Raw genomic sequence first — 72,089 nt, 5'->3', positions numbered from 1 at the left:
CCTGTGGTGGGGGGGTGAGCCCACTTCAGGAGAATTTTAACTACTTCTGCCTGAGATGCGCGTTAGGATTCACAGCACATCTACAGTTTGTCATAAGCACTACCCTTGATACCATTTGATTTCAAAGCTGCTTGCTACAAATCCTCTACAATCAGGTTGTGCTTGTTATTAATACCTCTAATCTGACCTCAGACAGGAAACCTAGCACAGTGTGATTTGGCCAAACAGACTGAACAGTAATCAGCAATCATATCTGATGGATTATGTTCCTCGTACAATATTTATGGTGAGCAATGAACACAAAAAGGCAGGTATGCTCATACCTACGTGTTACTGTGTATGCTGCTCAGGAGTTCAGCCCATCTGTATTCTCACCATTATTTTATCTGCATCAAGTTCAGTTGAAAAGAAAATATCTTGAGGCAAAGGGACAAACCTGCCCTCTAACAAAATGAAACATTCACAGTTTTCATCAGTTAAACATAAGTATTATAATTTGAATATACTGTGAGGTAAGGAATAACTCCAAGCACTGTAACGTACGTATGGTTTTCTTACGCATATTTAGCTGTAAGTCTGGGAGCTGCTTGGATCTTGGGAAAAATAAAGAATAACCATTTCTATTCTCCTTCAGGAAAATGTCACTCACCACTTCACTATTACTCATCCCTCCAATTTAAGATTAATTTTAACTGCCATTACAGCTATAATTCCGAAAGCCGTGACACTACAAGCCAAGCGCTGTACTAAAGTGGATTTTCCTTCCAAGGAATTCATTCTGACAACTGTTCATCCCTATTTTTATTATTACTTTCTAATTTCAATGATTATTATTTTTAATACAAACATTTATTTTCCCTAGATTTAAGTCAGCTTTCTTATCCACACCAGCAACCAGTTACAGACAGCAACAACCCATCTGATTAATGCGCACAGATACAAGTACTTCCACTTACTTCAGATAAGTTCTCAAGACCCAGGACCTACTGAATCGGTACCTGAAGGAGGAAGACAGGGAAATCCAAAAATGCTACATCTATTTGCCAAGATTATCCTATCACATTTGGATATACTCCTAACACACACTTAGAAATCTAAGCGCCGCTTGTAATTTTTAATCTAAATTGAATAACCAAAAGGCAAATCTGCAACAAGGATATTTTTAGTTTAGTAAATAAGCTCAGAGTAAACGCTGAAGAATTCTGCTCCATAGATCTGCTGGTGTTGTATATGAATAAATATCTGGATTCCATCATTTGCAGGCTGGAATGGGTCGATCACACTGATAGTCTGCAGGGAAATAGTATCGATAAACAATATCTCATCGTTCGAGGTTAATGCAAATAAACACGTCTGACAAAATAGTGCTTGAAATTCCCCTTACTGAAAAAAGTACCTGCCAAATAATAATCATCATCACCGACACTCTGAAACTTATAATAGTTTGGTTATTAGTTTTGGGCTTCTCAAGGGGCTGCTCTGGTTTGATTTTAGGGTGTGAGCAGGTGGATTCTGGATTTATTTTTATTTTTTGGTGGGGGGAGGTGAAAACAAACAGTGTAATTCCCATCTGCTCTCTATTGATTTTTTTTCTACCACAAAAGCATGGATCTGTGTGCTGAGTTGCATCTAAAATGTTCACTTATTCAGATCTCTGGGGCACACCAAGACTGGATAAGAAATGACAGACTATCTGGGGAGGAAGGAAGAAAACAAATAGTCCAATACTCGTGAAAATAAATAGCAGGCAACGTGGATATTCTAAAAACAAAGTCTAGCTAACTTTATTTCCTTCTATCACAAGGCATAAGAGTTTATAGATACAGAGTAATTTATAAGATTCTTGTAACTGATCTGTTGGAGGGTTTGTGTCACCATTTCATGCAACTGTCCTATAAGAAACGTGGGAAAACAGAAAGATATAACTAACTATTGCATGGTAAGAGAGAAAATGGTTGAACAACCTCATTCAAATGCCAGTTAGTGACGATTATCTGTCAAGAAGTCATCAAGAAAGTTCCCCAAGAAACATTCAGCAGTTTTTCTTGTCAGCTGGACAATGGAGTAAGGACGACCCCAACCAAAACCCAACTGATACAAAGCTAAGGACCATAGTCACACTGAGAAACAAGCTTAGAATTCAACACGAGAATGTAGAATTTTAAAAGGGGTGTCTGTAGCATATCGATATTGATAAGCTCAAGGAATGACATTAAGACAGAAATAACAGCTAGAAGTACATGAGGAGGAGTACAAGGTAGTTAAGTAGCAAGTCTACACTGGAACTATAGTCTACCACATACTGAACATAGGTTAATTGTAACACTGTTGCTTAAAAATGAAGCACCATACTGCAATGCATGGCAAGGATTCAGGATAACCTTTCTGTTCCACAGACTATTGAAGTCTCACCCAAAGATCTCCAGCACAGTGCTTAGGTACCACACAGAGGAACATACAGAACGACCAAAAAGATTCCAGAAGATGATCTCCGTTTAGTGGAACATTTCTTAAAAGTCAACAATGTTTAATGGAACACCGCAAGTAAGGAACCGCCACCGCTTAAATCTGCAGAAGCGTAGAGCACAGTAAGAAGTATTAAAATATTGAATATGCCACCAGAAATAAAAAGCAGTAATTCAGAGGAGAATTGACATGCTTCAATAGCAAGCAAACAAAAAACAAAACAAAAATCAGAAGAGGAGATGCAGAAGAAGCAGGAAAAAAAGTGACAGAGACTGTGGGTGAAAGAACAAGTTCTAAGGGTGAGACAGAAAACCACATATCTCAGCTGCTACTTATTCCAACTATATAGACCCAAACCATCATGTAAAATGAACTTTCAAATATAGAGCTTTAGTCCAAGGAAATATTACTTGCACTCTCACATCATGAATATTCTTCATTCTCCTATTTAGCAAAAATATGCAGTCTAGGTTTCAGCCAAAAGAGATTCTATGTTTATTTCAGTTCCAAATTCCTCTTAATTAGAGTCACATTTAACACACAAATCAGCACAAGCAAAATCCTGAAACTCAGAGGCATTCCTTCAAGGGAATATGAATCGCAGAAGCCAGGCAACAGCATTGAAAAAGTACCTCTGGATCACTGATAGCTCACTGTTAGCAGGACCAAAAGCATAGAGACTAAGCGCAGAGAAAAAGATTCATCATCCACATGCAGTTTATCCTCTTTATGGTGATAGGTCATTGATATTTAAAATGCACTATTATTGAGTTGCCTATTCTATTCAATCACTTCTTTTCAACACAAGCTCTGCTTGACATTATTTTTCAGTTACAGCTACAGGAAACTGAACACTGGCCTTCACAGCACTCTAACTCTTAACACAAGAGAACTAATTAGGTGTTTAAGGTATTTATATGGTGTCCATTCATTCTAGTACCTCTGCAGATCACAGTCATTAATATAATTATTCTCCCAACATCACAATGAAGTTCTGTTTTAACTGAAATTTATTTACTCTTCACACACTTTCAAAAAGGCAACTGTGAAATGTTTTATTAATATAAAGCATTATCCTGATGTCTGAAATGCCAAAGATTTAATCAGAAAAACAATAACTGAGCTTTTCCGATTTGATTTTTGCCAAGGTAACACATACATAATCTCTTACACCTAATCTCTTGCTGCAAAGGACAAGCACTGTTCCCTAAGGACGCCATACTTGGGCACAGAGCTCTCTACTCATAAGCACACTGGTAACTAATTCATTCCAGGTCTCCCTCCTTCAGGTTGTAACCAAGTTGGTCCAAGTACAGCCCTGCCATAAGGAACACGGCAGGGTGGTTGGACTCAGTCTCATGAGGTCCCTTACAAACCTTGCAATTCTGTGATCATCACCACAAGGAAACTACCCATTATTATTTAATAATCCTGCTCACAAATCACAAGGATTGGTTTGTAGATGAGTAACCACTGAAAGAAATACACCAGCTCTCCAAAACTCAATTCCTCCACATACATTCTTCCAAATCAGAAGGGGCGGGGAGTAGCTAGTGCCAGTGCATCAAGCACCAAGAAGAAACAGCTCTTGGAAGACTACAGTGACAGAAAAAAAGAGAAGATACAGCTGCTGGAAATGCTTCATTCCTAATCCATATGCATGTATTCACTGGTTAACGGCCCTAGAAGGCACCAGAGCACAGACATATCCTTGCTTTCTAGGAGTTCACACATTTCAATTGCTGTTGCTTCATAAATTCCTTGATAAGCTCCTTTATAAACTCCACAAGAAAAACAAAACTATTCAGTTTGTCAATAGCCTCAAAGCAATTTGCCTGTTCTCCTCCATTGGTTTAAGCCACACTGCAACATTTAATAAGCAAAAGCAGTACTCCAGAAAACGTCTTTGGGCTTTTAGCAGAGATCAGTTGGAAACTATTTTTAAAATGAAGATATGAATTATGTGTTTCCGTGAAAAGAAAAAATGCATCAAAACATACATCTTAGTGAAGAATTTCTCCCCATCCAACCTTCTTGACATTGTCCATTGCTATCATTTGTACTAGCTAAAATGGGTATCTCTTAAAGTACAGAAGTCAGGTCATAAAACATAACCGTTCTTGCACTGAGTCACCAGCTCAGCCTGGTGCTTGCCAGTTAGCCTGACCAGTTACATCCTTCAGCCTATCTCTGCACCCACTGCTGACAGATTTCTTAGATCAGGACGAAATTACCTCTCTGTGAAAGACAGTGAGGCTGACTTTATCAGTGATTTTTACGTGATTTTTTTATTACGTGATTTTTAAACCTAAAAATAATAGTGAACTCTTATTTTGAACAAATGCCACAGCGGTGAAAAAGCACTGCAGTAAGCACTTCACTGCTTGCCAACCCTAATGGCACCTCCATTAACACAGCAATCAATGGTACCAAAGCCAAGCAGCCTCGATGGGCCATACAGAGCAATAGAGCCTTACAGCTTTATACTTTCACAATAGAGTCTCCAGCACCACCTGATAAATCAACACATAAGCCATTAAATGGCTCATTATCCCAGTAATACGATTCACTCTCTCTGCCAGGAAACACAAGAGATGATGGGCACCATCTACTTGCAACCACGACTGTTCATCAATATAACAGATGAACTGTATGAGGGAGTTTGGTTTTGTGCAGAGGTCAATAGATGCATCACATGGTAATTTTTCTTCTGCAAGTCTTGACCCCTTAACAGGGAAAAAAAAAATGATGTGGACAAAGAGAAGATAATGTGGTTATCCTGCTGCAGAGACAGCTTTCTAAAACAAAATAATAATAGATCAAAAAGTAAGGATTATGACTATATAAAAAGAGTCAGGGCTCACACGCACCTGGAGAGCTCTTTTCACACATGTGAACAGTTATGTTAGAAAGATTCCTTCTTAGGAAAGCAGAACATAGTTGCAGTTCAAAATAGATAATAATTCTTGTATAATCCAAATATGGTCACTTGGGAAAAGGAAGGTTTTTGTTTTCATTTTGGTTTTTTAGTTGTTCTCCTAGGAAGCATTCCTAAGATAATTCCTATTCTTAAAATAACAACTGCTAGCAAAGATCTAAGAAAAGACTCACCAGTGCTGAGGCTTTCAGTTGAGATGGATGCTCACCAACGTTGAGGCTCACCACAAAAACTCCACAAAGGAACAGTCCCCAGAAAGAGATGCTACCTTAGTGGTGGTCAGCCCTTAAATGGGATCGAGAAGAGGTGAAGTCAAGCTCCACTCCTTCTGGGAGCACAGCTGAATTACCTTCACCTGTGCTCGCACAGCTGACTCGTTGCTTGCCACAGATGTTAATCAGAGGTTCAGGCTGTGACCAACAGTTTTCCTTACACCTGTGTAGGTCCCTGTCCCTCTGCATGGCATCCCATCCCTCTGGTGCGCTGACTGCACCCCACAGCTTGGTGTCAGCAGCAAACTTGCTGAGGGTGCACTTAGCCCCACTGTCAGTGCCATTAATGAAGATATTAAAGAGTACTGGTCACAACATCTACTACAAGGTAAAGCAGTATGGGATTGTGGTCTGTTATTCATACCAGTGGTTTCCCAGTGATGTCCCTTACCTGTATGCCAGGAAGACAGAAAATGTCTGAAGGTCTGGCTCAGCACACTGGGCACTCAGTTCCCTGTAGGGAGGAATCACCTCCAACCAATAACCATCTCTTCTTCTTCAGTGAAGCAGCCTCAGTGTTGGATATAGGCTTTTGGTGGTTAGGTTCTGTTAGCACGTGCAGACTGAGATGAGCCTTCCACATCCAGGGCTCACAGCTGATGAGCAGAGCCGCCTGGCGGGCGGAGCAGGCAAGGAGGGCTTTTGTTTGCAGCTCGAGCACAGACCTGTCTCCATCCACTCTTTTCCTTTGCATTCTTGCCTCCAGCCTTGCATTTTTTTTTTCCTCAGCCCGATGCGATACGGGCTGCTTTAGATCTGTGTCTTTCTTTCTTTGCAATAACCTATCTGTGCATGGATGAACTGCATTTTCCCCGCTCCTTTCTGTCCCCCGTGACACTTTTTAACCCATGTATTTCATCCTGCAGCCTGCCCACAAGACAGAGCAGATCGCTCTGACTGCCGAGGCTCGTGCACTCCGCACAGCAGCCGCTCTGAACTGCTACGTGATCACCCGGATCCAGTCCGGGTTGCAACACCCTTCCAAACAGAAGCAGACAGCCCAACTCCCCTCCGTGCTGCTCCGCGGCTGCTTTTGCACATGAAGCCTTTGCAAACGCTGATGTCCCACAGCACCACTGCTTGCAGCTCTGTCCCACCTCAGTAAGCACCTCCAGGAATTAAATGGAAGCAATAGCGCTAGAATTGCTTGCAAATATCCTAATTGGAACCAAACTACAAAACCTGTTATCACATATCATGTCCAAACAAAGCAATCTGCCATACAGACTTCAGTTACAGGAGTGTTACAGTACAGCTTTGCAGATTTGTTCTCTTATATTTGAGGGGGGAAATGAAACCTATCAACTAATAACATGGTATCATAATCCCTCAGAGCAGAGATACTTTCTCTGAAACTGGAGGATGTGCAGGGCAAGGAATGTTTTGAAGGACTTCTTAGGAGAAAAACAGTTATACTGAGGTTGAGCGCAGCTGGGTGCTGCAGCTCCATGGATGCAGAACAGCAGAAGGGCTGAGGCTCCAACCCAAACAATGCACAAGGGCCCAGCTTCTATCAGAGCTACAAGGATCCACTCCTACTGTGGAGAAACACGTCCAGAAAGTGCTTGAGTGGGCTCACTGATAAGAAACATGGCAAACTAGAAACATAAACACAAAGGGAAAGAAAAACCTGACACTTGTGAAGTTTTAGACACTGACAGTCAACATTTAGCTGTGCTGATTATCAGGTGTAACGCTGCCATACCTGAATTGCATTAGTCAGATGATTTCTCCTACTGCTATTGCTTTCTTTGATCACCTGCATATCATTAAGCATTGGCAAGTACCAAACGCAATGTAAAACATCTCATAGAAAAACTTTCCAAACTGTTGGGACTCTACACGATCCAGTGCCAAATTCCAGAGGTCTGGGATTGATTTTATTTATTTTTAAACACAATTTATAATAATGCACTATATAGAAACAAATTTGGTCAAATATATATGAAAAGGAAAAAAAGAGCGTGTTGTATATAATACAATCCATGCGTATCAGTTGTTTCTATTGGTGTTTTGACTTGAAAGCTACTGTTCTGTGTAGTACTCACTAAACTGGAAATATCTCCCAGCATCACAAAACAGAAACAATGTCTGAGGACAAGTACATGAAATACAAAACAACTTAGTGTTACTATAGCAACGCTTCCACATTTCTGGACTTGTATGTTAATTTTAACTGTGAACCTTAAAACTACATGAATGTGCTTCCATACAGACAGCTGTGGATTAACATCACCCCACAGAAGCCAACTGAGAAATTTGGTACTGAAAGCAGAGATTGAACTGTGCAAAATCCTGCATGGTAGTTGTGCACATCAGTGATGTATTCAGCACACGTGTACAGAATGACACACAACACAAACTCTTCTTGGTTTCTAAGTGCTCCTCAGTGACACAGCAGTAATAACCAGCACACTGATTTTCAGAGGGAATGGCCTCAAGTTGCACTAGAAGAGGTTCAGGTTGGATGTTAGGAGCAACTTCATCTCCGAGAGTGGTCAGGTGCTGTAATGGGCTGCCCAGGGAGGTGTTTGAATAACTGTCCCTGTAAGCATTCAAGAACCACTGAGATGCCATACTGAGCAGCACGGTTTAGTGAGGAAATATTGGTGGCAGGTGAGGGGTTGAACTGGATGATCCTGGAGGTTTTTTCCAACCTTGGTGATTCTATGGTTCTATTACTCACACATATGCATGCAGCACATGTGCATTTCACTGTAAGCTCTAGTTTAGCTGGACAAACAACAACTTGAAGGTTATCATCTCACATAAAAGCAAACAGAGCTATCTTTAGAAGGAAATTGCTTAAAGCCAGTCATGTTTGTTTATGTTTTGCCCTTACTTAGATGCAGGTTTTGTAAGCTTTTAGAAAGGAAGCTTTATACCAGAGTGCCTTCTAGTGGCTACAGAGCTACAAATCTCAGCCAGATATAGAAACCATACCATTTAACTAGATAATTATTCAGTAAGCGAATCCACACAAAAATATATGTTTATATATATGTTAGGAATATTTGCTGCAAGTCAGTGAGTCAGTTTTCTATGGTAATGCTGTTTTTTAAATACAAGCATAATTTAGGGATTACAAGAGGTTACTTACCACATGGATAAATAAGAAAGCAATAGATAAATACACAAATCAGCTCTGGGAACATACTGTGTCTGGATTTCAAGTTTATGTCAGGTGTGAAGAATTAGTTAATTTCACTGAACAATTCTTCTAGTTGTACTTATCAGAATGATTTTTAACTATAATGGCCACTTATCAAAAGTTATCAACTGCTAATTACCTACATCCAAAAGTAAACACTGCTGGTAACAGAACTCCCAATGGAGACTTCTCAGGACAGCTTTATACCACAGAATTTGTCTCTCTCAAATAAGCCTCTGATTAACTTATTTACATTTGCCAAAAAACATGATGAAAAGCTCTAGTAATTCATGGAATTACACACAGAGATAAAACACAAGAATTACAAGCACCAGCCAAAGCATTAACTGTTAGAGAGCCCTCAGGCAACCGCCAAGCAAACCACCATCTATACATCATATACATGAGGCCATCACCTCATCCATAAGACTATCATAAACAGTTTGCCATGTTGAACATGTACACAAAGTCCTGAGAAATACCTAATACGTAGCCACACCTGCAATTCCTTCCTCAATATTCCAAGCTGCTCAACAGTAGAATAACCATTAACTCCCCCACATTAAAATACATACTGGTGTTTCCAGAGCCCTTACCAAAATGAGTTTTCACAAAGTAGGTGAGTAATTAGTCCTCTTTCAGTTTCTCCTTTCTATTTCTTTGTAAACTCTCTTTCTCCTTTCCTATCCCCCCAAAATACTATTGAATCTGATCTCAAACACTGTACATAAAGCAAAAGAAAAAGCCTTCAAGTTTCTCCTTAGGTAGATTCAAACTGAATTCACATTTAGTTCAGCTATTGAACAGGAAAAAGAAAGGTTGATATTCTTCAGGTTTTTGTAAACTATAGAGCAGTAGAGTAGTAATAATTTTCTTACAGATGCCTTATGCCTTCTTGGTGATACCTCAGAGTGTGAGTTCTGTGCCCCCTGGCACTGTCTGGGAATTTAAATACATCTGGCAACAAATCACACAAACTCACATCAATTTTAACAGCTAATGTTCATTGTGATCCTTGTAGTTTCCATCTGAAAGATTCACATCCATCATTGTTTTGCCTTTTGTCAAGGTGAGATTTGGTGAAACAATATTTCCACACTGAATTTTGCAAGAAGGCAACAACTCCAGTTCCTTGAGAGTTTTAAAAGCAGAAGATGGGCATAATAAAAAGCAAGAGAAGTTTCATCATTACTCATTACTATGCCATGAAAGCAATACCCTTTTTTTCCCCCCCACTTTTCTTCTTTGGCCACAAAGCCATTCCTGCATTTGGACTTCTGCACAGTAAAGCCTTTCCAGAATAAAGTGCACTCAAACAATATGACTCCATGGTACCGCTACACTTCAAATATTAATTAGAAACATGCACATGTTTGACATACATTCATTCTAGAACAACAGTGAAGCAATTAAAGATTTCACTGGACACATAACCATTCTGATAACACAAAGATTAGCTAAAATGCTTAATTACATTTCAGGCCATGAATGTTTTCTAATTCAATCACCTTAAAAGGTGTCAAAGGCTAATGTTACTTCTGTACTATTAGAAATGAGATTAGGTTACTAAAGGGAAAAAAAAGTGGTAGGGAACCATCTCCATTTAAAATTATCTTTAGTTTTCTCTCTTGGGTACAAAACAAATGTTTTTGCAAATGGATCACTGCCTGATTTGTGGCTGCTTCTGAGCGTTATCTCATGGAACACATACAGATATACACAGAAAGCTAAAACACTTCTGCTAAATCCAAACACTTCAGGTGCTTGCCTGATAATAAAAAAAATACTATGCTATGACTGCCTAGTTTTTCTTTTCTACTATTTGTTATACCTGGAATATTAGCCTTACCTGCAATGCTCCAAACATACTGAAGCCATGATTTTAAAAGCTCACAAGCAAAACTTCTAACACAAGGCTACTGTAATGTGACGGAAAGCACAGCAATGACAGAGGAGCAGCAAGACCCCAGGCTGCAGCAAGTTTGTACAAATGCAACAATCATGGTCACAGAAATGAAAGAAAGAAGCTGCTTACATTCAGAAGGCCTCAGGTACACAGAGATCTCCAGAAAGATCCACTGGATTCCACTGCCAACCCTTAAATGAAATCAATCTGAGAAGGGGTGCATCATGGCTACACCCCTTCTAATCACAGAGGTGCATTGCATGCCCCTGAGATTCCCTGGGTTGGCCCTGCCTCCCCACCAGGTGTTCCATCACTGCTTCTGTGACTTACGTTTCCACTACAGGCTATTAAGAAAATAATCTCTTGTAGAGAGTCTTCTCAGTCTTTTAGCCTGAGCCTCCTACTGCTTCTTAAATCTCAATACCAACCTGGCTGGCAGTTCCTCATGGTTTAATATATGCTGTTACAACTCCCATCAAAACATAGAAATTATAGAAAAGAAAAAAAAAAAAAAAAGAAAAAGAAAAAAAAAAACTCTTCGAAATTAACTGTGCCCACCAAGTACATTTGACACAAAGCTCACAGGTTAGCACTATCTGGTATAATTAAGAACTGGACTTGGGCAGTTTTACTCCTGAAGCCTCCCAGACTGAGGTTTCTGGCACCTCTCTGACTGCATCTCATCTCCTTTCTGTAAGAAAGCCTTCACTTGTCAGGTTCTTAAGCACGTGAAAGAAAGCTGTACCTTCAGACAAAGTTATACTGCTGCAGCTGCTGGAGAGAAGCAGATAAAGCTCCACCATGCAGCAGAGGTACCTCAGAACCAGGTTAAGAACTTCCATTGGGGCTGTGATCTGCTTGGGGAAGAAACTTTTGCTAGGAAATGCTAAACAAAATAGAACAAAAGAGGCGTGGAACATCAGAATGACTACTGAGTCATGACGAACTCTCAAGGTAGAACATAACATTTTTCATAACTACATTCCAATACGTTTAAAAAAGACCATGTAATGGATTAATTATTAAACCACGAGACTTATAGATTTCTTTTGTTTTGAACATGGGCTTCTTTCTACTTCCTAGGAAAATTCACAGTCAGAGATATCATTTTCAGCATAAGTGAGCAAACGAATAGAAACTGCACAGCTCACTGTAATAAAAACACCAAGGTTTTGTATTACATGAACAGTTTACTTAAGCAGGTGATGCAAAGGACTAATTAACAGCGTGTTTTAAAAATAAACAGTAGCTTTTATGCTGATTCGTTCTTGCTAAATGGATTGTTAAGTACTGATGAGCATCTCACTAGCTGTTGAAGGCACAACAATAAACACCTGTGAAATTCTTTCCACACATCTACAAGTCTACAAGCTTATTAAATATTCATTTGCTTGCCTTCTTTCTCCTCCAGTGGCTCGCAGACTTCAGACTGCATCTAATTAAACCCTCCAAAGATATTCCTGGGTACAGGCATGAAAGGCATGAATTGAAGCCAACACTGGGGGGAGAAAGGAGTATGTTTTGATTCCTAACGTTCCCACAAATGAATACTCCATAATTACCAAACCTCATAGAATGATTATCCAAACAACATTAATCAGTACAACGTTTGTCAATGCCTCCAGAATAAATGCCCTTGTTTAGCTATAATACAATTCCTATATGAAGATTTTAGTCCAGTTTTGGAAAAGATTCTCACTCCCAACTCATTCTTCAGGTATTAACATACTTCAGATCAACAAGAAATTTATTAGCTTTTAAGATGTCTTAAATAACTGTTTGTCAGCTACTGTCTTCAGAAAGCTTTCAATTCACTACAAATTCTAAGTCAGCAGATATATAGGCATTTAATTTGATTGATAATCTGCTGCCTTTTGGAGACAATGTGGTGTTGAGAATGCACTGAAACAAACACCATGCCTGAACTTAGCTGGAATTGTATCAGTAAGAGGGAGCATCCATGACAGCCGCCACTTCAGCAATGCACCATGTGTGTGCACCAATCCGAGAGGAAAAGCTTTTTTCAAACTGGTCGTGCAGGGAAGATTTAGGTCCAATGATATTTTATTTCACCTGGAATTTGGAGAGGAATGTTAGTTTAACTATGCAAGTAGAAATTACATTATGCCAGTGTGAAGATTTTGGGCAAAATCTTAAACATCTTCCTTTTTTTGACTTTTTTGACAAGTTATTTGTCAAAGCATTTTGACTACTGCCTGCCACCTGCAAGAAAGTACTGCTGCACACTGAAATGCAGCTGCAGTATCCCATTACTTGTAGGGGTGTCACTCCTTTTAGCAGTCACTAGACTATATAATCTATTACTATTCTGCACACGTGCCACACACTGTACATTTGATATTGTAATTTAACTCCCATGCACTGCACGAATATAATTTTCAAACAATATTTGCATGTGGCAAGAGTTCTGAGAAGCAAGAACTCGCAAGCCAGCACTTGTTCCTCAGATCACACAAATTTTACTGTGGAGGACAACAGCAGTTCAGAAACCAAGAATACAACAAAGATTATTATATCATCTAGTATTTTTAGAAATATTCTTATTTAAAGCCTATTCTTACTCATATTTAAAACCAACACTCCCCAAAATCTTATGTAACAATCTTTCTCCTTAGCACAGCCTGTTGTCCTAGCAGCAAAATGCCAGTGTCAATACTCTTTCATGCTAACGGTTTAGTCTTTAAAACTGGAAAAGCATCCCTGGTGAGAGAAGAGAATGTGACAGTTGGCATGAGATATTGCAGTAATTTTACTGACAAAGCACGAGGCATGTGAAGGAAGTTCAAATTCTATTCACATTTCCTTGCTGAAATGCAGAATCTTGATAGTAAAGCTACTCAGAAGGAAGTTATCAACAGCTTTGAAAACATAGGTGTGACTTTTTTTTTTGCTTCTGCTTTCATAATGAAGATTTATAACCTCCACTTGGAAAATAAACACTGTTTACAACTCATCTTCATACGCTAGGATAAGATTAAGAGGCCTGCAGACAAACTTTGGAGCACTGTAAGAGCAGGTTATTTAACGTATTGAAATTGGCAGCCATTTGGGATTTAATACAGGCAAATGCTTCAAATAATTGGTCCATTTAAACTACTACTAAGAAATCCATACACTTCTGCTGACAAATTTGTATTCAGTTTAAAGAGACAAGTGAATGGGTCCCTATATCACATTTTTTTGTTAGGACATTAATTATTTATGGATAATCAGATGTCCACAGATGACTCAAATTTGTGTCATATATCGATACCAAATGCTCTCATCCAGCAAATGGGGACTGATTAAAGGATGACTTTGATTCCAGTTCTTCTACAATCCTTTCATGTGACACTGGGAAAGCCATGCTACCTCTCTGTTTATGATTTGCTGCTTACTTCTACTCCACTTCATCAGTCCCATCTATATTAAATAGAGAAGTTAGGGATCAAACTGTGACACAAACAATAAAAACCTTAAAAGACAGATAAATGAATTACTGTGGAAAGACAAAATAAATCAGCAAACAACTGACATGCTAACAGTACTAGCATTCGGTACCTTAAGCAAAAGTCTCCACTGCAGCACATCAGGAAGAAAAATGTATAAACCTTTATAGAAACCACAAAGTAAAAAACCAGACAACAGCACTACAGGAAATAATTCATTTTAGAATTGTCTAATCCTAATTCTTATATATATATATATACATATATATATGTATATATATATAAAAATATAAATATATATATTTATGATATAAATACAGAAGTGAAGAAGGTTAAATTTCAGATGTTATTCTTGCATGTTCTCATACAGCTGAGGTACGTATTCTGATTATCAACCAGCTATGATGTACTTCTGCTGCACTACCAGAGCTACGAGCAAATTTATTGTTTAAAAGAGAAATGCAGTGAGTGTAAAAGAAACCTAGCAGCCCAAAAATAACTACTGCACGTGACCATCAGCTGTTGCTCATATAACCCCATACCCTTAGGTTAAGTAATGGCTATTGTTCCTTCATTTATTGGAAGAAAAATCTAAGTTTCTCCCAGATGGATTTCCTGAGAGGAATATACCAACCCTTTTGCCTGCAATGTACAACAGATTTTCTGATGGCGTGTATTGTCTATAATACAGTTTTAAGAAACTACTTCTCAAGGACACGAGTTGCTGGAGATGCAGATCACACACGAGAATTACAGACATATTATTGTAATTAACTGAAAAAGAGAAAATAACAAATACAAGGTCTATAATCAAAGAAAAATATTTACCTATTTGCAACAGAATGGTCGATAGCTTGATTCCAGAAATTTGATTGTTAAAGAAAGATTTAAAATATGGGAAAGATAAGAATATTCATCAAAATGCAAATACAAAGGGTATTTTTCAAAATGAATAATAGTAAACAGGAAAAAGAATCAAGCAGCCAGAAGAAAAAAAGTCAAGAGGGTCATTAAGGAACACGATTGCACTAATAGTGACAGATGAGCCTGGTATTGCTGAAGGCCTGAATAAGTTATTTGCCTTAACATTCATGAAGGAATCTGGAGCACATCCTTGAGACTAAAATACATTTTCACTGGGGAATGTGACGTGGTGAATGAAATACGAGGCAGATGTTGATTATTCCAAATCTCAAAGAACAGTTCTGAAATTAAAGCAACTGAAAACTGACATAGCATCAGAATGCAAGAAGAAAAGAACTTGAACAGTAAAAGATTTTCACTTGGATTTCTAAGAGCTCATTGATAACAGGAGCAGAAATTTCCAGTGTCTATTTCTCAATTTCTGTGAAGACCTCTCCGTGTGAGACAAGCTTAAGTTACAGAGAAAGATTTAGCCTATTTTTTTATTAAAATGCCTGCAAATGGTAGTGGAAAAACTCTCTGTTTCCTGATTAGCAAAACGATAACAGTATATTCTCTTCAGTCTTCTATGAAAACATTATATCCAGAAACACAGCAATGACAGACAATAAGCCCATTGATCAGGTAGCATATATTAAAATGTCCTGCACGTTAATTTTCTAATATATACTTTAGAGAATATAATATTAATGGATGTCAGTAAAATAAGCCAGTTTTCTCATAGAGCAAGATACTACATTACCACTAAAAACTACAATGTATAAGTTTAAGAAAGATGTGTAAGATCCTACAGTTTGTTCTAAGGTCTAGAAGGAAAGGCTGTTGTTTATTAGCTCTAAACAATACACAAGAATATTCATGAAATAGGTTATGCTTTGGCCTTTACTGACAGCAAATCCTATAGTAACTAAAATAAAGTTCCTTAAGGAAAGAATTGCAGCAACAACTAGCACAGCAAAAACAAATTCATTAAGAAGAATTTAAACTTCCATGTAATTAATTAAAAGATCTTAAAGTCAAAAATAAGGATATTTATTGTCATGTAGCAATTAAGCTAGGATTTGAATTGGCCAAGTTTCACAAGATCCCTCTGTGGACACTATTACAAACACAAGATAGATTTCTTAACTTCAGAAGAGCATTATGAGACCGTGAACAAATATTCTTAGTGTACGTTTCTGTTAGGAAACTGACTAAACACAAAGAGTAAATAGCACAAAACATTGCAACAGAGAATATGACAATTTAAGTACATCACGTAGAGGAAAAAATCTGAAAGGGGCTAATGTGCTTGTTTGAACAACAACATGGATACTCGAAAAGAATAATAATAACAAATAAATCAGTTGGTCCATGGAACTCACACCTTTCCAACAGGAAATGTGCTACAATAGCAGAAAAAAAACAAAAACCAACAAACCAGTAGGAGAGGAATGGAAGTAGCCCAGAGTCAAAACGGCTGAGATGCTGGCTAGGAGTTTCTCACCTGATAGCATGGAGTTAAAGACAACAGCTTTCACTATTTGTATTCTATTGAGAAATGTTATAGACCTCACTAATCTAACTCCAGTGAATTGGCTTCAGATACACTGTCATAATCACAAGATGAATTTTAGGCAAACACTACATTTTCTGCTGAAGAAAATTACTTCTGTTCTTTCTGTGAATGAGCAAGGTCATTCAGGAGGCATCGCTCACCTGCCAGCCTTTGAATCTCAGTGTTGAGTTGGATTTGAATCTCACAGGTTGTTTAAATAAAATTTAAAGACTTCCAAGCACATTTCAGCAGGAGAGCCATATACTTCCTTATTATTTGTACAGATAGCAGCAGAGAAATATCTGCTTGAGTATAAATCCTGCAGAATTATCTTCTTCTGCTTAACACTCTGCATTGCTGTTACTATGAAATGTTTTGTTTTGTTTTTCTAACCAGGTAGCTATAATAACAATTCTAAATCAAGCTAACATGCTACAATTAAATGTTATCACAATAAACAAGAAAATTAAGTCAAGACCATAAGGACATCAAGGCTTCTGCAGCACCTTCTCCCAGTTATAGGGAAAGAAGGAAAGTGTCATGGATAGAAGGAAACTAACTTTCCACAGACTCTTGGAATACCAGAAAGTACAGATACAACTGACTTTATGTGCAGAAAATGTACCTTTTCATTACACAGCAGTAAGCTGCTTTTCATTGCACTGTATGCAGATGAGACATCCTAAACGATGTTACCATCTCAGGGAGCATCTGTAGGGATTTTCTACAGTGCTCATACATAGCGGGCAAACAGCATAACTGTATAGAACAGAGCAGACACGGCTGCTTCAGTCCCACTGTTGTTATTAAATCCTTTCCCAGGTAAAGACTAGGTCAATTGTCCATGGATATGTGGCCCATTTCAACTGGGTACTTATTTAAATCTAACCTGCAGAAAAGAAAGCAAGCATCTGTATTCATCGTGCTCCTCTCTTAATTTGTAGGTGGTTTTCAGGCTACAAAGCTTGCCCTAATTACACATCCGTAAATACCAGTGTAATGTGATCACCAGTGGATGTTCCCCAGCAGCTCTGCAAAGATCTTTCTCACGCTGAGAACTAGCAGTTGTCAGAAACTGTTTTCCAAGAATGAGGTTCAGTGCAAATCTGCAAGGGATGCAGTCATCACTCACTCATTTTAAGCCCTTTCTTCCATTAGAACTTGTCCTGCGCAGACTCATTCCTTTCAGTATAAGTATTATTTCAGTTAGAGACGTTTACTCTGTGTTGGAATGGCTGTCACTTCTGTGCAGTAACTTCAAAGATCCAATTGTATTTTCATATATAAAATTGTGTAGCGTGACAGGACACAGTACTTTTTATGTCCACAAAGTTTCCTGATGTTTTCACCTGGATTTAGAGCACACTTCTAAAAATAATTTTAAGTTCTGTGTTGCAAGAGGGAAGAAGGACAAAAAATATTCATGCTTATGACATAATCTTACAGCCTTGCACATAAAAATGACTGATATAGCTTAGAGGAATGGGGAAGCAGTATAGCAGAGCACTCGGGTAAATGCTTTTCACAAGTGGAACATGCTGCATCTCCCATAAGACTGATCCATGTGAGAGTTAAACTGTTTGCATGGAGATGTTACATCAGCATGTTTCCTCTCTGAAACAAAACAATGAAATATAAAGCCTTTCCCATTGTGAGCTAACAAATTTAAATCAGCCTCCTTTGCCTGGTGCCATGGTAACCAGCTGCAGGAAGGGCTTTGCAGAAATTTCAGGCAAAAACTGTATGAATTGTTTATGTAATCACACATCTCCATATGAATAAAAATAACTCACTGTATCACAAGAGAGATGTGCTTTACTGGCTGCATTAGCAGAACAGATGTAATACATGACTGATATTAATAAGGTAAGAAACTGAATGTTCACTATGAATTTTTAAGTTACGACACCTCATTACTCACTGTTCAGAAACAGCGTTCTGCATACAGGACCATCACTGAAGCACATCAATCAGCATTAAATTCATTCTGAATTCTGTTTATTCTAGTGACACACCTTCCAGGTAAGCATCTCACTGAATGTTGTGTCATTTTCTTGTGTTTCTTTTAAAGCAGTCAGACTGGTGCACAGGCCACAGGTTTGTCTCGCTGCTTTGTTAAGCAAGAACACAAACTCTTCACAGAGCTCTACCTGAAACTGCAGTTGTTCAACTCATTGACCCAACAGAGAAACAAAAGAGCATGTCATTTATGCCTACACTCAAAGACACAAAGCAGCCTGTACTCCACCGATTATGTTTTCTCATTTATATGTTTTGCGACAAGTTTGTTGCTCTAAGATGGAAAATACTTTGTACCCGGGTCGGTGTTTACAATAGAGCTGTGGTGGGTCCTGACGGGCTGACAGCAGGGGATTCCTGGGCTGCTGTTCTGAGGCAGTTTCTCTGCACGTGCTGCTGGTGCTCTCTACATTGCAGTTTTCTGCTGCGGGAACTCATCTCCAGCAGTGCACAACTGAGACAAGACTTCACTGCATGCTCTTGATCATGATAAATTAAAGCAGTGCTAAGTAGTGCAGGGTCATTTCAACAAGCCACCCTACCTTACAAAGTGCAGCAGGTGACAGTGCCTGCCTCTTGGTTAAAACAGCCCCATCACTCACTAACAAAACAAAGGATACTGAATTACATATTCTTCTGCCCGTTCCCTACCCCTCTTATTCCTCCTTACCTTGTATGGGGATGTTTCCAGAGCCTGCTTTATGTACTTTGAAATGATGTTCTAGAAATGGATCTGACCTGCTCTGGAAAAAGAAATGTAAGCTAAGACATGTTTATTTTTTTAAGTGCTTTTAAAATGCATAATGGGTGGGAAATAAATAGTATTGATAAAGACTAACAGCAGATACATACAGAAAAGTAGAATCAGCAAGACTATACAAAGTTCTGTAGTAATAGCATTGTTACAATTGCAAAACTAAGAGAGTATGTTTCCTTACTATAATATACAGCCTAATTTAACCTGTAACCTATAATATTCTAAGAATCCAGACATTCCATAAGACATAATGTAAAGCACATTCCAATAATGGTTCCTCCATTACCTATTCTTGATGTTAGGCTGGGAACAGAAATGGTGTACTTCATTGTAATAAAGGGCCCTTAAACAGATTATTGGTCTCAGTGAGATTCCTATCACAACATTTGATGTACTATAGCATACATTTGTCAGAGTGAAAGATAACTTCCTCCACACCTTCCCTATGATTACCCCATAACATCAAAGTCGTTTAAGACAAGATTTCCCACTATAATAGCAATACAGGAAAACCACGTAGCACTAACAAAATAATTATTGGTTTGTTCAAATTACACTTAGCAAAGGAAGAGAAACGCATAGGATGCTCGAACTTGAAAACAGGAAAGTAACACGCTCAAACAGTAGCATTTACCATGCATTAAAATGCTGAAATGGGTTTGCCATTAGGAGCAAAAGAACTTCATATATCTAATGGTAAAAACAAAAATTCATGTTCATGTGCACATTTTTTAGCAAGTTCTTTATTGACTGTGAAGAAACTGCAATTTAAACAGTGGAAAAGACATTTATCTGAATGTGCTTTATCACTTCACTATTCAGCAAACAGCAAAAGTAAGCCTGGTGTATGTGGTTGAAAAGCCAGTATAAGAATTATTATAATGGAATGGTGCCTATAAACAGATACCCAGATATAACAACTTCAGTCTGGTTATTTCAGCTGCTCTCCCTGAATTTCATTACTTCAATTAAAATGATCAAGAACCTACCACCCACCACAAGCCAGTTAGAGGCTTGTTTCAGAGCAAGACAAAGCAGAGCTGCACAACTGAAAAGCAGCGTGGTGCTACAGGATACAACAGCAAAAAGAAAAACATGGTTGTCCATAAAATCACCCTAGAACAGAAACAGAGCCTAAGATGCATTGAAACAGTATGTACTTGATGCAGTCATGTTGTGCAGCAAGTTTCTCCTTGATCAAGTAGCACAAAGTACTTTAAAGATCAAAAGAAAAGCAGCAAGAAATGAAAAACAAAACAACCAATAACTCCTGCCCTTCCATTTTAAGACCAAAAGTGCTCTGTGTTTCATCCCTGTATTTCAAACAAGTCTAAAAAGAATGCACTTCAATAAACAAAACACTTCTCAGTTCTGCCCATCCCCAGAGTCAAATATCAACACCCAGAGCCAAGGAAAGGATGGCACACTCTCCTAGGCTGCTTTTCCTCTTTTTCTGCATTTCTGCTTTGCTTTTGGTGCCTGTTATCAATGTATTGATATACTGTCAACACAACACAATGCTTGCCTTGTAGAACCAGCTGTCACTAAATCCACTGGAATCTGGATACATTTTATTGCACCTTTCTTTACAGTTGCTTTTAGAAAAGGAGTTGATGATTATCAGAACTTACCAGAACAGATAACACACAAATAAAATGCTTTCTTATGACATGGCATGAAGTGTTCCTAGTGAACATATAATTCAAAATGAAGAATTAAGGATTTAGTCTGCTGGCTGAAGTATACCAAAAAGTAACAAAAACAAACAGAAAACCCCAAAATAACAGCTTACTCTTAAAATAACCTGCTGTGTTCAGTTAGTTCACATAGTTAGTTACTCAGCAGAGCAGCAGAAATCACCTTTGGATGCGTTCCCACAGCTCCCTGCCTGTAGGAAAATAGAAGATGTATCACAAACTCTTTTTCAGTACTTACTGCTTATTCCCTCACACGCACACATACACTTCTGTTCCTGGTGGTGAATGTCAGCTTAGATCCTTACCCTGTTTTTTATTTTATATACAATTAATATACAACTCTACCTTGACATATTTATATTGCTCTTAGAAAACTAAAAACTTGATGGAGGAAAAAAAAAAAGCCAAGAGTCACAAGTAACTTAGGGATTAAATTTCCCTCAACGTTTTCACATGGGTACACTTAAAAACTATTCAGCTTATTACAAGCAGATACAGTAAATTCAATTTTGTTTTCTGACCCACATGGCCTGAGCTGTAGTTTTACTCATGAGCGCTATGAGGTCTGCAGATATCTTCTGGTTCTGAGAGAACAGAGCAGTTCAAGTTGATTTCAGCTCACGAAAGAATAATAAAATTCTTTTTGCCATTTGCACTGTATTATAATGCCTTGGAGAAGAACAGAATTGTGCTTCAGAGGGGAACTTTAGAGAGACAGCATCATCAATTCCAGCCCGCCAGAGCTGTATACGGAATAGGGGAGAGCAGAGCACAAAACTGGCCATTGCCCAAGGACCCTGGGGAGCAGAAAAGCACAACAGCACTAAACAGGGTCATAGGAAAATCAGACAGGAAATATCACAGGGCATGCTCAACTGATTTTATTTTCTTATTGTAAAACACGAGAAATACCATCTGTGGCAGTCAGGCAGTTCAGAGGACAGACAGAGCAAAAGTGCAGTGAAATACAAGAATCAACATCATCCTCCAAAAGAGGTTTTGGTGTTTTCCTTCCTGGGAGAAAACAAAACAAAACAAAACAAAACAAACAAACAAACAAGAAAAGAAGCACGTATCTGTGAAATCATCTTCTGTGTTCCACAACACCAACTGAACGTGTGGCAGCCTATGGCCATTCCACTTAGTGCATCCGTCTGCAATAACTGCTTCTGTGATGTATTCAATTCACTATTTCATCTACGTCTGAAAGCTGGCAAGAAAGCGACAGTGCAGCCTTGAAAGAAGCACAAAAGAAGTGAATAAAGGACATATTTGAGAAAATAAACATGTAATGAGCCAAAGACAGATGAAACTACTGGTTAGAATTACAGCTTGTGGGAGTACTTCTGAAACAACAATCTGGACTGAAGATGAGTGTGATGAAGTAAACAAAAGTGTTATACCAAACTCCACAAAAACAGGACGGCTCAATTGGAAGTTTGGTCATTCAAAGCATTAACGTCATCAAGAATTAAACCACAATTTTATAACAGAAGTCACATTTTTCACCTGTTGCTTCCTCACCTGCCAAGAACCCACACAGCAGCATCACCATTGATATATGGCACAGGAACAGACCAACCCAAAAATTGGTGATATTGAAAGAAGAATATTTTAATTTCTGTGTTCATAAATTTAAAGCTGAATATAAAAAGTGAACGCAAAAGCTGTTAACAGAAGCCAGCTTTAAAACTAATCACAAGAGAAAGAAATGCTACCTAAGTATCACAAAGGCAGCTCACTACAAAACCACATAATCAGTTTTTAGTTCTCCATCTTTAATTAGGATTACACTCAGGAATTAAAAGTATAACATCAAAGGTTCAAACATGGCACACGACATGATAAAACCCATAAGACCACTACTGGCAATCCAAGTAGTGGGTTTTCACTTGAGTCAAGTATTTTCTTATAGCCACTAAACCACAAGTATTTATTGTCTTGTGCACGATAAGATGTTCTAATGGCATTTGGGCTCAATAAAACTCAGAAGCATAGTCCTGAAGTCAAGAGCACTGAGCAGAACAAAAACAGTAGGGGGGTTGTAAAGCTGCAACTAATGCTGTGGTTCATGTTTTTAAAAACAAAAAACAAAAAAAAAAAAGGAAAAAAATGCTTTCAAGTTACACTTTTTCTTTTACTTTCTATCAGTTGCTCACACTAAAACAAGTCGTAGGCTCAAGAGAATTTTGTTCCCCACTGCAATTTCAGAAGTGAAAAACCTGGAGTAGACAACCCACCTCCACCTTCAGCAACACACCATGGTGCCAGGGAAGGTACATACTTGCTAAGTTACTTGCGGAAGTTACTCTGAAATTCTTTTCCCAGCACCTTCCTTCTTCTCAACACCATACTGTGCTTTACAGCACCATCTTGAATCACTTACAAGTTAGTACTTTTCTTACATGTTGAACTGGCATATGGGAAAACAACTCTGGAAGGCAGTATAAGCTTGAACAAGGTATTCGGATTTATATTTAAAAGACATGAGAAGCACTAAGAAGGCAGAGTTCTGGGGCAGGCAATCCAGCCAAGATTCATCTCCAGCTAATTTGTAATGAATGGTGAGCCACTGAAATGCCTTCTTTTTTTTAAACTGAATGTTCCATAGCCATGTGCTGACGAGATTTCAGTGCAAAGTTCTTGTTTTATTCCTTCTTAGTTTTCCTTTTATTTCCAAGAGATCTGCTGTGACATGAGGCATTGGAGTTTTAAGAATTTTAGAATAATGTGCTGAAAGGTATAGTAGAACAACACCAATACATCCAAACATCTGGTTTGATTTCTCCTTATTCAGAGTTTTAGTGAGCCACCATTCTCCTTATGTCAAAGCTGCACCGGCTGTGGTAACTGCTGTGGTGTGCCAGTTTGTAATTTCCAAAGAAGGCTGAACGATGATAACCTTCCAGATGCTAATTTCTCTCAAAAATCCTTTAAGCATAAAGCATGGCAGCCAACCTACTATGTTTCATTCAACTGAGCACTTCACCAGCTTCTGTGTAACACACCAAACTGAGTGTATCACTCTCTTATAGGAGGGATGTAGAGGCTAACAGCACTTTAAAAAAAGCTATGGAGGAAGGTGTACCACTAATTGCTGAGCAGCTGCTGTCCATTCTTCCATGGTGAACCTTTTCTTTGTAGAAAAACTTTTTTGTATGTTAAAAAAGAACTAAAGGAGTTAAATAAATATACCAGAAAGAAAAAAAAAAAAAAGAAAACAACAGCTAGCAAAGAGCAAGTCCATAGATCAACAGAGTTCCGTTTTCTACCAGGGTTGCCCATGCTTGTACAAACCAAGTAAAGTTTTCACATGCTGTATGTGTATATATGTATATATATAAAATTAATAAATATTTTAGTAACATAAGGGAAAGTTGATCGAAGTTACCCTCTCAGAAAGCAGCACTGAGAAGAACAGCTTGTGCAAATCTTCTTACAGTGCCACTAGGAATCAGGACTGTCAGAAGAGAAAAGTACCAAAACTTCCTTTGCCATTCCATTTGAACTGATTGCCCACAATAGAGACAAACATCTCCTGTGACATTAAATTGTCATCAGCTTCTGTGATTCCCAGTTCACTCAGCCTTTTCCTGTGCATCTGACTCTTCTTTGCAGAAGCAGCACCAAGTTCACTTACAATTTCGTGATTGCCTTCAGAAATCTCAGCATGGTTATAAAGCTCCAATTCATCAGCTACACACTCAGGTAGTTCTTCCCGTCTGAAGCCCTCTACATGTGCTCTCTCATCACTTGACTGGGTAGGCTGTGCATTCCCTAGATCAGGGAACAATGAGAACATCACCACCAATCACGCAAAACAACCAAATCAGTTAAGACTCCCGGAATGAAGTGTTCTTCCGTCTTAATATTTGCATACCCCCACACATTTGGGTAGCTTTTTAATGACAACCATACATTTCCAATACAGCATGTGATAATTAAAGAAAAGGTTTCCTCTCAAGAGGACTTCAAGCTACCAAGTAACAGTGATATTAGATTGTGTTTACATACCATACTCGAGACTGTGGCAGTTCTCAAGACATATGAAGAGAAATACAATTGTCACATTTTATTTACTGCAGAAAACAATTTCTGTGCTGGGAGACTGAGCTAACCAGCACGTCTCAGCTCTAGCGCTGAAAGGAAAAACAGAGCAGAGAAATACGAACCACAAGAGCTATGAGAGAAGCCACATCTGCTTTCCTGCTGATCAACACTCTCATTTCTGTACAACCAAGGTAGTTATACAGGCTCTGCTTAGTAGGAAGCATAGATTAGGTGCTTAAGGACTTAATAAAAAATAAAAATCTTAGCGTACACTCAGCATGGAGCACAGATAGTCACAGTATTCATCTGCAGTAAGTCTAATTCAGGAAATTCCATTGTTCTGGTAGTTAGGGAGATCTACTCTGGCTAAATCAAAACAGACACCGAGAAAGGTTTTGAAAGACTCACTTCCTAATTATGGAATTCAAAACAACTTGTATATACACAAGATTTAAGGGGGTTTTTTGGTTGTTTTTTTAATTTATTTCTATGAAGTCAGAGGAAAATACCTGTCGTTCTTTCTGCTGAAGCATCCTTTACATCAGAAGCAACAGTTGGTTTTACCAGGACCACACCATACCCTTCATTATTATGGATCATATTATTGGCCATGCTTATTTTGGGGATGTCATAATGTTCATCTAAGAAGTTCTATAGGAAGGAAACAGAAATCCAGATTGTTATGTCCCTCTAATGGGATGCAAATCATTTCACTTTTAGACAGAATTAGCACTCTGCATTAGCTAGAATGTGTTGAGTGTATGAAAAGTAACATTGCAAAAGAACTTCTCTTCTCTGGCAGATAAGAAAAAAAAACATTCCTTCAGTGTGTCAACTCAAGGTATACAAGAAGTGCTGAAATCATAAGATGTAATACACAGGAGTTCCACTATAAGGAAGCAAGGCTACAAGCCAAACTAAGCACAAGTTATTTGCACCAATACTGACAGCTATAAGTTTGTTTGTTATTAAGTTAAAGAAAAAAGTGCATTCTGCCTTGAACTGACCTTTATAAGTATTCCCTCCTTGCAATGGTGTATGCCGTTGTCCAACAAGGTGCATGTACTACCTGGATATATTTCCACACCAGCACCCTACAAGATAAAACTCACTTCAGTTCACAAATAGTTCAGGAATGCTTACAATTTGGCTTGACAACTCCATAGTTGATCTTGGTGCTCATTCACTTATCTGCACCACTCCAGCCTCACAGCTCTGTTAACCTGAACAGCAATAACAAACATAGAGGTCCCACAAGTAATGCTATCGCTGCTAGTTTATATAATTACTAGCAAAGAATAACTACACATCCTTTCATTGCTTTCTTGCTCTTCAGTCATCCACCTCAACACTCAAAGCCGTATCATCCTCCCAGAGTGTTCTAATCAGAGTTCAATTCTGTATTTATTTGTAAGAAGAAAAGCATAAGGCACCTAAAAAGGGCACCTGATTTGCCAAACAAGGATCAATGAGAAAGTTATATATAGGCAGAAGAAAAAAAACAAACAAACAAACACAGAAAATCTCCTTAAAGGTACAGCAGGACATGAATCAGTTCAACAATGTAATAATCACTGTAATAACCCACGCAGGAGATGCTTCACTGGATACTACTGAAGACCATAAGATCCCTGGGAACAATCTCTTAATGTAACACCCAGCTGTTCAAGATAACCTGTAAAGGTTCTCACAAGAGGGAAAGAAACCACCCCTTTACTGAGAGTATTATTTCCTAGTGCAACTCTTTATTTAAATTAAGGAAATTGCCAGTTAAAAATTTGTTCCTACCTTGGCACCATACAGATCTGAGTTCTTCATTAATAGTTCAGCTGAAGTTCGTACAGTTATGCCTGTAGTTTCACACTGTAACACACAATTCTCTAAAGTTGTTTTCCCTTGATGAACATCTACATATACACACAACAAACACTGTTAAATGAATCATACATACAAAAGCAAACCTACAGGTAGACAGATTCATAACATTTCTCATGGAATGTTAAAATGACCGTTTTAATCACATTAAACAAGTTTTACTGATATGCTCAGGCGCAGTTTGAGCTCATGGTATTTTGCCAGGTTAAGCAGGAATGCCACAAATGAGCACTAATCAAAAGATTTGCCTTAGAGGTTTTTTTTGGTTGGTTGGTTATTATTTGTTTTTTATTTTTGTTTTTAAACTGTCAGCAATCATTCTTTTTTTTTTTTTTTTTAAACATTCTTAAGAGTCTTTTGTAGTAAGAAGTTACCAGATACATGTATACAGGTGTTAACAAAACATTAACGAGTTCTACAACAAATGCCTGCCAGTTAGTATTATTCAAGTATTATTTAGCACCATCTCCAAAGAGAGAAGGCCAAAGCCAACAAACTCATCAGATACAACCTGGGATTATCTGAGCCTCAGTTGGAGTGTGCTGCCAGAAGACAAATATCTGTGTTATTTCTGAAGTCCACATCAACCCTCAGCAAAGAGCTGCTCAGTGTTGGGACTTCTTTGTAGCATGAGAAATTATTTCCTTTTCCGGGCAGCCTGACACAGTGAAACCTGACCTACTGCTGCAAAACCCAGCAGCAGAGAACTCAAGTTATCTCATCCAAGATTATCTTACCCAAAAATTAAGCCTGAGTGCTACAACAACTTCAAAGTTAAAACCAGTAAACTCTGTGTAATGGATTTTTAATTTATCTATTTTTTAAAATCACAGAAGATTTAAAAAAAAAGTCACTGAAGATTCATAAGAATGTTAAAGGGCTTTTATACTTACTTAAAATCCCCTCCACAGCATCATGTTGCACCAACTTCAAATTGGAGATCTTTATATTGGCTCCTGTACAGTCAACAAAGTTGTCTCCTTTTCCTTGCTTTTCTATCACGATGTCATCTGGCAGGCCATAGCCTTAAAGCAGGGGTGAAAGTTTGATGAGTAACTGGTAACAATCACGTACACCAGCAAACATTCACATTAAATAAGAAGGATTTAGAACTTGAGGTTTAATATCTTGAATAGTTTTCTATTCAAGAGCCAGGCCACAATTTAAGCACTACAGTCCAATGACTTAAATAACCCAAAATACCAAGTTACCCTCTTTAAATGACAATAAATCCCAAATTATTTTTGCCAGTTGAACAAACACGTAACAGAGATCACACTGCTGAGATTGAAGTTCTCACTCCCTTAAGCCGCAACACAATGGAGGGAGGTACAGTAACAAAGGCCACATGAGAACCTGCAGCTAGCTTTCAAAATAGATGAGTGCAGCAGAGCAAGCAGGGCTATGAGGAAGCAGTCACTACCACAGTAAAAGGAAGCAAAAGGAATTCATGCTATAGTCCTAAGTTTCTCTCAGTTTTCCTGTTTAAATGAAACCTGGGTCAAAACTACGTGTTCCTGTGTTATATGGACTTCCAGATTAAAAAGGAACTTTCAAAAGCTTATGCCACCACTGATTTACTAAAGCCATCCAAGCCTGTCAGATTTCAAACACTTACAGGGAAATTTATGAGCATGTAAAGCCTTTATTGCTTGTCACTGGCAAGAATCATGATAAGGAAAGCAATAATGCAACATCTATTAAAACAGCATGAGTCCTAACATTTTCTGAAGGCACACACAAGCTTAGATAAGAAGTGCTCATACAGGATGCCAGCTTTTAACCAAGTACATAAATAAATACTCTAATGTGCAAGTAGAAAGGTTGAAAAAAAGCCTTTGAACAAGAGCTGAGAGAAAGTCATGCAGACAGCAACTGAAGGCACTTTAGCGAGTGATACTTCAGCACGCTACAGGATCTAGTTATCTTTTTCTAGGACACCTAGAAAGGAGGTAGCAAGGGGCAGTTTACTTCAGTATTTAAAAAATGTGCACCCTGGGACTCTACGTGGCATATCCTGTTCAGCTGTACACCCCAAAAGTATGAGGCTATTTATTATCTAAGGCAGGAGTTTTAGAAAAAATTGTCCAGACAACCCGAGACCTCCTAACCAAGCTTTTAGCCTGCGTCACCTATGAAGCAGCAGCTCTAGCAGTAAGGAAGCTGCTGAAAGGATAAGGAATAGAGAGGGAACAATTCACCTGACAACAAGCCCTGTTCAGTACACAGCCAGCGCAAATTCACTATTCATCAGCAAAACTTTAAGCTTTATTTGCTTTATTTATTTGCAGAAATAACTGTTGTTAGTGAAACACTGTAGTCCATCCTGAAACAGACAGCTCTACAAACAGAAGTAGGAACACTCCAAAGTAAAAAAAAAAAATACCCAAGTCAAGCTCCACAGAATAAAAAAAAAAGTCTTTAGGCATAGCTAGTTTAAAACCATGAGCAAGCTTTCTACCTTCCATTTCAATAGAATCAGCAATGCAGAACACGCCGTCTACAACATAATGACCAGGACAGATGATGACTGTGTCTCCTTCATAACAAGCATTGACAGCTGCCAGTGGATCATTGTGGAACTGTAAGAAAAACAATATAATCAACTCCTGGAAAAAATGTTACAAAATAGACATATTTATGCCCTTAAACTTGCTCTTTAATTAAATGTTGCTGCCTTTGCCTAAAAGAAATCCTTTATAATGGCACCAATAACAGGCCGTTTCTACTTTGAATTCCAGAATCATAGCACTCTAGACAAAAACAGCCATAAAGCATTCCTTTGTGTTATGCCCATTCCATGAGGAATCTGGGGCAGACTGGCAGATCGAAGAGCAAGTGCACCAGCAAGCAGAACTCAGTATAGCCTGGGTTCCAAGAAACATGTCATTTTAGCTTCAAGTGACTTACCGTGAATTATATGAAGAAACACATGACAGAAGGGAAAGAGAAGTCAAAATAAAAAAAAAAAAAAAAAGCAAAGAATTCAGCCATTAGATCTGAGTTGGTCCAAACATAGATAGAACCCTATTTCTGTAGCAAGTCACTGCAGAACAGAGTTCAGACATCACAGTAGCAAATACTGGGTCCACATGGTTCTTTTCCATAAAAAAAAAAAAGACCTCAGTGCCTGAAGAGTGCAGGCTGATATCCTTATATCCTTCACAAATAATACTGAGCTATCCTGCATGGAAGGATAACAAATAGTACAGAAAAACTATGAATTTATTGCTTCCTAGAAAATTCTACAGTAAGCACTGTAAGAGAATTTTTCAATTGCAAAGTGAGAAAATCTGATTTATAGCCCCAGGAGTTGATAGGGAATGCTCTGTTTGGGTCTGCTTTGCCCACCTGCAATTCATGAACTTGATCAGAATACAGCAAGCAATTTCATCTGGGCCCAAGGACTACAGACTGTCCTAAACACAGAAGTCCTAAGTCCTAGCTGAAGTCACTACAACTAATTACTCTAAATAAGTAAGTTTCCTACACAGAACCACAACAACAAAATCACATTTACTGCTTGAAACCTTATCATTCAATTAAATTACAGTGCTGTTTTTGGACTCAAAAAATAGTACTGTGCAAATGTATCATCTTTCACGTACATGATTCTTTCACATTGTTTCTCAAGTAAGAAAAAAAAGCATGGATAAACAGACAATTGCTATTACTTTACCTGTATTTCTAGTTCTTCACCACAAGACTCGGGGCAAAGTTTGTCCCTTATCAAAGACTGCAAGAAACTTGCCATCATGGTTGAGGACACAACATGAATGATCTTGTTACCCGTTGGTCTCTGCCCTTTAGCTTGGAGACCACTGTACTTTTGGTAACCAAACACATACCTAGAGCAAGAAATAAAGCCTTCAGTAAAGAACACTCTACATGTGGTTTCCCCATCAGGCTCCTCCTTCCATTAAACCCGCTAAGTACCTCAGCAGAGGATTCTCAATTAGTTTTAGTTTTTGTTTCAAGTGTTCTATTTTCTCATATAACTTTAGTCCTTCCACCATGGAGACATTTTCCATTTCGGAGTCTGAATCACTGCTTGATATGTTATTCCTCACGTTTAAAAACTTCCTGTAGAGCTCTTCACATTCAGACAAGTAGTTGTGGTAATCAGCAACAAGACCAGAAGGCACACAGTGCTCGAGGATGTCATAATGCCTGCAATTCAGAGCAAGAGAGAAGCATATTTCCCATCTCCAATTTTGAAAGATCAGATACAAACCCACAGAGAATCTGAGACATTCTGTATCAGTACTGAAGTTACAATTCTTTGCAGTCTGTGATTCTGTGAAACCAAAACCCTCATACACATACAAATATTTTACTTTCTTCTCTAAATAATCTCTCACAGCAGATAGGTAACAATTATAAGAAACATATTCCAAAACAGAAGGTACAATTACAAGGAAAAAAAAAAAAAACAACAACAAAAAAACAACTTCTAAGACAATTAGAAATCAAAGTTAACCTGCTTTTCAAGCATTTATTGGAAAGCCTGAATTACATCTAAACTAAAAGAATAACCTTATAATGTGAAGTCTCTATCAGCAGCAATATAAACAACCTGGACAAAATCCCAGAATGAATAAGTTAGTATCTGCTTGAGATGTGAAAGCACTGCATAGGAAATCTTGTGCATTCCAGAAGTATCTTCTACAAATAAATTTACAGGGCAGAAAATGCCAGCCTGAAGTTGCATTAAGATTAATATATCTGCCAGCTAGAAAGTGCCAGGCAACTGCACTTAGAACTTACCGTGGTCACTAAAAAAAAAGAAATGCTGGACAATAATTAATAACATAAAATAAGATTTAATGCTCTCATTTTTGTAGAGAACCAACTTAACACAGCATAAATAACTCTGTCGAAGAGGCTGAATGAAATAAGGGCAAATCTTCAAGGTTCAAAAGATTTTAATATTTTCAAGTGGTGCATTTAATGCAGAAAAGAGCAGGGAAAAAAACCTATAATCAGAGCAGTAAATAAGTATGCAGTTACAATAAAAAGGATATAAAGAAAAAGCCTCACAATATTTTGGCAATGCAGTCAGAAGTAGTAGAAAGTCAATGCAGCATGATTAAATGAAAAAAGGATTTATAGAAATGTAGAAAATATTTGATGAAAACTAAAAGTTAAACGCAGCTTGGCCCTGAAATGCATACTTTGTTTTAGAGCTGTGTAAAACTCATTTTTATTTTTTTCCCCAAGCTTTAGTTAAACAGTTCATATTTCTTGCATCAGAAAAAACAGTATAATATCCTAACACCACACATGAATTTATCTGTTCTGATTGAAAGAGTGCACACCAGAGATCCGTAAAGTTTAAAGCATCACATGTTTCCATGCTGTTTCTGAGTCAACACATGAGCACTTAAATCACAACACAGGATGGCACTCACATCAACATAGCTTGGAGGAGAGGCTTCACGTTAAGCACGGTGTGGGGTAAAAAGATAACATTTACTTCTCTACTTGAAGATGTTGTTTACCCATTTTGGATCCTAAATAAACCAACACTAAGGCCATTCACAGCTGAAAACATTCTCTCTTGGCATACCATTGCATTGTGGTTAATTCCATGCAAAGACTTCATCAAGATCCAAAACCCCAACAACAGAATAGTCACATGCTGCAAGCACACAAGTACAAACACTTCACAAACATTTACAAATTATAATTTCCACACAGAACACTTCCCTCTAATTTGTATAATCTCTGATGTGATAGGATTTCTCAGAGTCCTCAAAGCTCACTGTGTCCTGTTAGAAACAGAGACCCACAACCACCCTTACAGTATAGGTAATGATACTAATTTCCTTTATAAAGCTCATGCTATACACTGTATTCTAGCACACAGTGTTATATCCTGAAGGGCACATCAGGGTTAGCTGAAAATATTTGCCAGTATAGTTTCAAAGCATCATAGCAGACCTGTATCTGAATGACATACACATTCTTAGTTATGCTATAAAAGTCCACTTGGGTTATTTAACCCCCTCAAGCATGAAACAAGACTGTGTCCTTGTCCACTGTTCAATTTCCCTACAGCCAGAAATCAAATATACCTTCAGGAAACCTAATGCTAACTAATCCTACAGAGAACAGAAATGCACGTAACCCTCCTTCAGGATGAATGATTTACAAGTTTTTGTTTACATTCTGTTCCATTCTGGTTCTTATTCTACGTCCAAAGATATGGGAGCATTCCACACCAGCTTTAGATAAGGTTACATTAGTTCCTCCCGCAAGTCTAAGGAAGCAATAGCTGGATTTGGAGCGCCATCTGATGGGAGGTTGGGGATTACAGGAAAAAGCAAGGGTTCAGAAATCAAACGGCAACTTCAGTTGTACCATCTTCTATGAGAAAATAGAACACCAGACAGCAGCTGCTATTAGAACAGGCTTGCTTTAATTCACTAGTGAAAACATCCCTTTGAGATCGATGCACGCCACTATTCCCACATCACCCTTTCCTGTGGTTCTGGCCAATAACACAAAAAGTGTTGCACTTACAGTCTCAGTCGAGGCTCAACACATCGCACAAAGTAATCAAAATCATCCTCCTCCTCCTCATCCCAGGACCTCCAGATGCATTTGTAGAAGAACCTTTCGAAGCAAAGTAAGCTTTTAAACACAAAGGACGCCACATTTAACCGAGCATGGACACTAGAAATACAAATGTAATCAACTTCAGAATGCTAATGAAAACATTCTCTCCAATTCCACATCACCTCCTGTAAGACATTTAGTAGGCACAACAGTTGTCTTCTTGTATGAAGAGTTTTAATTTGTATTTCTTGGTTCAAAATCCATAACAGCCTGAGTCCCTCTGACTTACATCAAGAGACTGAGTGAGTATGAGCTGAATTTAAAAGAAGACTTGCACAAGATTCTGAGGCCTTTTGATTATTTGGTCTTGGTTAGGCATCCTTCCACTAAGCTTTTCTCTCCACAAGAATTTTGCCACCTTTATGATACATACTTAGGTCTCTGCTACTGAGCAATGGTCAGCAGAATGAGTCTCTTCTCAGATAAATAAACCTCATTTCCGTGTGACTGCCTTCAGTTACCGAAGACAAACATTTTCTCTGTGATCAGACTCCCCACAGCCCTTGTGGTACCAGTCACGATACTGACTATGGGAAGCCAGGCACGCGGGGCTGCCAGCATGGCCACAAGAATTCAGGACAGCACACATTAGATGCAACCAGAGTGCAATTGCTCAAGACAAGAATTAGCCCCAAAGCAGCTTCCTACCTGACATGCTCCACAGCTAGCGCCGTCTGATCAAACTCCCCCGACTCATCATACACAACCCACAGCTCCTGCAGTGGTATCCGACGCTCCTTCAGCTCCAAGAGTTCCTGCATGCATTCCAGTGTAAAGGTGCTAACCTGTGACTCGAATAGGAAAGGCTCACAGAGCTGCACAACTGCCTTCAGAGCTGAGAACTCCACATCAACAACCTGTTAGAATGAACAGCCCTTAGAATTTCTGCACGCAGAATCATAGATACAGCTGAGGAAGGCGAGCATGATGTGCACAACCCAGCAGACCTCGCTAAGTGCCAGCTGACACACGGTACATATTACAACAAAGGCAATCTGGTCAAAATGATCATCCTAGAAATGAACTCCTAAAAACCAAAAGTCATCTCTTTGACATTCAAAACTAGGCTCAAATCCTCCAACAAGAACTACTGTTACTATCAAAGTCAATTAGACAGAAGAATGTTAATGATATGAAGAACTTAGGAGTGACCACAGCCTGGTATTTGTAAAGACTATACCTCAGTAGCCAGCTCTGGACAATGCACTTATTCCTTCTGTGCCCACCAGGCTTAACCTCACAGCACACCCATGCTGACTTGGACTCCTCCTCCTCATTTCAAGGATCCCTCTGAGAATGTTGCTTCCTTTCAAGCACAGTTCTCCCAGGAAACATTCAGACACTAGAGAGGATCTCTGAAACTTGGGTGTGTTTTTGCTACAGTCTTCACACAGGGGCGTTACACAGGCTCTATATTGCCACTCTGGGGTTTAATGTCATTTACCCAGCTCTTGAGAAGCTCAAGAAAAGGTAAGTGATTATTCACTGCTCTAGCACACAGATGACATAAATGCTGTACAAACATTTTGGTTTAGCAACAATAAACTTATCCCACAAATAGCAATCATGCTCTATATGCTCTGCTAAGAATTCAGAGTCCAGAAAACCACAGATGATGTGCTGAACACAACAACTTTGTGGAACTGGATGCAGCTTATTCTCAAGACACCAACACCAGTTTATTCACAATTGTATCTCAAAGAAAACGAAATTCAACTGTCCCACTGAAATGCTGTAGTTTAAAAGCAGAAGTAAACTTTAAGTAGTAGACAGCTAAATTCCAGGGTTAAATTATGTGATAAAGCAAAAAAATAGAAAGCCTACCTAGTGCTTAATTTATTGGAGTTGTGATGTGCTGTAGCCCTGAAGAGCTCATTCTGAGCAGCAGTGCCTCACTGCCATAACAGTCCCTCATGCAAATATCAGACCACAGGTTCCAACCTCATGCTTTTAGGCAAAAAAAGCACAACCAGTGTACAAAAATAGTGTTAAGAATAAATATTCTTTTGAAAGAAATTCCTATTGCTTTACTCCTCAATGGAAATTACATAGAAAAAACATATTAATTTCTAGCAGTTCATAAACCTCATAGACAAGTGATCTGCCCGTTATAGAGGCAAACAGTGTTGGTGGGAGGCAAATTGAGCCCGAACAACCACATCCCATTTACCTCAACGAGGACCTCAAACACGTCAGTGCGCCAAACAGCCTGCCATCCCGACCGCTCAAGGACCTTCTCCAGGTACTCAGCTGTGAATTCTTTCACCTCAGAAGCTTTGCAGTCAGCTAGAATAAAATGGAAGGCACTACATTTATGCAAGTAAGGAATGAGAAGTCATCAGCAGAAAATGAAAAGTACCAAAGGTTTCAGTGGCAGCGCTGCTGGGTCTGTGCCACATCTCAAGGAGTCTCACTACATACAGGAAGGTTCTAATAACACCAGGTAAAACCAAGCACAGAGCCCAGCATTAGCACTTCTTCCATTCAGACATTCACATCTTATTTACCCACGTTAAAGCTGTTACCTCCTGGGCCCAACAGCCAGAGCAGCTGAGGTGACAGCGTGACAGCCCAGCAGTGATGACTTACATACACCATGTACGTTCCAGTCCTTGCTATTAAGTGTTTCAGATGGAAATGACTCCACTTAGAGCAAAAGCCTTAAGAAACACAGCCACGTATTCTTTCCCTGCTAAAACCACTTACCCAAAATGTAATCCTGGTAAGCTTTAAACCGCTCATAAAACAAAAGATGATCGGTGCAAAAAGTATCAGGGAAAAGCACGTTCCCATCTGGTACCGCCCTGCTCAGGGCACTGCCCGGCTTGTCGCGGCTTCCATAATCACTGCAGGTGTCCTCATCCTCCTGGGTGGGAGCTGTGGGAGGAGTGGGAACAAAGCACAGCCCACAGGTCGTCACATCCATACAATCACTGCTCTTCTATTCCCAAACAACTCCTGTCCGGCCCGAAATCCATCACACTCCTGCTTTCCATAACACATCTCACAGCGTGCCACAAAAACGCTGCAATTCATAAAGTCGTAATTATGAAGCGACTTTAACCATCAAATACTACTCGAGAAGCACAACCAGAGGTGCCCGGAATGCCGTGCCAGCGCCACACAGCACCTCAAATCCCAATTCCTTCCCGCACAGCCACGTTCTGTAGCCGCAGTAGCCGCAGCTCCGCGGTTCGCAGTGGTTTTGGGCCCTACCTGGCTTCGTATCCTCGGCGCAATTCCGCAGCACAGCGGCGCTCCCGCACAGCAGCCCCCGCCCGGTCACACCGGCCATATCGCCCATATTGGCCATACTGCCCATATTGGCCATATCGCCCATACAGTCCATACCGGCCATACTCCTCTCTGCCTCCCGCACAAATTCAAACTGGCCGCGGTGCCGCCCCGCACGTCACGGGCATTGCCCGCCTCCATTGGCTGCCGGGCGGTCGGGCCGTTGCTCTGTGGGGCGGTCCCAGGTTCTGGGCCCATTGGGAGGAACCGGGGCTGAGGAACCGGGCGCTGAGACTTTAGTTGTAGCGCTTGGACACAGCACGAGGCGGATGGGTTTTGTTTTTTAAGCCACAATTGCTTTAAAACACGAACAACCACAAGAGGGCCGCCTTAGACCTCAAACATCATCGTTAACCTGCTCATCATTAACCAAATGTCAGCCTTCAAACTTAAAATACAAGAAGTATTGAGAGATCAAATTGTATTATTACATGAAATAGAAAACAAAAAGTGAGTTGCTATAAGGCCAGTCAATCTGAAAGTGTCTATCAGGGATGTGTGGAATAAGTGGTTGAGACGAGCCAGCACATTCACACTGATAGGAAAGAAACAATAAAAAAGGCACAAAAGTGAAAAATATCTGCCTCATGTACCATTCTTTGCAGTGAGAAGCCTGCACCCATCTCTGCTCTTGACACAAATTCCCTTTGTTACCATGGCAATAATTTAATCTCCTTAGGCTTCCATTTGTCCATCATAAAATGTAGACAGTATATTTTTACTGCATGTGAATGATTAACTCATTTGTAAACCACTCTGATATCGTGCCGTGTAACTGCAGGCTGCTGTTAATTATTTGGGTTATTAGCTATAAAGTATGTTCTTTGACAGGTATTTCATCATTGTAAGCCTAAAGAAATCGAATCTAACCAGAAAAACAATTGAACTTGTGCAAACCTTTATAGCTTCATTGTTTCATCCCCACATCAAGTCAAATCCAATTGATGGGCTTTTTTAAAGAACTACTTTGGAGCTTCACATATGAGCTCTCTCTTCATCCAAATGTCTGTATCTATCAAAGATGGAGCCATATCACTGTAACCAACATACCTTTGGAAGTCTGAAAAATCAGATCTTGAAATCATTTGCTTCCATTACTGCTTGACTCCATTAGCAGAGGCTGCTTTCTGAAGTGCTTTTTCTACTATAATTTAAGCAGTTTTCAGGATACCCTCAACACTGGCTTCTTCAGAAATGTGCCTTGTGGACCTCAAATTGGTCCAACAAACACCTTATTTCTTATAACTACAATAACAGCATTACAGATACGGATTGTTGTGTTTATGGCACCTCTTCTCACAGTCCACCTGAGGAGATTCAAGATTTATGCTGCATTGTCTGCTGCGTATTGACTTTCCCTTAACCACAAACATGCCTGACATTGCATCACAATTACTGCAGATGCAGAACACAACAAATCATTGGGCACAATCACTGCAGGAAGAAGGCATGCTTGAAAAGAATGCAAATTGCTTGCAGCGTTGATTTTGTGCAATCGTTGCACCTCCTCATTCACTGCAAACAAAGCAAAATAAAATGCAAAATGCAGATGCAAAAGAATGCAGCTGTTGGTGATGAGACATTATGTTGTTGTGATCAACGCTTCATTTCAGTTCAGACTTTGAACATGGCTGTTTAGAAATTATTCTCCCATGATTTTGTTGTATTTCAAGAGCTTTAAGTTCTTTTCTATCTGTAGTACAGCTGTGTTGCTATCTTGACGATCAAAGTATAGTAACGATGGCTGGGGTCTTAAAAATTAGCTACTGAAGCAAGTTGGAAAAGAGATTAATTAGCATGAAGTGATTTCTCACAAACACTTGTCAGTGGGTTTACGATTGTGCCTTAACAGATGGTAGCTTGAAAGGCTGGAGCTATGTGAAGAACACTGCTTCAGCTGACAGTCAGAACAGCAGCAGCCACTTTGCTTTGGACGTGGTAATGCAGAATTAAGTATGAACAGTAACACAGATTTTTCTAGATGCTTTTCTGTAGTTTACTTCATTTTCTGTGCTCTCAAACTCCATAGCAATTTGTGTGCTATTACAACAACCTCACTAAATACAATGTGTAATTACAATGCAACGTATAACTACATACAGACTACATACAGAATACATGTTTTCAGCTCAGTGCAGCAGATACTAGAATATCTTCTGTGGTAGCTTTCCGAAACAGCAGAATACATGGCGCAGCCATTCCCAATGACTTCAATCTACTCATCTAGATAGCATTGGCAAGAATACTGGTTTTTTTGTGATATTGTTTGTATGCTCTTTAATAGATTGGCCTTTTTAAGATACACCATTTTTGTAGCAAAGTAGTGCACTGGGTGCTGATACGGATCAGTCTCTATGTTAGTACAGCTGGGCATTTTCACACAAGAACAGAAGATTGTCTTAAAAATAAGGCAGTCAGGAAGGATGGTGTCCCCAGCAAGCTGTCCTGCTAGCCATCAACACAGGACAAACACACAGAAGTCATCCATCGCTGCAAGCCAATCCATAAGGGTAAAAATTCCCAACTTGAAAAATAGTCTGAACTATTTCAAATGCCTTCAAATCTATTTCAGTAGTCTTAACAATTTGGAAGCCATTAACTTTGCAAGATCACCAGTACACGTGGCTTTTCTTAAGAGAGGTAATTACTCATGTTTGCTGATAGTGCAGGTGGGGATTACCAGTAGAGTCAGAAGAAATAATTGTGTATGAAACAGAGATAGAAAACAATGGGATTATTTCAAAACATGCATAACAGAAAAAAGATTATAAAAGGATTTGATTCGCAGCAAATTCAAAAGCTTTTTCTCCCCAGCAGAAAACTTCTTGTCTTACATTCTCTTAGTTCCCTGCTTGAGGGACGATTCATGATTTTATTCAACTTTTTCTTCTATTTTCCTGTGCAGCACTTAGAGCCGTTTTGAAATGAAAACTTCCTTTACTTGAAAAGCCAAACTGTTTCTCTTGAGACACAACATTCCAACACAGAAAACAATTCCCTACTTTTGCAGGGACTCCAGCAGAGACATGAAGCTCTCCTGAAGAAATAAATTCAGCATTCAACAGAACAAAACATTTAATGACATTCACATTTCACAAATCGTTTTCAAGCAGCTGTGCCCAGCACAGACGTTATGGTTTGGAGAGCTGCTCAAAAGGCACACTTAGATTTGGTCAACTTTTAACTGTAACACGCAAAAGCAATGGCTTTAGTACTAGTGAGCTTTAGACAGGACAGGGATGTTTGCTAGCACAGAATCGAGGACAAACTTTAAGCATGAGGAGTATCAATTACTTCTTTAAGAAGAAATAAGAGTTTGTTCAGTTTAAGATTGCACTTTTTTTTTTTTTAATAAAGGATGATTAAAGGCTATCATATCCTCTTAATGTTCTGTAATTGCTTATTTAACTCCCACTGACACTAATGGGAACAGCATGCTTTACCACTGTGTGCAATGATGAATGTATCTGAATACACAGCAGGCGGGAGCTGCCTTGCCTATGGAGTTTAACTCCATATGAACAGAAGAAGGATGTGAGAGCTATTGCTCTGCTGGCATTGTTTTACAGTATGTATAGGAAAGAGAATCAGTTAAGAGTAGAGAAAAGCCACAGTCCCCCTCTGATTTTTGTAATGTCCACCAGCATACTGTGAAATCTTTTGGATGTCTGTCCAGCTCTCACTAAACACAAATAACTAAGTAAACAAACATTAAATCTTCTGCAACATGCTTACTGCCAAGAGACAAAGCTGTGCCAGTACCCCTTGATGCGACATGAATGGAAGTACCTAAGTGAAATATCCATACAACAAATAGCTAGGAGGGAAAGGATACAAATGCCATTTATGTTGCATCACTCAATTGGTAATAAGGCACATAAGCAATAGCATAACAAACTCTTGAATGTATCCAGGAGAAGTAAAACGTAATAAAACTATAACAGAAGACAACCCCCAGTTGTACTTCAAAGAAGAGCTTAACTAAGGAGGTTGTCTCTGAACCAAGGGGATACGCAGCCAGCTGAAGTCCACCCCCTCACAACGTGGCTTCCCCAGATCCATTTGGATGATGAATTTGGCCTGTTCTGAAAGAGTCATCTGCCTGTGATAGTGGAAAAACATTGTTTTTCTGTCATTTCTGTAGCTGCGCTCACCCACATACACTAGTCATGGGAAACTGCATGAATCAGGCAGCTCCATTACTCGAAAAGGGTTGAGAGAAATCTTCTGGAAATTAAAACTATCATCACTAAAGGAACTATGGGTCAAACATTTTACATTTCAGAACACATCGGGATTGATACACCTCAAGATACGTTGCATTTTTCATTATCATCTTGTGCTAGTCTCATTCCTCTTTAACAATTCTAATTATTCAATTCTCAGCAAGAGACTAAGATCAGGAACAAAACTTGTTTTCAGAAGCCTACAGCTCAGACTTACATAAAAACATTTCATACAGAGCTCTTCATGCTCTTTCACTTCATGTTGCCAGGCCTTGTTATCACAGCACTTTCCGTCCAGCACAGCCTGCTCTGACAATGAGAATGAGCTGCAGCTCTCCCTCTCACCTGTGTGTGTTTTGAGCTTTTTGCCCACACGATGCCTATATCTACCCACACCACTACAACACACATCCTGAAGGGAAGCTCTTCTCCCAGGAACTGATGTTCTTAAAAGAAATCCAATATAATACAGCAGAAAACACCTAAAAACGTCCATTTAAGAGTGATTATTCAAGAAGGAATTGTCTGTCCCATGTTTTCCTGGTGATGGAGATACTTCTCTTTGTTGTGTCTCTTAGCTGCCTCTTTATCTTTTTCATAGCACCACACAATCAGACAGCAGTAGTTACTTACAGGCTTGCTGCTGCCCTGACTCAAGTTAATGGGAAACTGAAAACTCTACCCAGTGAAAGAGTCCTCAGATAAGGGAATAATTGCTGAGGTAACAAGCTAGGAGTTTCCTGTTGCTTCACTGTGGTAGCTTCACTGATTTGCTTTAGAGAGATGATGCTACAGAAACATGTGTGAACATTTTGCTGCCGGGCATCACACACACAATAGTGTGTGGGGCTCGCAGGTGGTTTGCAGCTCCAACACACAAAGGCACGAGCCCACCCCGGGCAGCAGAACGGGCCGCTCGGGAGGTGACACCTCAGGCCCAGCACGGACCAGCCGGTACAGAGCTGTGCTACTGCCTTACCTGACGTCGCACCCACAGTCCTCTCTTCACAAAACTGCTGTGATTGCTCCTGAAACTCATTTCAAGCGGCAGATTTATACAAATACTTTGCCACTCATACCTCACCTCCGGCTGTGTCCGCAGGCAGCTTCTGCATCCCACTCTACATCCCCTACGTGCTGACGGGAGAGTGGAGGCTCGGCCAGGGCTTGTGCAAGCTGTGGCTGGTGGTGGATTACCTGGTGTGCACAGCCTCCGTCTTCAACATCGTCCTTATCAGCTTCGACAGGTTCATCTCTGTCACCGAGGCGGTAAGGGCTGCACTCCAGGACACAAACAGCAAACGCCCGGGGTTAGCAGAGAGATGCCCAGCACTGAGCAGCTGCAGGAAGGGCTTGGTTGGGTGATCCTCGTGTTCCTCAGACACCACAGGAGATGGGAGCAATCTCAGTACACCCACTCTGCTCTGGAAGCAGGTGTAGGAACAATTGGCTTTGGCAGAAAGGCCAGCTGCTTCTCACATTTTATGCTGCTTTAGAAACTGGCACAGGCTGTACGTGCTGCTGTTGAAGCTAAAAGTGCAGTTGTCTTATTTCTGCAGTAACACCTTACAAGAGCTTAAAAAGAAAAAAATCACTACCTGGCTGCAACAGAGCATTCCTTCAGAACACAGCAACATGCCTACTGACAGCCTGCAGTAAAGGCAGAGCTCTGCAACAGGTACTGAAGCCCTTCCACAACACGTTTTCTCTGCCACTAGGTCTCATTCTTCTACAAGCAGTTTGTGGCTATTCAGCACCGTTTCCCCTGTATTTTGTTAAAACAAATTTAGCTTCCTTGTTCATTGTAAATCACACTGAGGCAACGATAACTTCTCAGTAAATAGTTAAAAGAAACAACAACACTTAAACTGTTTATATATGTAGCTTAGCATTTCACCACCTATTTTTTCAACAGGGAGAAATGAACAGATTAATTCTCAAATAGTCGACACAACGTTCCTTTATTTTCTAAGTTCTGTATTAGCCATGAATTTTACTTTTGTAAGCCACACTCATGACTACGCACACAGTATAAATATAGAGATTGGATGGTTTCAGAAACAAACTGTTGATAATAAATGATAGAGTTCAACCTCTTTGAAATGCTTCCAATAAATCTTCCATATAAAAATCCCTCCCAAAACAAAGAGTACAGCATCTGTCCATTGTTGTAGAGCAATATGAGAACATGTGAATGAGTTCTAAGTTTCAAACTTCCTACAGAAGCTGCTAACCATCTCAGGAGCAGTCTTGAAAAGGACTGCAAAAATCGGACCCAATTCAGACAAACTGAGAATTCCTCAGCTGTATTGCCATCCTAACCAAAACAGCACAAGCCCTGGAGACTAAATTCCATAGACTGGGACAATGAGCATGAATTCAAGAAGATTTCAAGCCTAAAGACTTCATACTCCAAAATACTGTGTCAAAAGACCCTGGGATTAGTCACTGTAAAGATAGGAAGATGGAATTCCAATTCATTATAAGAACACTGTGTGTTACACCAGGAAATTAGAGTATGAAAACTTAGATGATCTTGAGATTTTACTCTATATTACTGCTGCTGTGGTTTACTGAGCATCCTTCCAGAAGGAGAATGTCATGCAGAGTTCTTCTACAACTGGTATTTCCTAATGATTGCTTCTACCATTGAATTCTTTACACCTTTCATCACTGTTACATACTTCAACTTAAGCATCTACCTCAATATTAGGAAACACATATCCCTTAGAAATGGAAACTCATCTCCTGGCCAAGAGGACTGTGAAATGAGTTTCCAAGGAAAAAAAAATGGGAACACACTATATTTTTTGTAAAACCTGCTAACAGACAAAAGCACGAGAAGAAGAAAGCAAGCAGCTTTTCTCCCTTGCAGAAGGCTTCAAGGCTCAGCCTATGTAAATCTGACCATCAGTCATTAAATCTGAATGTCAATCAAGACCTTACACCACTTCAGGAGGACGTAGAGACCAAGCCTCATAGGAACAGTTTCTATAAAATGACAGAAAATACAGGTGACACCACAGTGAGAGCAGACACTGCTATGACAAACAGATTTAGACTTTCTCGAGATAAAAGAGTAGCGAAGTCTTTAGCAATTATTGTCAGTGTGTTTGGTTTGTATTGGGCACCTTATACGCTTTTAATGATCATCAGAGCAGCTTGCCATGGGCACTGTGTGTTACATTCACTTTATGAGACTCCGTTTTGGCTTCTGTGGGTGAATTCAGCTATTAATCCTATTCTGTACCCACTATGCCACATGAGCTTCAGGAAAGCCTTTACCAAACTCCTGTGCCCAGGAAAAGTTAAAATTCATCCTCATATTCTTATGTAAGGAAAACCTGTGACACTTATCAGTAAGTACACCTTCCTTTCAGTGGGTACACAAACTGGCCAATACTCATCTGTAAATATTAAATGTACCGTGCACTGAGCATTTATGGGAACACCGATGAGTAAATATCCAGGAACACAAAGGATACAGTCTACATAGCTGCAAAAATACCCATCAGTGAAAATAAAGGTGATTTCTCGAAGCTCTTTGGGGCTTTGCCTACAGTATACTTTCTGGTGAGTAGCACTGAAGAGACAAAAAGGGAATGCAAAGTTCATATCCAACAACTGGGGAGTGTCTCACTATTAATATTTCTAAGTAAACACCAGTAAGAAACTTAATTGTTAGTTTGGATTTGTTATATTTTACCCGCAGCCACTTGGTAAGGTCTTCAAGGTCTTAGCAGCTAAGTGTATGTATTTTGGGAAGGAAATTCCCAATCCCTAATTAAATAACGGTACCCAGAAAAAGCTTACAACAAGAGGTACCAGAACAGTCAGGCTACCAGAACAGCTGAACAACTGTACCAATAAAGTACAGTTTTACAATAAACTGACTTGGGTGGAAAAGGTAATTTGTTTCCACCTTCATTAGCATTTTCTACAGTGTAAAAGACACTTATTTCTGAGGACAATTCATAGCTATTGAACAGCCACAGTCACCCATTACTGCTGCCAAAAAGCACATTTGCACATCTGATCTTAAAGCTCACAAATTATGAAGTTCATTTTGTAAAATTTCAATAAAGGTAATTACAAACCATGAAAGAGTTACAACTGTCATCTTAACCAAGAGCATATAGAAATAAGCACTGGCTTTTAACATTAACAGAACTACAGCTGAAACCACAAAACTATTATTAAAAAGTAATTCCTGAGTTATAAGTTACCTTAAGAATTAAACTTAGTTTCCCAAATATTCTAGGATAAGAGGGTGTATTCCAATCATATGAATGTATCTACATGAACATGAAAATCACATTTTACTATGGATTATTTGTAACAAAGAATCTGCTTTAAGTTTTTTCTTAAACAAAGGACAGCATCAACAAATACGAGTAATGGCATTCAGAAGTTCTTCAGTTACACCAAAAAGCAAATGAGGCCATTAGATTCCTTCCATTCCTCCTCCACCTCCAAACCAGCAAAGCAACCTAATTCTTATCTTCTCTGTAATCTTAGGTTTCCTAGGATAATATTTATCATTTTCAAAAACAAGCAGTGACACTAAATTAGACAACCCAGCAAAGTCTAACTTCCTCATCCAATGAAGCTTATACCATTTTAATAACAGTGACCAACTCAAGAAGTGAGGAAGCTCAGTCAGGTAGCTTTAGAACACTGCCATCAGTTAAGGTAAAGAAGCAACATTTCAAAAGTTTTCAGCAAATGTCATTAATCTACAACTAGATCAGTCTTCACATACCATTGGAAATTGTTCTACCACTCAAATTTCTACAGCTTCTTCATTTAATTGCCACACATCTGTTTAGCACAGAACTAGAATCTAGTAGGATTTTCCACCACTCCCAAGTCAGAAAAGCACTCTGAGGTGTGAACAGGCACCTTCCAGCAGAAATTGGTTTTGGATGACAGTTTTCTACATCAGGACAGCTAACACCCTCTTTAGTTCATCCAGGTTAACCACGCCTTTGTTTTTTTGTCCCTTCAAAGTAGAAGTCCCTTTGCTTTTTATCAGAAGGCAGTACTAGGTTCAAAGTGGGCTCTGAACAGACAAAACAACAGGTGTTAATAGCAATTTTATTGTTTCACTGGTGCAAAAATCATGATACTGAATTTGTGTAATGCATTTTCCCCTAAATTTACAGTAACGAAGGTTATACATATCTATATAGATTGCAATTTCTCTATTTTTATACTATTTGGAACAAAATTATTTTGATAAATACGCCCTGTGCACAGAACTGGCTCTCACTGAATGTCACAGAGCCTTAATATGCAAAATATAACTTTTGTTTTTGAACATGGTATTTTAAAACTCTCCAAACATGCATTAATATATTCTAGTTTTTAGGGAAAAACATTACACTTAGTCTTCACTTGCATTAAAAGAAAAGCACAAGCAGAACCTGACATACAATAATCCCAGAAGTCTGATGCTCTGTAAGGATCACAGTTTCAGATGACAGTCACTGCCAGTTTAGAACTCTAGTGCCACAGAAGCAACAGCAAACAGACAAGAGAAGTCAAAAACAGAAAAGCCCTACCATGTCACATAGATTCCAAAGAAAGATTCATTCATGCTAACTGATGAAACCTGTAGTTGCTGGTCCAACCTCTCAAATTCGTTAGAGTACTAAACACAAGCGTTTGAAGTGCCAGACTGAGCACATGAATGTTAACTTGACATTTCCGAAAGGCACAATCTATGAATCTATCTTAAAAAAAAAAACATACGGTATGTAAATGAAAAGAAATAAGTACAGTGCGGTTCTTCTTTAAAGAACAAGACCTTCATAAATTGGCCCCTCAGATTCTGGTGATTCCCTCCTCAGACGCAAGTGCTCCAGTGTGTTGTGAAAGTGTTTGTTAATTTGTTCTGTTTCTTCAGTAGATTCGAGGTTTGGAAGATCTTCTCTTATCTTTTGTATCAGTTGATTCAAAACTTGAATTGTAACCTGTAGGAGAAGATATGAACACCAAAGTTAATTGACAAGACCTCTGTATAACACATAAAGATTAGTTTTAACTGACTTCTCTAAAGACAGACTTCTCTTGGTATTTGGACATTTCTGTTATTGATAACATATGCAAAGAAACTGCTGGACTCTGCACCTTCTCTCGCTCCTCCTAGAAGGCACAATACTTCAGGTTTCAGAATTTTGTGAAAGCTTTCCCTTACTCCAGCTAATGTGAACAGCCCCTCAAGAGAAGAAACCTATAGATTTGTAACTCAACTGTATTTCTCTCCACTTTATTCTTTACAAACGTTAATAACTTTAAACAAATGAAGCATGCAATCAGACTGTCTAGACAACCTGTCTCTTGTAGAAGTCAGGATGATCAGATCAAGTTATTCTTAGCAACGAAGTCACAGCTTAGGAAAGTACAGCTGCCTCTGGCACCCAGTCCAGCATTACACAGAACACCACAGCACAAAACACACTGCAGACTGCCACTATATCAGGAACTTTCCTTACCCGTGTGCTCAGTGCTTTGGAATCGTGTTTTGCCTCAATCTACAGATCCAACACCTCCAACACTACTGCAGTAGCTGGAGAAATACTAAAATCTCTTCGTATTTTCTCTCAGAATTACATGATATTTATTAACATCTGCTCTTTACTACATGGTAGCATAGGAACTCCAGAAGTTTACCAGCTACATGGTAACTAAAATCTGAGTATGCTGCAACTGCTGTCTTGCAACTGGCATCTGAGATATCACGCCAGTTTGAGATTCAAGGCTATGCCAATCTTTTGTGGCACTCTCAGCACTGACTCTGAATAGCCCTAACACTTTCATTTCCTTTAGTGCATATTAAGTTAAATACTCTGAAGTTAGATGAGAATACAGTAAGGTTTTAAGTTGTAGTCAGTTTTGACCTAATAGAAGTAGATGTATACATATCTTGCAATTTAAATTCAGAACTAGATTACAACTGTTTTTCTTTCCCATGTAAAAAAGTTCTCTCTACATTGTGGAGAGCACTCTATTTTACTAGCATACCAAAAATTGACCACTCAGTATTACTATTTAGCACGCTGAGCAAACATGATCCAGGGCACAAATGAGTACAGATGTTAGAAAATAGATTTAATGAGTTTTTACTCACTGCCTCGTTTTCCTTTTCGTAAAAATAGATGTATCTGTTTAGAATTTCTATGAAAAGCTGGACTTGAAGAGAAGGGTCCATGCACTGATTTGCTATTTTTAAAGCCTTCTTCAGACACTCCATCACTCTCTTTCCTCCGTGAAGCTACAAGGAAAAATAAAGTTACAAGAAATAGAAGAATAAAATGATATAATAGAAGAAATAGAACAAGGAGAACCAACATTTCTTCCCTTGACACACAAAGAGCATTTCACAGTGGTGCGCTACAAAAACCACTGTGGAGAACTACACAAACCGCAGAACAGCCTACCATAAAACTGTACCTTTCTCAATTATAACAGTCTGGGTAAGCTACCTGCTAAGTTCCTGAAAGCCTTCAAGTATCAAACTAAATTCAATTTTATAATATGTATATTAACACATAGCTTGGGAAGCAAACTCCAAACAGATGTTCATAAGTACAACAGCTCATCTGGGAAGAGGACCACTTTTTACCTTTGAATTCAACAATTTGTACCTTGGAATGAATCAATGAGATTCGTGTACTAACAACCATATAGACATGTAAAATGCAGGAGATTGCTCTGAGCCAGCATTAAACTACCTGACAATCACAAAATCTTGCATGGTACTTCCACTTGTAAGTTTGAGGTTTTTTTAATTCAATATTTATACACACTGTAAGATTGAGAGGCTTCATATATAGGGACACATTCCAGCCAAGCCTGCATCACAACACTGTTCACTTTAGAAGTGAGTGCATTCTGAACGAAAGCATAGCTACATTACTGAGGTAGGATGTGCATCACTGTGTCCCTTTATTCTTACCTCCTCTCCATTCTTGTCAGTGTTTCGACCAGACCAGAACAGATGAGCACAAGTACTCACAGCCCGGCACTGGTCTGGTTTCTTAAGGAGCTTAGAGGCTGCCAATGCACACTGAGTCCTCAGAGGCTCGTGGTTCTCCTCACTGAAGCACTTCATCCTCTCAAACGTCCCAATTATCAACGTGATTGCAGCCAGCTGTGCCTTTGAATCACTAATTTCATCTTCATACAGAGAGAAAGCCTAGTCAGAGGAGAAGGAAAACCTTAATTATTGCTTCAGAACAATATAAAAAAATTACACTTGCTAATGACAAGAAAGCGTCCAATTGCATTTTGGCTGTTTGTATATTTCATAGAGACTGTCACCATCAAGTCAAAATTACAGACTAAAAACGTGTCCTGCAAGAAACAGTTATTTAAACAGTCATAGAAAAGATGTATAGTTCTCTTATAACCAAAGATCGAGTTTCTCCTTATTTCAAACATCTGTTCAAATAAGGAACTTCAATGACAAATATTTATTAACAAGGTTCTTCAAAATGCAAAACAGCACAGCAATGGTAGGTTACTGACTATATAGTAGGTAAGGAAAATGTTTGCCCTGCTGCCGTGTGGATAAAGAGCCTTCAGAAAAGAACATACCACTAAAAAAATTTCAAACTCTTTTTGTAATAGAAGACACACAATTGGCACACTGGTCCTTCACAATCGTGCTGTGTCAGAATAGCCAGTGATCCACAGTGAGTAAATACAAGGGGCTATCAGTGACTCAGTTTAAAAACATGCATTAGTGGCAGCATTTAGAGGAAAGATTAGGACAAAGCCTGTAATCCGGATAGCATTAATAAGTCAGTTCTTCATCAAATGTGGGCAGGGGGGAAAAAGGCTTAAGTTACAGGTAAAGCAGACTTCAAAATCATAAAATAATTTTCAACAAAAAGACTGTTATCAGTAAAGACCAGCATGACAGCTGTGAACACCACAAATTTTACAGATCTTCCAAGAGTGCCTATGATCAGTACAGTACTAACAACAGGAGCTGGGAATGGTCCTAAAAGCAACAAAGAAGCATTTCACATTGAGAAAGCCACACTCCTGCAAGCCAATTGCATGAGGATATGGTCGCAGTGCAACATAACACACATTGTCAGACTGAGTACTCAAAATAGTATCAATGGAGCTCAATTTCACACAGCCCTGGGAAGCAAGAATGAAGTTTAGGAGTTTCTACCTAATAGTATTAGCTGCAATATTTAACGTTTTAATCACACTGGATTTTCAATGTTCAGAAAACTGATCCAAATCAAATTTAAGGTAGCACGGGACTATAGCAGCTGGACACTTACCTGGGACATGAATTCATAGGCCACAGTTTCATGATTCTCAAAGCCAATCTCTCCTGCAGCCAGCGCTCCTTGTAGGAAGAGACGAAGAGGCAGCTCTGCCAGCTCTGCTTTGATTAAAGCACTGATGGTCTGATGAGCAAATGAGAAGATTTTCTGGCACTTCTTCTCCCATTTGTCATCCTAGACAAGTAAATCAAGTTAAAAGTCTGAACAGGGCCATAGCTGTAAGAGAAAAGAATCTGAACTGTAGCAAAATCTGTTAAGTGCTCCAGTCTGGTCCCTTCTGGATGCCAGTCAATTACTGAAATTAATGTGGGCTGTATACATGGCCCTCGCAGTACTGCATGGATCTCAGCAGGTCTTAACAAAACAATTACAAGAGACTTTCAAGACATTCAATTTCAAGAGTGCTTTTACCAAACAGCATTTTATTTCTCAATGCTATAACCCCACAATAAGGTGAAATGAATGTTTAAGATACTACTTTCAATTAGAAAGCATTAAAGAGATTAAAAAAATATAAATCAAGAGTAGTTGCTTTAGTGTAACTTGAGCAGTAGTTAGAGTGCAATCAGCAGAGGACTGGGCAGTCTACCTTGAGGGGGAAAAAAGCACTAACATTCCACATCAAGCTTTCACACACTATTATCTGCAGCCAGACAACGTGCTCCCCTCACTCCTCTTAAAGAAGCAGGCAAAAAGAAACAATTGTGCTAAAGACATCCAGGGGCCAACTCACCACTTTGGAGTTCTCCTTGTAGCGAAAAGCAAGCTGGTATGCTGCAAAAACCAATGGCGGCAGCGTAAAACGAATACGTTGGTTCCCACCTGCACCAAAGTGTTTTCGAGCAGTGTTTAAGATCTAAAAACAGAAGCAGCAGAAGCTTAGAGAATACTTTAAAAATTCACATTATTTGCACCTGTGATAATCTGCACTGTGTGGTGCAGGAAGACACAGAGTCAGTATCAGGTAAGTTAACAGTATTTTATGGGTGGTGGGGAAGACATACAAGCTATTTAACATGAATTACATTTGTGCAGTATCTGTGTTTTGTGCACTGAGTGACAAAACCTCTTCCTGTAACTGCTCAACAAGCTGTAGACAATGCCCAATACCATATTAACTACAGATACATCCTAGATTGGGTAGTGAGACAGAAGTTGCCCGGGCTCTAAAAACTGCATCAGAATAACAAAAACTGCAAAAAAAGGACCATCCTTTCCTACAGAAAGGCCTGTAGAAAACTCTAAAGCAGTTAAGTTTAACAAAACAAGTGATCCAAGTTTCACTTGATGCTTTTGAGATAGATGGTTATACATGGTTCAGTTAGAAGGTTAACTGAATTACACCAGATTAACAGAGCTGCATCCAAATTACCATATCTCAGAACCAGAAGCTTAAATTCACAAGTGGTTTTTGAGTTCTCAACACACTACTTCTAAATAAGCAGCTTTTTACACTTTTGCATGATGTTGTGTATTGAGTTGGTTCTGCCAGAGCAATGATACTCCAGCTTCCAGCTCCAATAAATCTTTTATAGTAACACCAAAACTGACACTTCACAGAACACAAACACACTCAGAAGCACTAATGCCATACCTTATACTGTTGGTCAGGGTCATCTGAACGCAAAAGATGAATAAATCTTCCCACAAGACTCTGCTCATCAGCAAAGTCCTCAGGGTCAGGGTCTTCAGCAGGCTGATCTGGCTGATCCTGGATCAGTGTGGATACCAAATTCATGATAGCATCAACCTGTTAAAGGCAACATAAGCTGTTTAAAGTCAAGTAGTCTATGAATATAAGTTGTTAGCAACTGGAAGTGTCTTTACAGCCATTCATAGCGCTGGCAAAGGACTAAAAACCATGTTAATTGTTGATGCTTTAGGACTTATTTGCCTTACAAACTGAAGAGTCCCTCTCTGCACAGAGAGACAGAATAACTGTACTGAGAAAATTCAGATTCTATAAGTACCATTTAAGCCTTCTTCAGGTAAAAGGCCAAACTTCAAGGGGGAAATCAGGGTCTTTGTTCAACTTTAATAAGTAGTTTCTAGGATGAGATAGACAAGATACGTAAAGGTGCGATATTTTAGAACTCAGGCAGAAAATTACCAAGCCAGATAAAACCTGGGCTAATAAAATACGGAAGAGAGGAACAGAATCTAAGCAAACCCTGTGTGAGATCCCTTAGAATGTTTTCAAGTCTTCAAACAGTAGCTTAGATACCCAGAATTTCCATGTAAGCAAGCTTTCATCATACCTGTTCTTGGGACACAATTTCTGTGTTATAATCCAACACATTGCTAAGCACGTAACAACTCATGCTCTTCCTGGACTCGTAATCAAAGTACTCAAACAGGGGGTGGAAATGTTTTAGTCTCAAAACTGTCAGTATATTGTTGTAAGTGTCAACAGGGATTTTCAGAAGTCTGGTCAGCTCCTTTGAAACAGCACTGCTTGTTGCAATACTAAAAGAAAATACACGTGAGACCACAATTAATTACTAGTTCACATACGTAGGCAGTCTTAAGTCTGCCCTAATACCAACTCTGATATAGATTACAACACCGAAGCAACCCACTGCAAAGATCAGAAAAATAAAGGATCAAAAATAGTATTATCTTGCTCTTTGGGATATACAGTGGGAATTACAAATTGTAAAACCACTGACAGCAGGAACAGACTGTGGCTGCAAATTCGGCAATAAGAAAACTCTAGAGGGCTGTAAGGGAAAGAAGAGGTAGTGACTACACAAAGCTTGGCATAAAACACTGTGTATCTGTACAGCTACATGGGAAGATTTATGCACAGGTGAGTAAATCCCAGTGAGTCTGACTTTACCCCATTGTAGCTTATCACAAACTCCCACAGTTTGGCAATTGCACCAAGATGTGGAATCTAAACCATTCCTCTTCATCTTACAAAAATATGATGTAGAAGTCAAGATTAGAGGGCAACTACTACTCCAGAAAGAATGTAATATTTACTTACTGTTCCAGATTAAGTTTATTGAATATTTCTACAGTTGTCTCCAACACCTTATCAACATAGTCAACACGGTCTGGGTAGCACTTCATAGCTAAGTTAATGAGAGAAACTTGCAAGGATACGACATCCTCTGAGGGCATGTCCTGACGAGACTGAAATTTAAGACAACACTAAGTTGATCAAAAGAACATAACTTGGCAGACAGAACAGACTGCATGCAAGAACTTCCAGCATACCTGTATAACAGTAGCAACCTGCTGTGAAAAGATGTCGAACAGTTTGATATCTGCTGGGATACCAGGTCCATCTTCACGATGCGCAAATAAAGCTAACCTGGTAACAACAACAATGAAAAAAACCCAGACACAAGTCAGATACTAGCAGAAAAAAAAAAGTTCAGGTTTGTTTTTTTGGAATGTATGCAAGCTTTATTAGAAGCAAAACAGAAATTCATTAGAGTCAGAGGCCACTATCAACCACTGAGGCTAGTAAGTATCTGTCCTAGAAAAGAGTGCTGATAGACAGCAAGATGACGAAAGAACAAGGTTGGTTCATAATCTGTGCTCTTCACCTAGCAGTTGATTGTCTGTTCCTTCCAGCACAGAAAAATCTACAGAGCAGCCTGATGGAACAGCAGATGTTTGGCACTGGTGTTAAACATCCAATAGCATTTTCAGTTACAAGTCTCCAGAGGAGGGAGAGAGAGGAACTGAACTATGACTCAGCTACTCCTTGCTTCCAAAAGAACTGCAGATGAATGTGTCTGGGATGTCCACTATCTGTGGAGAGCAAAGCTCAAAGTAAATTTGAAGTGGAGTAGATGACATTTTTCTACCAAAAAAGCGAAGTTAAGAGAGAGTTATACAACATCTGGAATTTTGCTGCACTGCAATCAGTGACAAGAAGAACCAAGGTGAACCACCAGCTGTGCGGAAAAAAGATAAAAAGTAAAAATTATCACTGTAGGAAGTTAACACTTGACTAAAGCTAAAACTTGAAGAAAGCTTAACACTGATTCTCTTGCTTTCTAATAGTTAGAAATTGTTCTTTTAGAGATTTTTCTTTTTCAAGTTACAGAAAGTTCTACAAAATACTTAGGAAAAATCACCTGCTTCAAGTTTGTAAGATTATTTCTTACAGAGTTTAAAAATTCCAATTCTTAACAAACTTCTGTTCTGAAGCAAAGATATGTAAGAGCAGGCTTAGGCACCAAAAAAACTCACTGCCAAGGAAAACACATTCAACTACTCACATTTTGTTGGTTTGGTAACAAGGTTTTCTAAAGCCAAGGAAAATCACTGCCTTTTCTCAAAGGCACAAGATAATTTCTCTTGACAACTCAATGTGTAAAGGCTGACAGGCTTCCAAATACCATCATGTTGCAGGCAGATGGCAGCATAATTAAAAGCTGTGAATGGCACAGTAAGTCAAAAAAGATCCCAAAGCAACAAGTCTTTTCAGAAAGACTCCTCAAACAGGAAAGGAAATTATGGCAATAGAGGTTAAAGCTTCACCAGCTTTTCTGCTTTGCTCAAGTCCAGTTTCAACCATCTCATGCCAGAAATCAAGATGAGAAATGCAACCAGCACAACCTGCATGGAACACATCTAAATCATAACTGCACAGTACTGAACTGCATAATTGTTCCAAACAGCAGCAAACTAAACAAAATATTTTCCCTACATGTAATTTGTTTGATTGAAAGAACGGATAACACTGCTATCCTTCAACACTTGGAGTAATATTAGTCCTAAAAAAGCTGCCAAATTACAGAAGATAATCACACCACCCCACTTCTTATCCTATCTCTGAATAAGAGGGCTCCAGAAGACACTAACAGCAGCCAACACAGTACTGATATGCCTAGGACCACAGTAGGTTCACTGACACTCAGTTCTTTACTTTTGCTTACCTGTAAGACTAAGAACAGAAAAATTAGTGGGGAGGCAATACCAAAGTTATTCAAGTTCTCTGCATAAATGTGACAGCAGAAAGTACAAAATAAAAGCCTCCATGCAAGAATTACATTGCTACATGATAATGTAAAGAATCTAGCAAGAGGTTCCTACAGTAACTGAACTACCTACAGTGGTATGAATGGATCAGTTATACAAGAATAACTTGGTGTGCAAAAGCAAGGTTTTTTTGAGGCTTCAAGATTATGATCTTAAGTGCATCTTTCTGTGGTAAGAAAGTACAGGTACTCGCTGTTGGTTCCATTCAGAATACAAATTAAAACTCCAGTTTAGATTCCACCCTTAATATTTTAATTCAGTGCAAGCAGTTATAAGCAGTATTTCCACAAATGTAAGAATCAAGAAAGTAGTTCTGCTTCCTACCAGCTCTTTTCTGAAGAGGTTGTCAAGCAGAACACTCCTGCCATTCCAGCTCAGAAACTCAAAAGCTGGTCAATAAGTTGTTCCCTGGCTTCATCTGCTTATCAAGTTTTACTCTGTCCTTGAAAGCAGGACACTTTAGAAGCTGCTAAAGCAGAGTCCAAAGAATAGAAACTGTATGAATAATATTCTTCACAGTCTTAATTACAGATGATAAGAATACAGAAAAGTTTAATATGAATAAAATACAGAAAACTGAAAGTTTTCAAATGCTAAGAGTTATCATCTGCTTGTGCGCAACACACTTCATTTTGAGCTAATTTCTACAACCCCGGTCACTTACCTGTCAATTAAAGCAATTATTATGTTTTTCACATTAACATTTTGGTGCAGCTCAGCACAAGCTCTGAGAAATGGGTTCAATGTTTGGAGATGAAATTCATCTGGGAAAACCTGAAATTTTAGACCAGTCATCAAGTTATTAACTGACTTTGCCCACTATCACACAGCAGTAAAACAAAATAGTCATGGAAAAGCAAATAACCACATATTAAATGCAGTCCTATGACTGTTTTAGGGTTTCCCAAACTGATCTTGTCTTACCAAGTACGTAAATCAAAAAATGAAAGATAAATTGGTAACTTGAAGGCCTGACTACATATCATCACAATTCTTACTGCAAGCATGGCTGCTCAGACAGCTTACCAGCTTCCACAACAGAAGGAGCACAAAATGAATACCACTCCACTCTGCCCACCTAGTGAAAAGTAGTATGAATCGAGCCAATGAGAAAGAGTCCCCTTTAAGAAATTTTACAGTTCATAAAGAAGTATACTCTGAACTTGACTAAAAGCACAGAATTATTATCCCCATGTTCAAAACCAATAATGCAATTGAATTTAAGTAACTCACCTGTATGATACACTCCATGAGGTACTCCTGAGCTAAAGCATCTCTACAGTTTACAACCTGCTCCAATATTCCAGGCAGAACAATCTGTAATAGGAAGAGCAGCCCTGTAGTGCTTTTACAGTCCTCGCACAGAATGCTCACAGATGCATTTAATACAAGCAGAGCAATATTTCTAACACTTCCCGGTTTTTCCTTTACATAAAGACTTTCTGATAAAATCCCAGTGTTCAAAGAAAAAGTTCTCTACTCCCAGACATACGTCATTTTGGTACATGATACTAATTCAAAACACGCAAGTCTTTTTTTAAGCAAGAATATTAGTCTTGCTAGCTGTCCTTTCCATGAAACAAACAATTCTTTCCAAACACTCTGGAAAACACAACTTAGAAGTTGTAAAGTCTACCACAGAATGTTGTATACATACATCTCTCTTAAACCAACTTATTATTATTATTATTATTATGGGAATCAGTAAAATGAAGTCTAAACATCATGCCAACCCTACTGAAAAAGCTTATAGGAAAAGTGCATGAATAGTGCCTTTAGCTTAGCTTCTCAACACATCACAGTTTCACTAGCTTTCTGAATTTCAAGTGAAAAGTGGTTCTAGAAGTACCATGATTACCAAGCTTTTAGCACAACTTTAACTCTTCCCAAGCTGCTCATCTGGAAGTCCAAACTGGTTTCACATGGGGAAAAAGCAGCAAAAGTTGGAAATCATGGATAGTGATCCTACCTGCTTATATCGTTCCACATTAACACCTTCCAGCTGACTGAGACGAACAAGGTTGGTTCCTACTAGGATTCTCAGTTCCTGCCTTTCCCGCTCTCTCTTTTCTCTGTCCCTACTATGGCCCTGGTGTTGCATCCGCACCCAAAGTTTGTTCATCTCAGCAAAGTTCAGCAGCACAAAGTCCATAGAATCACTGATGTCTCCAGTGGTTTCTTCACTGCAATTGAGAACAAGTTAGAGACACGAAAAGCTTTCTGTCCACCCAGAATTTAAGACACAAGGTTGGGGAAGCACGTGGTGGGATATCTACATTCATAAGAGCAGTTCACATTCTCAAATAAGGAAACCTTTAGAATTCCCTTCCCAAATTAACAGAATTCAGTTTCAAAAAGAATTTTAAGTTTTAACACATGCTCCATTCTCCCTGGAAGCACTCAAGGCCAGGCTGGATGGGGCTTTGTGCAGCCTGGTCTACAGGGAGGTGTCCCTGCCTATAGCAGGAGGGTTGGAATTAGATGATCTTAAAGGCCTCTTCCAACCCAAACCATTCTACGAATGGTATCTACTTCTTTCAGACCTGAAAAAGTCACATCACATATGTAACCACGTTCTGTCCAAAAACACTTGTTTTTAAAGTTATGTCTCGTCTTACTCTGCTTGCTCGCCTTCATCTGGTAAAATATTCCTGGTGCACTGCAGGAGATAGTTGCGAAGAAAGAGGCCTCTAAGAGGATGCTGTACTCCACGGCACATCTCCACCAAGTCTTTCAAAATATCTTTCCTGGACTGTGGAAATGACTTGACATATACAACACCTACTGTTATTAGGAGATACCTGCAAAAGGCACAGAACAGAACAACAGACTGTAAAATAACACTACAACACCACACTTAAAGGCAATAGCCCACTTCAACCCTGACAGCATTACCGAAGTGCAGAAAGCAGTTAAATGACATCCAGGTAACAGGGTACCAAAACTTCAGATATTTTGCCAGCTTTCAACTCCTGCTCTCCTCTGCTACAGAACATGGCAAGTCTAAAAACCTGATTTACCTCGTTACAGTTCTTTACACAAGAAATGTATACATGCACAGCATGGAGCTGTGAATTACTGCTTGTCTATACTTACAACACCCTGCAGGAGCTACATATAAAGGTAAAGCATTAAACCTCTTTCACACAGTAGTTTAGCCTCAACCCAGCAAGCTTAACTTAACATAATGATAAGCCCTTCAGTATTACCTCTAACATATTAGCTTAAATCCTACATTTAGAAAGACTAAGCTTTTAAAAGCTAAAGCAATTCAGCTTCCTCCTCTCACACTCGTTACTCGCCACTAGGAGACAGATGCTTACAAAGCACCCATTCTGTGCATAGCTCAAAGAGCTAGATCCTCAGCTATGAGTTCCTTAACAGGTAACAGAAAAAATACTAGTTGTATAGTTGAACTCACTGGGCAGAATGGAGCACTTGATTAGTTTTCTGCTGACCAGCTCTTTACCCAAAGTTTGCTTTATTTCAAAGTGCCTCCATCTCAGTCATGTGCAAAAATGAAATCTTGGCAGGAACAACCTACCTTCTGAAGCTGCACCTAAATCTCATCATAATCCACTCAAGATATGCAGATATAACATTTACAAACAAGTCTTGCTGTTAAGCACGAACACAGTCTATTATCAGAACTCAGCATGTGACCATTATCTGGCATCTTTAAGAAAATACCAAATAAATACACACTTACAGTCTTGGAATAATGTTTCCAGCATACTGCACTAGCTCATAAAGGTCCGCCACTTTCCTTCCTTTGGCAAATTCATCTGTCAGGTAGACTTCCAGGTAGTGTAGCTCATCAGAAATTGCCATGTCTTGTTCTCTTAGTTAAGGATTTCAGTTCAAAACATCTACAACAGACCTAGAGAGAAATTTGCTGAATCACACCAAAGAGTAAAGATGCTGTTCAAATACAATCATGGGTTTCAAAGACATCAAGCCTGAGTAGGTAGTACTTCAGAAAAATTCACCACTACTGGCATAAGTGTGCTAAATAAACCTAAACTTCAATTTCTATTCTTAGCATATTAGAAAAGAGCAAGAAGTACAAGCAGTTAAAACATCTAACAAGTGAATGTGACAGAACAGAGTACCTAGATGAAGTAAAGGCATACTACGTGGTACAGAAGAACATCCTCCTCAGCAGAAGGCAAAAAGAAAGCAATATTCAGATACATTCACATGCAATCCTCAAATTTCATGAAAAGCTTCCTGTCATTCAGGTACAAGAACATGGGCAAGTACATAGATAACAGCATTTGATTTAGAATTAGATTCTATGAAAACAAGAAGGCAAAATAAGTTGGCTTTATAGATATTTTTGGGTAGCATGGAGTAAGCACAACTTTTTATAGAGGTGCTATTGTTACTGAACTAGACTCCTGAAGACACACAATGGAAGATACAAAAAACATTACAGACCTTCTTCATACCGAAGAGAAAAGAACTTCAAACAGTAAGCAAACAACTGGATGTTCTTACAATACATCCAGATAACCAGTAGAGTGGAAGTGCTAACAAAAATGTGAGAAAAGAGATGACAACTGAACAACCACAAACCACAAATACAGCAGGTGAACATTTCATTCCAAATTCAGCACTTCAACCACTTGTTCCTCTAATCTTCAAAGGATACAGAGCTCATAATAGCTCTTAGGAGATAACATAGAAGTCCGCAGCTCACCGAGCTTGTTGGAAGCATGTTTCAAAGCATCCATGAGCTTGTTTTTGTCCTTCAGAGGAGGTAGAGAAGAACAGTATATCACAAATAACACAAGGAAACCAGAGTACTTAAACAAAACAACTTAAAGCATAGCTTTCTAAAAAAAGCATGCAAATGTTAAGTATCTAAACATCAGGAAAGTTATAGTTCTAATTCAATTAATTTAGTATCTAGCTTATATTACATCCCCCCCTCCCCTCTCTAGCTGAAGGCAGCTAGAAGGCTTAAGATATAGTAATAGAGTATTATATTATTGAAAAATATTTTTCCTGTTCAGAAATCCTCATCCATCACTCAAGTTCTATTCAGCAAGCAAAACAGAACTACTTTTAACTCATCCAGTCTGCTGTTTTCTCAGATCTTATGAAGAAACCTCCAGACAGAACAAACGTAATGCCAGCGTAAGCCACTTTTTGATTCCTCTTGTCCCCCCCCCCACCCAAGAACACCTTACTGAAAGCAAGAGTTGTACACAGCATGTGCTTACAGTGGATATGATTGCTTAGCAACACAGGATACAAGAAGCTTCCAATCTACCATCTATATGTATTTACTGAACACATCACTAAAAATAGCGTTACATTTTGAAGAAGAGTGGATGGAATTGCTAGGGTTATACACTTAGAAATTTGTTATTCAGTTACAAGAAGTGGAAAGTTCAGAGGCAACTGCTTCCATGATTTCCAAAGTACACTACGCAGCAGAAAACTGGAAGAGGCATTGAATTCCTTGCTACTATCTGACCACAAGGTTAGCTTGCCCAGATAGATGAAAACATATGGCAATAATTAAGTTCTGTCATTGCAGCTTTAAGCAGCTTCTCTAAGTAATTCTCTACATAAAGCTAAGCTTCTCAAAGCCAAGAAACAGTCACATGATTATACCATGGTCTGCAATGGCTACAGTTTCAAGCTAAATATCCCAGCAGAAACCCCAGTCAAAATTGTTCTCCAGTTAGAAAAGAATTTACGCAGTCTACAATTAGTCCCTATGGAAATTCTCTTTTGCAGCAGGTAATACTGCATAATATTAATAATAAATAAGCATAATAAATTAGCCTCACAGTCCACAGCCCGTGAAAAGACTACAGTTAAAAAGCAACAGTACACTGAAGATTGACAAGAATAGTTTCTCATCGTCCAGCTCCATATAGAGTACATTTGAGCAGCACACTTCTGGAAACAACTAGCAGGCTTACTCTGCGTTGAGGCTGACTCAAATGGAAGCACCAACTAATGAAGGTGCACCTTTATAATTTATCTTGTCAAATATTGTGGTACAAATGACTATTTAAGGAATACTGAGGACTCGCTCACTCGTTTAGTAGCTACCTCATTCACTTGCAAAGGGCCTAACACAAAAACACAAACAGTTAAATTCTCTCAATGCAGTACAGATTAGTATTGATTTTCTGTTTTACTCCTAGCAGATAGGAAGCTTCACTGCATTTTTAAGTCACATTCTTACCAAGCATCTCTTCATTTGGAAAGACTGCACCTTCACAGCCTGAATGGCTTCATCCAGGAGCTTTTCCTGTTCATCCTGAGGGGATTGCTGTGTTGTTGGCTGGAAGAAAAAAGAAAACAAAACAACAATGTTCATGAATCTACCTATGATTCAACATGTTTTCCCATAGTTTAGAATACAGTGCCAAGTGTTTGGCAACTTGACCATGAAGAATTGTCAAAAGCTAAGTATTCATTTATTTAAGGGGTAAAGTTTTACTCTGCAAAAACTTTCTTTTCTCCAGGAAAACCCCAATGCAGCCTTCCAGTACTTGAAGAGAGCAACTTCTTACATGGTCTGACAGCGATCGTGCAAGGGGTAATCGCTTCAAACTTAAACAGAGCAGACCTAGGTTAGATGTAAAGAAGAAATTCTTTACTCTGAGATTGGTGAGGTGCTGGCTCATACTGCACAATGAGGTTGTGGCTGCCCCATCCCTGGAGGGGCTCAAGGCCAGGCTGGATGGGCAGCCTGAACTGGTGGGCGGCAACCAGCCCACAGCAGGAGGTTTGAATTAGATGGTCTTCAAGGTCCTCTCCAGCCTAAGCCATTCTATGAGAACTTGAGCATAAGGACAAGATGAGTTATGGACAGCCTATGAGCACTGTTATTTCTTAGGATACAAAGCCAATAGGGTAGAACAGTCAACTTCTCCATCCTTTACCAGCATTTTAAGGTAAAAAATCCAACATGAGTATTTGGCCAGAAAAAGGTCCGTAAGAACACAAGGAGTTCACCACACTGATGGCAAACATCATTACTCCTTGCCAGGAAATGAAAGCAAGGCACAAAGCACAGACCACAACCGTACAGACCCCGTTCTTCATGCACAGGTCACAAGCTATCAGCTAACTGCTATCCATGCCACACAGCTCTGCTGAGGCCTCGCTTCAGATAAGCAGAGCAAAGGATAAAGTACAATTACCCCTTTATGGAAGGTAGAGATGACTGGAAGAAGGTAACAGAAACCAAATGGGAATCATCATTTCCTCATATCTCCTACCTTCCTCAGCAACCCTCTTCCTTCTGCTCCTCCTCAAATAAGAACACTCCAAGCCTTCAACATAAAAAACAAACTAATCTACCTTTCCAAGGGTCATACTGCATTTTTTACATTGATTAGATCCATTGCTTACAGCCTTACACATCCCCCACTCAGCTGGAACATTCACTCCTTTCTGCAGCTGCTTCCTTTCCTCTGCCAGATCAATGAGGTCAGTGGAGCTTCTTTCTTTTACATGACATACGACATTCAAGTCTACCTCAACCCAAAGCCATGCCCAGCTTCCTGGCAGTGCCCCCAGCAGTTCACACACTGCATTCAGTAGCACTCCCCAAACCTAACACCCAGAAAAGAACCACCACCACCACGCTGCTATCACGTAGGCCAGCCCTCAGCATCTCATTAGAGCTCCCCCAGCCTCTGTCAGCCTGGACTTTGGTTTCAGAGGGCACCCCGCAATTATTATCAGAGATGGAAGCACCGATACTGTGGCCCAACTGCACCTTCTCTGATCCTGAGAAATAGCATTTATGCACACAGAGAACCCTGCAGCTGGTACCCTGAGCACACAGCTTCAGTAACTTCCCAACTCTCTGTGCTTATTCCCTTTCTCTTCCATTGCGTTCAGAAGACTCCTGGTCTCCCCTCTGTAACCAAATACCTTGATAAGAATCTAAAAGGCCATCAATTACATCATCTTGATGTTCTTAAAACCAATATCTTCAGTATTCATTTCTCTCAAATGCTCTGTGACTGGAGTTCCCATAAGCATCTTCTAAGGGGTAAGATTTTAATTTGGGTTTCCATTAAATTAGGGAAGTTAAATTTAACACCAGTGTAATAGTTGTAGGCCTCAGCATACCCATGTTTTCCTCCTTTCTCCCACATTCACTTGATTCTTATCCCGTAATTGCAGCCTCCCCCACAAGAGCCACAGACAACCTCTCCCGTGTGTTTTCTCAACCATCCCGTTTACAGAAAGGCAGTGCCACACAATGTGTTTGTGCCCTGCTCCTATCTCAGCAGGTGGTGAATCTCCACCCCTCTCCAGCCCTCAGCAAGGAGAAGTCAAGGCTGCTCTGATCCAACCCTGGTTACAGCTCTGCTTTGAGCAGAAGACCATGGGTGGAAGTAACTCTGTAACTCAGCACTTCAGTAACAGCTAAACCATGAACAACAACCAATTAACAGATCTATTCTGTCAGAGCAAGTCAGCTCTGGCCCTACTAATCAGTGACTGCACTTACTGCAAAGCACGGGCCTTCCATACAGCACTGAAGCATATGGCAGAGCAGCACAGCGAGGTGGCCGTACCTCCCAGCAACTCATAGCTACAAACTCTACAAAGGCTCTGAGTAATTCTGCCTTTCCAGTAAAACTTGGAATAAATAAAGCTCAGCGACAAATCTGACTCGTAAGGAACAGAAGCTGACAGTGCTGGCACCAGTCTGGAACAATCAATAGCGAAGCATCACGCACCCTGCTGGGTTATATGTCTTTGCCAGAAAGCTCATTGCACCCTGCACTCCTAAGCTCATATTGCTGCTTAACAGACCCACTGCTACCAACCTCAGTGTCTCATGTGTAAACCACACCTGTTTTTTACATTGCATTTTACAGCTGCACAGGTGGCAAGAAGACCCTCCCTGACTGCAACAGACATAACCAAGGTAGCCCAAGGGGCACAGCCTGCAGCAGCACAGCCTCTGAAAGGGGCAAACATCTGAACAGCAGCACTAGCACACAACTCCAGCTCCTTCCTAAATATTCTGACTTTGACATCTAGAAAATACCAGCGTACCCTTTTCTATCTACTGCAATAAGCTTCAGAAGCATGTGCTACTTCTGCACGTGAGCTGGTTACCACCAAGTGCCAGACACACGAGGCTGAAGCCTGAGGAAGCACGGCTGCTGTCACACTGGGAACCAGCAGCTGTGTCACATATGATGGCAAATAGAGCTGATTATGTCCTGTACCTTCCACTTTATAGCAGAAAACTAGGCATTAGTTCCAAGTGTTATTTAACCAGAAGTGCAACTGCTCTGTGGAATCCTATTCCAAGCTAAAACCTTGAAATAGAAGATATATTGATGCTGAAGAAAAGCAGCAGAGTCTGAATCAAGGCACAAAGCAACCTCCCTTCTCAGCACAGTAAGATATCAACTACTGCATAAACGGAAGATAACAGTTCTCAGCAATTATGCAGACAGTCTGACTTAAATGCGTGAGTCTTAACACCCCAAGCTGCTTTCTGCCTGTTTGATGCTGGCACAGAAAGTTATCACTAAACCTACAGCGTACAATTCACTTGCTTTCTAGCACTCATTTCCAAGAGAACACAGCAATACACAGTCTGTTATATATTTAAGGCTTAGCAGCACTCTGGAGGTGGCTGAAAATCCAGATCAGGGCACTGATGGTTTTAAAGTCCAACAAACTGCAGCATCCACAGAACTGGAGAGTATTAAACTACAACAGAATTCAAGGGAAGCCTGCGGAACCTACCAAGCAGTGCACTCTGGTCATGCACACACCTTACACTGGATGCAGGGCACAGATCACACAACCAAGGAGAAGATTCCATTCCTGTTCTCAAGTGCTTTTAATCTACTTGAAGCATCATTTCTTAGACATGCTTTCAGCATATTCCATGTGACTTTTCCTCCTGTGTGCTTACGTACCCATACTTGGTACCACAACAGAGGAGACTTAACAGAGTTTCTCTACCTCCTACCAACTTCATGAGGACACCAACCATCCTATTGCTGCCCATGTAACAGGAGCATTTACCCAAGGTAGACACCAGGTTTGCTGCAGAAAAAGATCCAGACAAAAGCCAGCCTAGCTATGAAGCCTGAGCACACACAGCAGATTGCTGTGAGCATCACAGCATGGCTTGGCACTAACTAAAAGAAAGCACAAGCGTTTTGTATTTATACATTCATATTAGAAGCATTACTCTGCAACACCAGAGCCTGTAACTTTCATAACAGAAAAGACAACCTTTCTCATGTGTTTAAGATGGCATTTACTTCCACAAGAAGGCACAAGCAATTAACAGGAATCAAGGGGCTGTGCTGCTTATTCACGAGCTGACTGACAGCTGTAAGAGACAGCACTCTGGTATAAGGTACTCAAACACTCTGCTTTGAGCATGGCCAATGGAAACAGCACCAGAGCCCGATCTGATGGAGCAGACCAACCCAACAGAGCGCTGCTCCTGCTCTGCCTCCATCACACACCACAGGGCACCAGCAAGACGAGGGCAGAGAACAGACACGGAAGTAACAGACAGGAGGGAGCCATGAGGTACCAGGGCACTCACTTGGGAGCCGGACCATCTGCACACACTGCGCATTGCCTTTTATCCGATCAATATTTCCCCTTTGTGACAGGATTCACAGCCACACACACACCCCGGGAGGATGCAGCGTTAAACCCATTCCAACACACAGACAAGCCCAGCACACAGAGCTGCCCCAGCAGCCCCGGGACTGCACAGCTCGGCTTTAGTTGATCACAGAGTCTGCAGACACAACCAGCGCTGCTCACAGTGCAGATGGACACAGCAACGAGCAGAGACGCCATAGCACACACAGCCGAGGATTCTGCTTATATTAAACAGAACAGAAACACCAAACTCGGGTTCTGCCGTGAAGCACCGCTGTCCTTTTGTTGCTGCTGAGCGTTCAAAAGCTCGCACTGGCGAGCACTATTCCAAGCTCCATGTTCCTTATAAGCACTTACAGCCGTCGCACAGCGGCCTGCCCTGGGCCCCGGCGGCTCACGGTGCCGTTCACGGCCCAGCCCGGCCCCGCCTCACTCAGCCCAGCCCAGCCCGCACCAGCCGCCCCGCTCAGTGCAGCGGCCTCTCGGCCCGCACAGTCCTCAAGGCCCTCTCGGCCTTCACAGCCCCCGGGCCTTCCCCCACGGAGCCTGTGACGGCGCTCCCAATCGGCAGCCCCCAGGCCTGGCCCGCCCTCAGGCCTCCCCCTATCGGCCGACCCCCCTCAGGTACCGGCGGGTCCCGACTCTTCCCCCGCTCTCCCCCATCCCACCCCCCAACCCGCCGTCCCTCACCCTCACCATGGTCGCGCTGCCGCCACGAGCCGCCCCCAGCAGCACCACCCCGCTGCACCGCGCGCCGTCATGTGACTGCGCCGCCCGCGCCGCCCCGCCCCTCCGTCGCGCAACCGCCTTTCCATTGGCTGGCGCCGAGGAAGCGCGTTACTGCGGGTTGATTGGCTCTATGGAGATGATTGACAGCCGGACGGACCTGTCAGCCGGCGAGCTGTGTGGCGGGTCGGGAGCCGCGCGGCGCGGGTAGAACGAGCGGGAACAGAGAGCGGGAGGATGGAGCGGGGAGCGGTGCGGGACATGGCGGAACGGCTGGGGGTCGGGGAGACACGAGTCGTCAGGTACCGCGGGGCGGGAACCGGGAGAGACGAGGGGAGGTGTGTTCATCATAGAGTCATAGAATCATAGTATCACGGTGCTGTGCGGGTTGGAAGGGACCTGAGAGATCGAGTCCAACCCCCGGGATTCGAGCCTCTGTGCTGCAGAGCGGCACTGCTACCACTCGCGCCACAGGGGGATTCGAACCCGGGGTCTCCGTTGTTGCACCGCGGCGTCCTTAACCACTGCGCCACGCTCGTTGCAGGAAGGCCGAGGAGTTCCTGCGGCTGTCACACGTGCGGTGCTCGGCGCTCACCGCGCACGTCCCCGCCACCGGCCTCGCCGTGATGTGCCTGGAGCTGGCGGCACGGAGCGCCAAGCAGCCCGCACACAAGGTGAGCGCCAGGCCGGGCCTATCGCTGGGTGCTGTGCCCACGACGAGCCTCGCTTACCCGCCTGTCTGTCCTTTATCCGTGACAGAACTCTTTTATTCAACTGTCCGGATTGAACAAGACCGCGTACCAGAGCTCCATGAAGGCCCTGGAGTGTTTGCTGGGGCTGAACGCCCGGCTGGGGATGCGCGAGCTGGCGGTGCAGTTCTGCTGCACGGAGGCGGTGAACACGGCGTCAGGAATCCTGCAGAGGTGAGGACTAAGATAGAACTCAAACCCTCTAATCCCTGCTCTGTTTTGCTCCTCTGAGCCAGCAGCAGCACTAGGTTACAAAGGACTGAGGTATCTCATTGTTTGCTGGGTACCATGTGGCAAATTAGTTCCAGAAGTTGCATTTGCCTCAGTTGAATCATACAACTATTGCTCTGTCGTTCTTTAGGTACGAATCCAGCCTCCCTGAAGCACAGCAAATGGACCTTGATTTCTCAAAACCACTATTTATAACAGCCGCGCTATTCACTGCGTGCAGGTGAGTACAGCATGAGGGGCATTTTACATGCTTAGATACCTAGTAAGATATTCAACAGAAATAATGCATACAGCGTAAGCAACTGATTCAGCGTGGCTAAAGGCTCTTTAAGATGTGCTAAAGGCACATTCTGCATCCATACCCCTGGAACTGGAGACATCTCTACACAAGAACCCTTATACGAGGAAATCTCCAGCCTACATTGCGTTTGTTTTCAGGGGGGGAACAAAAGTATTAGTACAGAAGAGGGTCTTTGATTACTTGTCCTAGAAGAAATGAAATCTGTCTTTCTTGGTGTGTGACAGTAGCTGAAGAAGTCCACCAAACCAGTATAACTGTTGTAATATTTACAGAATAAACCAGAACTTTCTTCTCTTGTCTGTGTAGATTAGAGTTGGACATTGAACATGAAGTTCTGCACGTTTCTTAGTAAGTTACTGCTCAAGATGAAAGAACAGCTGCCGCTAACTGTGGGCTTCACTTCCAGATCTATCTTGACTCTTCCTTCCCAAAGGCATCATTGCTAGATTAACAAATGTCATCTCACTTGCTGGAGAGATAAATTAATTTTCTGTTACAGGTGTTTGAAGCTGAAAGTGGACAAAGCTAAGATGCTGGCTGTATCTGGAGTGAAAAAAGCAATATTTGATCGTCTGTGCACTCAGATGGAGAAGATCAGCCAACAACTCAGCAGTATGTTTTTGGTCTTATTTTTGTAATACAGCTTACTCCTCATCTAGCCTCACAGCATCCCTATTCTCTTCTGCTGGTGATTTCATTCTGGTCACTTTATCTATTTCCTTTCAGCCAAACCTGCCCACTATTCCAGCGTTTCCCTCAGTCCTGTTCCCAGTCACCCACAGTCCTCGCTTCTGGAAAAGTCACAACAGTTTAGAACATGGAAGGCCAAAAATACCTGTCCTCCCCGTAATGCTCACTGTTCCTTACATTTTCTGCTGCTGAAAGCTTTTCCCTCTTCCTCCCATACCACTAAAGCATTTTGGATTCGTCCTTGCCTGTCTTCTTCATCCTGTTAACATAGCGACACAATATGGAAATTAACATTTTGCTACCTCTGTTGCTTTGATGTTTCTGCGTTTTCCCTTCCTCCACTGCGGAATTAACACACAGCTAAGCCTTGATCTCCTAGTAGTAATTCAGCCACTACCTGACACCATCACTCCCCATACAGCAGGCAGACGTGAGAGTCTTTCCTCACCTACTGTTGAACTTCCAGTTCTCCCCACTCTTTAGCAGAGAACAAAGATTTAAATATATATTCCTTCCTGTCCTTGCATCTTTGCTCCTTCCTATTTATCTCCTTCCTTTCCCAGATTTTTATCCTCTCTCTCCCACTGACAGTATCCCTCCTCCACCTCATCTTCGTATTTATCAGGTTAGGTGTAATACAAAGCAGTTATGGAAATAGTATAGAAGGGGAAATAATTAATGGAGAATGCCTCATGAATAATCAAGAATGGTAGCAATGTGTATTTTGGTATGAACATAACTGATTGCTATGGTTACACACACAACAACAGCAGTAGGTAAAGCAGACAGCCAATCCTTGTAACCCTTGCAGGGTGCTGGCACCTCTACACATAGAGCTTGGCAATCAGTCTTTAATAGAGAACCTTTTAGACTAGGAAACACCACTTGCCTGCTGAACTGTTTTTTCCAGCCAGGTCAGTCAGTTAAGCCCATTCACTAACTGGCTGCACAAGCAGCTGTGCTAACACTATAGGTAGCAACCTGGAAGGAAGAACACATCACTGAGGGAGGGCACTGTGGGAAGGCATCACTGCAGTAAAGAATTGGGCATAAAACAACATCACTGGGACCCCCACATCATTCAGACAGTAAAGCAACTTTTTTGTTTGTTTGTTGTCTAGAAGATGATATTTCATTAGCTGCAGAGACATCTGAAACCCTGCAGACTGACCTGGAGCAGTGTGAGAAAGAAGGTAAGTTATGTTTAGCTGTGAACTAAGACTATCATGGTAGTCTGGGGCTTTGCTGCTGCTTAGTGGTATTTTGACTGTATAATAAGCAGTAAGAATTGGTTGACAGCTACTTAAACCATTCTGCAATCTGCTATAATAAGAGGACTAATTAAACACAGCAAAAGGACCGTGTTTATTGTACTGAGTAGTCCTTGTAGAGTTAAAAACAACTCTTACACTCAACTAAAGTTGAAAAAAAGTGGAAAGGTGACAGAAGGAAACCACAGAGTTAAGATTATGCAGTAATGGTCTCTATACATGAACAGGCTGATCTCTGTACACTGGCTGGTTATTCCCTGCAGCACATGGCTGGTGATGGCCCACCATCGACTTACCCTTTTTTATTTAAACATAGGTTCTAAAGATTATGATGATGAGATTCCATGTGAACAGCCAAAGACTGAAACAAAGCAAGACTATGAAGAATGGAAAAGGAGAATCCTGGAAAACGCTGCTAAGGCACAAGAGACAAATAGTGGTACTGTTTCTACAGTGCCAACTTGTAATATCACTACTGCTTGCTCATAATGTTAACAGTCCTTTTGCCCTTAACAATTCCTGTAGCATAGAAGTGATTTCTGGCTGGTATTCAGCTAATTTTATCTTTTGAGCTTGTTTTTAAATGTTATTTTTAGTAAGCGACAATTGAGGTTTTTTTCAAGAGGATGTTTAATTATTTGCCAGGCTGGTACTTGAGCAGATGTAGCATTAGGTGGCAGGATAGATTCATTTTTCTTTCTACAAGAAGCAGGTGATGCTCCAGTACGATGTTAAATGAGAATAAATGTTAAGTCATGTCCTTGTGCCTCTAGGCTGGCAGTAATCAGTGAAAAAGAGTAGGAGGAGACTAATGGTGCCTTGTTAAACAGCAAAAACAACCGATGAATTCAAGACTGACTATTTCAAGAACAAATCTGCCAGATACTTATTCACCGTAGTTTTTATGCCTGTGTAGGACTGAAGTCTCTTGTGTATGTAAGGGGGCCCAGCTGTTCCAAGAAAAAATGAAATCAGAGGGAAAAGCTCTAGATTAAGACATACATTTTTACACACATGCTTGTCATGTAAAATAAGACAGGAGGACTCATCTGTGGAAGATATCCAGGGAACAAGTATTTCAAACAGTGGATGCTGGGGCACAGACTTCTTTTTTGTATCTTAGGAGCATAAGTTTCAACTGAAGAGTGCCCTGACCCACAGGTCTTAGAGGCAACTTCTGTCATCCTATACTTTCATCCCACCTATTCAGACTGTGACTTGAACTATTTTTGAAAGAAAATGCAAACTTTTACAAGTCTGGGACATGCATTACTATAATAAAGTCATTCCAATTCTGCTGCCCATTTCTTGTTTTGTCTGAGTTGTACATACAAGTTAACTTCTATAAATCATCATTTCAAAACAACCCAGAAACTCCCTATTTGTATGAAGGAAAACAACTGTCTGAGCACTTAGATTTGAAACAGTGCTCCCATCTAAGCTTCTCAGCAGTATTTTAATGGTCTGCCAAATACTCACTGCTTAGCGTGTTCCTTGCTTACCTGGGTGACACTGATAACACCAGGGATACACACAGCTGATTTTAGCTTTAGCTATTACCCTATGGGGCTACTTGTTTTCTTTTTCCCCCATACTCACTGTTCCAGTGTGTTGCACACCATGTGTAGGGTGTTCTTTTAGCTTTTTGTAGACCATGCAGGACATTATGAAATATCCCACGAGGCTGCAGAGATGGTTTTCACTGTACTGCAGAATTACGTGACTACAGAAGCTGAAAAGATTTCTGTTAAGAACAAAAGAGCGAGGCAGACACATTCTCTCTTTGTAGAAGATGGAGTGGAAATACAAGACAGCAGAGAACAGCCCTATGTATTACCCTCTTACAAAAATAGAGGAAGTACTACACAGTGAGTGGTAAGTTGAAGCTTAATAGCAATTTAGCTTTCACTTCATCTCGCAGTGTAATTTAAGCACACAAAAAAAGAAATAAATTCTAGTCACCTTTTAATTGGCAAAATCCAATTT

General features: G+C 40.1%; 3 protein-coding genes and 1 pseudogene across 7 annotated transcripts; 2 read left to right on the top strand and 2 right to left on the bottom strand.

The window, feature by feature from the left end:
• Nucleotides 1-21,130: 21,130 nt before the first annotated feature.
• On the bottom strand, nt 21,131-37,107 carry SHCBP1 (SHC binding and spindle associated 1). 4 transcript variants are annotated; one of them, XM_085551059.1, is made up of 14 exons: nt 36,879-37,103; nt 36,369-36,539; nt 35,833-35,948; nt 34,311-34,519; nt 33,567-33,659; nt 30,978-31,211; nt 30,721-30,889; nt 29,503-29,623; nt 27,935-28,066; nt 26,955-27,073; nt 26,174-26,260; nt 25,676-25,817; nt 24,757-24,893; nt 21,131-21,307 (listed from the first exon to the last, which is right to left on the bottom strand). In XM_085551059.1, exons 1-14 carry the CDS (start codon nt 37,018-37,020, stop codon nt 21,254-21,256), a joined length of 1,926 nt encoding a protein of 641 aa, XP_085407185.1. In that variant the 5' UTR covers nt 37,021-37,103; the 3' UTR covers nt 21,131-21,253. The 4 variants fall into 4 exon arrangements, 3 of the variants coding, with proteins under 3 accessions (XP_085407185.1, XP_015729456.2, XP_015729455.2); XM_015873970.3 differs by lacking the exon at nt 21,131-21,307 and adding an exon at nt 21,975-22,350 and having other exon boundaries at nt 36,879-37,102; XM_015873969.3 differs by lacking the exon at nt 21,131-21,307 and having other exon boundaries at nt 22,874-24,893; nt 36,879-37,100.
• Nucleotides 37,108-40,731: 3,624 nt separating this feature from the next.
• Nucleotides 40,732-44,519, top strand: LOC107319231 (histamine H3 receptor-like; annotated as a pseudogene).
• A 1,746-nt stretch (nt 44,520-46,265) lies between these two features.
• VPS35 (VPS35 retromer complex component) lies at nt 46,266-66,898 on the bottom strand. The gene is made up of 17 exons (XM_015873967.3): nt 66,826-66,898; nt 61,703-61,801; nt 60,149-60,245; nt 59,204-59,327; nt 58,113-58,295; nt 57,464-57,677; nt 56,728-56,811; nt 56,159-56,268; nt 53,716-53,812; nt 53,483-53,631; nt 52,752-52,959; nt 52,088-52,243; nt 51,227-51,349; nt 50,488-50,667; nt 49,143-49,382; nt 48,315-48,458; nt 46,266-47,157 (listed from the first exon to the last, which is right to left on the bottom strand). Exons 1-17 carry the CDS (start codon nt 66,832-66,834, stop codon nt 46,978-46,980), a joined length of 2,397 nt encoding a protein of 798 aa, XP_015729453.1. The 5' UTR covers nt 66,835-66,898; the 3' UTR covers nt 46,266-46,977.
• A 172-nt stretch (nt 66,899-67,070) lies between these two features.
• ORC6 (origin recognition complex subunit 6) lies at nt 67,071-71,407 on the top strand. Of its 2 annotated transcripts, none has more exons than XM_015873974.3 (7): nt 67,071-67,163; nt 67,406-67,535; nt 67,621-67,784; nt 67,972-68,061; nt 68,642-68,754; nt 69,954-70,025; nt 70,420-71,407. In XM_015873974.3, exons 1-7 carry the CDS (start codon nt 67,099-67,101, stop codon nt 70,590-70,592), a joined length of 807 nt encoding a protein of 268 aa, XP_015729460.2. In that variant the 5' UTR covers nt 67,071-67,098; the 3' UTR covers nt 70,593-71,407. The 2 variants fall into 2 exon arrangements, with proteins under 2 accessions (XP_015729460.2, XP_085407186.1); XM_085551060.1 differs by having other exon boundaries at nt 67,071-67,199.
• Nucleotides 71,408-72,089: the final 682 nt, after the last annotated feature.

Source organism: Coturnix japonica, chromosome 6 (genome assembly GCF_054131305.1).
Source record: "Coturnix japonica strain WE chromosome 6, WE-NBRP24, whole genome shotgun sequence".
In the NCBI taxonomy this organism is placed as follows: domain Eukaryota; kingdom Metazoa; phylum Chordata; class Aves; order Galliformes; family Phasianidae; genus Coturnix; species Coturnix japonica.
Note: the sequence above shows the minus strand (reverse complement) of the source record. Positions and strands in the feature narration are given on the sequence as shown.

Coding starts and splice junctions, on each gene's coding strand:
- SHCBP1 (XM_015873969.3), bottom strand. CDS start 37,020: ATGGCCGGTATGGACTGTATGGGCGATATGGCCAATATGGGCAGTATG. Junction 29,624..30,720: donor GTGAAGAACTAGAAATACAG/GTAAAGTAATAG, acceptor TTTTTCTTACAG/TTCCACAATGATCCACTGGC. Junction 27,074..27,934: donor TGCTGTGGAGGGGATTTTAA/GTAAGTATAAAA, acceptor GTGTATATGTAG/ATGTTCATCAAGGGAAAACA.
- VPS35 (XM_015873967.3), bottom strand. Junction 49,383..50,487: donor CCTATGAATTCATGTCCCAG/GTAAGTGTCCAG, acceptor TCCTCTGACTAG/GCTTTCTCTCTGTATGAAGA. Junction 48,459..49,142: donor CTGACAAGAATGGAGAGGAG/GTAAGAATAAAG, acceptor TTTTCCTTGTAG/CTTCACGGAGGAAAGAGAGT.
- ORC6 (XM_085551060.1), top strand. CDS start 67,099: ATGGAGCGGGGAGCGGTGCGGGACATGGCGGAACGGCTGGGGGTCGGG. Junction 67,200..67,405: donor ACCGGGAGAGACGAGGGGAG/GTGTGTTCATCA, acceptor CGCTCGTTGCAG/GAAGGCCGAGGAGTTCCTGC. Junction 70,026..70,419: donor GGAGCAGTGTGAGAAAGAAG/GTAAGTTATGTT, acceptor ATTTAAACATAG/GTTCTAAAGATTATGATGAT.